The following is a 72,089-nucleotide window of genomic DNA, read 5'->3' as shown; positions in this document are numbered from 1 at the left end:
AGTATTAGTACTGCGTAGTGCAGATAACTCTTCATTCCACCAGGGAACTAGTCTACGCTTGGGAATGGTCTTAGGAATAAAAGTATTACATGCTAAGTTGATATGCCCAATAACTTGATCTATAGCAAGTCTAGCCTCCTCTCTTACATCACAATCCGAAAAAATAATCTTAGATGAAAGATAATCAAAAATTTCAGACCATTTTGCACGTGAGGGATTAAACCGTGCCCTGCAAGCAAGGGGTGGACAAAAAGCTCTATTACAGATCTTGAAAACAATATATGCATGATCAGAAAAGTTGTGCTTTTCTAATACTTGCCAATCGGTAATAAATGTAAAGCAAGAACTGGAGCATGTGGTAACATCGACCCAAGAAAAATGCCGTTCATTATTAAAAGTAGGAGGAGAGCCTGGATCATTAATGAGAAGCAAAATTAATAACCATAAATTTTCAAACATATAACACTACAATGTAAACCTGTTTTTATGCGGGGAATTAGGGACCGCATTAAAAAAAACGCATTAAAAAAAATCTCACGAAACTTCACGAATGGCTGTAAATAATAGTTTTCGCAACACAATTAAAAAAATAATTTTTTTATGCGGTCAACAGGGACCGCATAAAAAAAGTCTCACATAGAAAATAACTCTAAACCGTACGTAATAGAATTTATTGACAACAGATGTCAGCACTTGACTGCATCGTCTGGTCTATCGTCTGTTTTACATATTTTTGTCCAGGTGGTGTTTTGTTTACTTAAAAAGTAAATTATTTCATTTTTCGCATATTCATGCAATAATATTACTATAATAAGTGCATTTATGCTATAATAAGTTTATTTAGCTATAATAAGTCAACGTGAGACATGACGAATCGCACGAGACTAGTCGCCAACTATACCGCACAAATTAAAAATTCGCATTAAAAAAATCGCACAAATAAAAATCGCACATAAAAAGAGCGCATAAAAACAGGTTTGACTGTACTACATTTTATGTAAATATTTTAAATTACCTGAATTAATTCTTTAAAAAAAATTATCTAATTTCTGCTGCTTTTTTTTATTTTCTGATGTTTGTGGGCTTGTCTTTCTTTTGTGGTGAACTTCATAATTGCAGGAAGGTTGACTTTTATTTTCCTCATTTACAGTTGAAGAAATTTCCTCGAGAACTGCACATGCAGAGGTAGAAGCAGTTTGCTTTTCTGCTAATGTAGAAGGTTTTTCAGAGACTTTTATAGGTGACTCATCTGAAATACATGTTTTTAAGTCCTCTTGATATGTTTTCCAACTTCTGTTCATATTCAGTAAGAGATCTTTGTGAATTGGATCAGTCATTGGATTTTTTGAGCCATATTTTTCACATGAGGTTTCTTTAGAAGCCATTAAATCATATTTAATAGTCTGCACTGCATCTAGGGAATCAATCTTAAGAGAGGTTCTATAGTCAGTGACAAGTGTATCCATTAAGTTGAATGCACTTTCCACTAATGGGCCATGGAAGCAGCTAAGGCAGGCTTTGACCAATTTAGCCAATGTAGGATACTTATAATCATTTGTGAAATCATCTTTTAAATTAAAAACTTTAGACCAATATTTATCAATTGTACACTTGACTTGATTTCCACTTTCATCAGATGTGTAGAGCATTTCTTTGGTGATATCAATATCACTCTGGTATAACCTTATTTCAGCTTCTACTTTTGACTTTTCATTATCACTAAAAATATGGGACATAAAAGATGATAATTTTTCAAAAGCTAATATTGTACTGGTTTTACCTCTTAGCTCTGGATCTAATGCTGTAAAACTAATTAGATATGAATTTTTAAGGGGTAATTTCTGTTTCATATGCTGTGCTGTATTAGTATAAGCTTTCATCAGAGAAATTTGGAATTCTTTTGCTATTGGATGATTTTTTGATAATTTCTTCAGGAGAGTGGAAGCTTCTGCACCAGTAAATATTACTTTGCTAGGTAGATGGAATTCTGGATTTGTGACATCAACCTTTAATAAATCATTATAAGATGTGCACTCTATATTTTCTGGCTTCATAAAAAAAGAGAAAAATTTTGCCATCAATTTATAAATACTGGAATGTATTAAATGAAGCATTGGTTTTTTTGTTTCAAATAATTTAATATATGTGTTGAACTCTGGTAATACTGCTGAATATAATGCCATATGCAATAAAGTTTTGTTTTGCATAACAAATAACCCATTTAGTATTCTTTTTTTCCGAGCTAAAGCATCCTTTGTGAGTTGTTGGGAATGCAAGCAAGAATACACCCCTTCAACAATTTTTTTCTGAGCTGCAGAAATATTTATTTTATTGTATACAGTTTCAACATAAGAAAAATAATCCCCTTTATCAGTTTTATCCAAGTAGTGAAAATAAAATGCAATAAGAGCATCCCACAGATCTTTGATTCTTTCTAAAACACACAAAATGTACACCCACCTATGGTCTGGTCTCTTCAAGGGCTTAAGTTTTTTAATGGCAAGGGATTCACAGATTTTGAAAAAATTTTCTCTTTTACTGCAGCTTTTCATATCAAAATAGATGTCATCAAACAAATCTTCTAAGTATCTATCAAAACATGAAGCAAATTTTTTTGCACAGTTATTAGCTGTGTGACATGTGTCACCATCAATATCTAATAAGTGGGGTGCTTTGTTTGATCGTAGTCTGGTTTCAACACCCTTTTTTTTTCCCACGCATGGTGTTACATGAGTCCATTAATACACTAATTAAGTCCCCTCGATGTGGGTTCCTGTCCGTGGTGAGGGGACCTCCCAGAGATGGTTTAGTAACTTTTCTTTACCATCCCTGGGATCTGAACGCCCACCCACGTGTTTGCCGTGCGTGGTGACCCGTATGCCGGAAAAGGGGATCCTGGTAGTTGAGGGGCAACATAACGTCCCCAACACACTGCTTTGGCCCCTGCTTCGGATAAACGGGAGGCTCAAATCAGGCTCCGTTTGAGTCAATCGGCTGGTCGTTGAGTCATTCTTGACCTCGGCCTGGAGTCAACCGATCGATGCAGACCGGGCGGACACGTCAGACAAGGTGTGCTCTTCTCGACTGCATTGTGAGGGTATAGCTCCTGGGAAACCCTGGTGTGACGGTCTATGGGATCCTCTCATGTGACGGCATCCCCTTGTTGGGCCCCATGGTGGGTGGGGTCACTAGGAGCTGAATATCTACTCTTAAATATGGATTCTAAAACCCCAAAAAATCCAGACATGCCAAAAAATACAAATGAAAACATTTCCAGCCAGCCATGCTACTTGATAGTGCATGCTACTGGAGAAAAACCTCTGTCAAAATGCTCCCCTTTCTTGATCCAGAAGTTATTCGAATCAACCATTGGGCACCTGAAGAAAACACAGAAATTGAGGTCAGGGGACCTACTTGTAGAAACTGCCTCACCTCAACAATCGGCAAAACTTTTAGCTACAAAGAATTTAGGAGAAATTGAAGTGACAGTCACACCACATGGAAGTTTGAATTCATCACGTGGTGTGATATCTGAGATCGATCTGATGTCTGAAGATGAATCAGATATCCAGATCGGTCTTTCAGACCAAGGCGTCACTGCTGTCCGACGCATCTCCATTCGTCGGGATGGCAAGTTGATTCCTACAAAACATCTTATTCTGACATTTAATAAACCGACTTTGCCATCTGTTATTACAGCCGGTTATCTACGCTGCCCAGTTCGCCCATATGTTCCAAATCCGCTGCGTTGCTTTAAATGCCAGCGATTTGGACATTCACAAACATCTTGCCGAGGGAAAAGCGTATGCGCACAGTGTGGGACGGAAGGTCACGAGAGTACCGAATGTAAAACTACCCCATGCTGTGTGAACTGCAAGGATGCCCATCCTGCCTACTCCCGAAAATGCCCTGCATGGCAGAGAGAGAAAGAGATCCAGCGAGTGAAAACAGTCAACAACGTACCTTACCCAGAGGCTCGCCGCATGGTCACTTCAAGTGCACCACTGAAGCAGAAGACATACGCTGCTGTCTTGAAATCCACAAACACTTGTGGAGTTCAAACAGATATCTCTGTCTCTCCAAGTGAATCCTTTACTCGCCATGCGAAATGTTTAATACTGCCATCTACCCAAACACCAGAAAAAGAGAGCAAGAAGACAAAGACACCCCTACCTAAAACAGGGGTAATAACAAGAAATGTGGGTTCAAAAAAGGCCAATAAAAACCCACTTAACAAGCAAAAAGTAAAAGTTGCCCTCTCTAAATCAGCTAAAAAGATCAGAGACTCAGTCTATGAGTGAGTTCTCCGACTTTTCTGATGAAGAGACTAATTCGGAGGTTACAAAACCAAAGTCACCTCCAAAAGAGAGACCCCCTGTTAAATTAAAGAGGGATACCCTCGCAAAGAATGCTACCTCAAACACATAATGGATTATAAAATAATCCAATGGAACTGTCGTGGTTTTCGCAACAACTTCTCTGACGTTAAACACCTGACATACTCTACCTCATCTCTCTGCGTGGCACTCCAGGAAACACATCTAAAACCTGGAGAAAGAATTTCTTTAAAAGGATTCGATCTTTACCGTAAAGATGACGACAGCCACACCCGCGCCAGTGGAGGTGTGGCTGTACTGGTTTCAAACCGCATCCCGTCTTTTCCGGTACAAATAACAACAGAGCTGCAAGCTGTGGCAGTCAGAATATCTATGGGCGTCACTGTCACAGTTTGTTCCATATACTTGCCACCAGATGTCAGAGTCAATGAGGATGAATTGGATGCATTGGTTGAACAGCTGCCAACTCCTTTTTTTTACTTGGTGATTTCAATGGCCACAATCCAATGTGGGGCAGTCACGATATCAACCATCAAGGCAGAGCCATTGAGAGATTTATAGGTAATCACCAACTATATTTATTTAATACTGGAGAAGTGACATACTTCCATGCCCCAACAAGAACATTCACTGCCATTGATTTATCATTAGCTAGTCCAAACTGTTTTCAGCGTTTACATGGGAGGTTGGATCTAATCCACTTTCCAGCGACCACTTCCCAATATTTTTAAAATACCGAGGCAGAGAAAGCTGTGAAACAGCTCGTCCACTACGCTGGAAACTTGAAATGGCAGATTGGCCCGCATTCTTTTCTTTGGCTAACGTCACTGAGGAAATGGTCAATACTGCTGATATCAATGATGCAGTCGAAGTTGTCACTTCCAGTATTATTCAGGCAGCCGAAAAAACAATGGGGAAAACGTCAACCAGATATCCAAAACATCCGAAACCATGGTGGGATCAAAATTGCGAGGCAGCATTTAAAAAGCAAAAGAAAGCATGGGGGATTTTCAGAAGATACCCCACTGCTAACAATTTGGTTGCTTTTAAGAAAGCAAAGGCTAATGCCAGAAAAATAAGAAGGCAAAGCCAAAGGGACTCTTGGAGGAAGTATGTTTCTAGCATAACATCTTCCACCAGCTCAAAAGCAGTCTGGGATAAAATCCATAAAATCAATGGAAAATATGCTTCTCACTCTCTGTCCATGCTGGAAAGTAATGGCACAATAATCAGTGACATAAAAGGTATTGCTGATTTGTTGGGTGAAACATTTTCGTCTTCATCCAGCAATATTATGTATACAAGGGATTTTCAGGCTTATAAAGTCCAAACTGAAAAACAATATCTAAACTTCCACTCTCCATCTAATGAGGAATATAATGTGCCATTCAGCAGAATAGAACTATGTACAGCAATCTCTCGCTCAGGGAATACTGCTGTAGGCCCGGATAAAATCCATTACAGCATGATTAAAAATCTGTCAGACAATTCCCTTAGTAACCTTCTGAATCTGTTTAACAGAATATGGACAGAATGTATTTTCCCTGACTCTTGGAGGCTATCAATTATTATTCCTATTCCCAAGCCAGGTAAAGACTGCAAGAATCCCTCCAATTATAGACCAATTTCTCTGACTAGTTGTCTCTGCAAACTTTTCGAGAGAATGGTCAACAGACGCCTGATGTTCCTCCTAGAGGAAAAGAACTACTTTTCACCACATCAGAGTGGATTCCGTAGGAACAGAAGTACCACAGACAATTTAGTAAACCTTGAAACATCTATACGCGAAGCGTTTATTAGACGACAGCACTTAGTGTCTGTGTTTTTTGATATAGAGAAGGCTTATGATCGCTGCTGGCGATATGGAATACTCCGTGATCTTCATGAATTTGGACTGCGGGGTAATCTGCCAATTTTTATAAAAAACTTCTTGCAGAATCGAAGATTCCAAGTCAGGATGGGCAACACTTTGTCTAGGCCTTTCACACAAGAAGAGGGTGTTCCTCAAGGTTGTATTTTGAGTGTGACTCTGTTCCTAATCAAAATTAATAGCATAGCTAGATGTCTTCCTCCCAGTGTGAAACACTCCTTGTATGTGGATGACTTTCAGATCTCCTGTCAGTCTACTAACATGAGTTTTATTGAAAGACAACTGCAAACCTCCCTAAATCGCATTGACAATTGGTCCAAGACCAATGGTTTCAGTTTTAACGTAGAGAAGACCTCGTGCATTCACTTTTGCCGAAGGCGTGGTTTGCACCTGGACCCTGAAATTCACCTAAATGGGGTTAAAATCCCAATGGTCAATGAAGCAAAATTTTTGGGTGTCGTGTTTGACCAAAAATTGACGTTCTTGCCACACTTGCGCAATTTGAAGAGTAGATGTTTAAAATCTCTGAACCTTTTAAAGGTATTATGCTGCTCATCCTGGGGAGCAGACAAATGTTCGATGCTCAGGATATATAGAGCCCTCGTTCGCTCTAAGCTGGATTATGGATGTGTTGTTTATGGCTCTGCGCGAGAATCTACTCTTCAGATGCTGGATCCAATCCACCATCAAGCATTGCGTTTGTGCACTGGTGCATTTCGAACTTCTCCTGTTCAAAGTTTGTACGTGGATGCTTATGAGCCTCCACTATCTCTTAGGAGAGAGCAGTTGTGTTTGTTCTATTACATTAAACAGAAATCTCTGGCTAAACCTTCAGTTTATTGTAGAGTATCAGATACTCAGCTGAAAAGATTATTTACAGCTCGCCCAAGTTGTGTCCCTACATTTGACATTAGAATGGAGAATGTAAGCAGCACGATTGACCTGGACACAAGCAACATTTCACAGGCCGAGGTCGATAATATATCACCTTGGTCAACTCCTGTGATAACTGTTGACATTAGCTTAAAGCAGTTTCCTAAAGAATCCACCCCGGACTACATCTATATGCAGCACTTTGCAGAAATTCAACACCATGACAGGAATTTAATTCCTATTTATACTGATGGATCGAAATCGGTTGATTACGTTGGCTCAGCCTTCGTCTGCCAGGATGAGATCGTGGCAGAACAAATTGCATTGAATTCTTCCATCTTTACTGCAGAGTTGCAGGCTATTTATCTAGCCTTAAAATATGTAATTAGGAAAGGTCATCGTCGCTGTGTTATTTACACTGACTCAGTCAGTGCACTTCAGGCTTTGATCTCACATGAACCTAGTTCTCACTCTATAGTGATTAAAATTTGCAAACTGTTTTGCCATCTTATTGCGAGTAATATTTTTGTAAAATTTTGTTGGGTCCCAGGCCATGTAGGTATAAGAGGGAATGAAGAAGCTGACGCAGCTGCAAAGTCAGCAAGTCCTCCTCAGCATACAATGTTTATTGAAGGAGGTGACTTGAAGCTAGTCGTTAAAAAACGACTAGCAGAGAGATGGCAAAATGTGTGGAACGCACAAGTCCACAATAAACTTTACGAGATCAAGCCTATAATAGAAAATTGGACACACAACAAACAGTATGACAGGAGATCCGAGGTCATTCTTACTCGTTTGAGAATTGGACATACTCGACTGACTCATCAATACCTTCTGACGGGTGATGACCAGCCTGTGTGTCAGTATTGCAATTGTACTGTAAGCGTTAAGCACATACTGAGCAATTGCACTGCCTCTGAAAGGATTCGTAGGCAGCATTTTGGAAATGCAAGTTTTAAAGAGATTTTGGGCCAGAGGCCAAATGTTGATAAATTACTGAACTTTCTAAAAGTTACAAATATTTATAAACAGATTTAGTTGTTTGTTTGTTTTATATTTACACCTTGTTACTATATATATTTTAATTGTTATTTATTTTTGTTATCGGTTCTATGTTATTTGTTTTTTTTTGTTGTTTTATTTTGTTCTATTTTATTCTATTTATTATTGTTATTTATTTATGTATTTATTTATACCATGTGTTGTGGCGCAGCTTGGCCTGTGTTGCCTTTGTGCCAAAAAACTATTACCAACCAACCAACCACTAATTAAGTTTGCCCATGGAATATTATTATCTTCAATAGTATTAACAACTGCTTTAAAAACAGCTTCTGAATTGCAAGATTCCATCTTTAGAGATGCAAAATGATGAACAACAACTTCATTTTGATTGTTGTCATAAAACTGCACCAATATTGCCAGTATACTTTCTTGAGCATTGCTAGTACTTTCATCCAAATTTAGAGAAAATGGAGTCTCCTTTAAAGTTTTAATGATATTTTCCTTAATAGTTTTTGCGAGCCCATATTTCATCTTATAACATGCAGTAGTCCTGGACATTTCCAACGAGTTTAGTGCCGTCTGATCGCGGCTCAACTGTTTGCAGAGTTCAATTAAATTGGGAGCTACATTGAAAGAAAGAGAATTCTCGGCGATAAACGAAGTTATTAATACCTCTTGGCGTGCTTTTCTTGTCACTATATCCAATGGCCGAGCATCAGTCTCCAGTAAGTCATCAGTATTTTTTGAATTAGCATAATTACTTAAAGTCATTGAATGTCTAATGCACTTTGAATATTTTATGTGCGTCACAGTTTTAGAATGATTTGTGAAAGCCTTGAATCCTTCCCCACCATACTTCAGCAGTGAGTTACAAAAAACACAATATGCTTGTCCAGCAACATTTATTTTCTTGCACCATGTGCCGATGGTATCCCCATTACCATCTCTCCGTTCAATCCAATTCCACCTAAATGCATTCCGGACACCTTCTTCTAATTGTATAATATCACTATTTATATCGAGAAATTTCATAGTGAAATTCTCTTGCGTACATAAATAAAAAAATATTTCAATAAACAAAACGAAAAATTTACACGTGCATCAATAAATGAAACGAAAATTTTACACAGCGGAGAAAAAAAAGTTGCGAAGCGATCAATGACAAATAGCTAATACGGCGAAAAATCCCCCTTCTCTACTTATTGGCGCCACGCCAGGAGAGATAAGACCTTTGAACCCAGAGTCACGTGATCGCACATCTGGTCGAACGAAGTCTCTCCCTTTTTTTTCTGCCACGCCTACTTGCCGAAAAGAATCCAGAAGAGAATGTCCGAGAACCGGGGGAATGAGTCATAAAGGAGGATGCACGACCACACAAGCGGCAATCCGTTTACATTTCGGCGCATGCATTCAGTATTCAAGATGGCGAACGATATCGACACTCCGCTATCCACGTGTTTACAAATTTTGTTTTGTACCGTTTGTTTTATTTAGCTAGAAGATTTCGTCGAAGATTCGAATGAATATTTTGGATTAGAGATATCGTATTGGCAAGAATCTTGCCGAGATATTTTGTTGGATCGATAAAGAACTGATGTACAAAATAGGCTTATTCTTCGATTAAGATCTCTCGATAAAGAATACTATTTCGAGTAAGATTCGGTTGTTTTGTTCTTTGAATTAAATAATATATGATTACTGTATCTGTGTAGAATTTGTGTTAAATTTATTATTCTTTCCTCTTTATTCTGATGTTAGTTATCTCGGTTAACCGCGTCGAACTTTCCGCCATTAAAACACCACGTGATAGTATTTTCTCACGTGACTGCCAGACGAAATGTTATTGGTTGATAGAAATGCGTCTTGGTGGCGGCCACCGCAAAAGATAGAATTCGACCAACTTTCGCGGCATGAGAAAAGCGGCACGAAATAGACCTCCGCGGCGAGAAAAAGTGACGTCATTCTGCCGCTTTTCCTTGCCGCGCCGCATGTGTGCATCCGGCTTAACTCGCAATAAGGAAAGAACAAAAAAGAAGTTTTTTCCCCCTTTTCACGCATTATCACTGCCTTTGGAGAAAGAAAGGAAAAGTTTTCACCACACACACTGACCTTGCGTTTTCTGCTTTCAAAGCAAACAAAATTACCCAGATCAAAATAAATAATTCATTATTATTCCTACTTCCTTTTGAACAACGATCCCCGGAATTTCCGGGTATCGAAGTTCAAAATCCCGGAATTCCGGGGTTTCCCCGGAGCACAAACACACCCTGGGTTCATGTTACTAAGGGTTAAAAAATATTTTTTTATTAGCTTTTATATAAGTATATAAATAGTCAATAAACTTACTTTTATATTAGTTCAATCCAGTTAAACATATGTATAATTATTATAATGTTTCGTTTAACAATAAATTAAAGACACACCCAGACCACAACACAATTTACAATGATAAAGCTGCTTAAGTTTCTGTCGTCAATAGAGTCAGTCGGCCAGTGTCTGCGCGCCGCGCTTTCGCACACATCCACATCATGCAACAAAAATGCAACTTGTATGAAAAATATTCTGTGCGTTCGTTACTTCCAACGATAGGAATTACACTTGTAAGAATTTCGGGAATTTGTCTTCAGTGCCGTACTAATCATAAATTACGTAGAACTAAATTAAGTAAATTTTTTTCGTGAATAGGGGAAATGTCCGCGGACCAGTAAAATTTCTCCGCGGACCACTAATGGTCCGCCGGACCATCGGTTGAGAATAGCTGATTTAGACTATATACAAAGCTATATATATTTTATCAAACTGTTGTTATTCTATTGAAAAACACAACAACAAAGTGAACTTAGAAAACATGCTTTTTATTTAAAACTATTGTAAAAGTTCTATCTCTTCTTCAAAAACAAGATTTTCAATTCTATGCATTATTGAGAGCATTTTTATCTTTCAAATTTTCTCAGTGTTAGACCGATATTATTTATAAAATAAAACACTTCATCGCGGCTATTGTCGCTCTCTTCTAAATATTATTTTATGCCACTGGATGTTTTTTTATGATGTCTGCAAGATCATCATCATCCTCATTTCTTTTCCTTTTCCTAAATTATGAAATAAAAACAAACATTTTAGAGAACATTTCAAATATTTATTAAAAAATTAAAATTATGAGACAGAATATATATATATTTAACCTTTGAGAGGACTGAAATGTGCTATGTACAAATGGTTGGGGTGATACACTTGTACTAGTGCTTGCCCCTGTCAATTCAGGCATGCTATAAAAGTATTAAATATATGTAATTTATTAATATTTAGAGACATAGTGAAATAACACTTTGATTCAGTTTGTAATCTTTACAATTTATATATAATATAAAATTACCTATTCTGTGTGAGAAATTCTGGAAACTGATTGTTGTATCTTCACACTCAAAATCAGAATTCTAAAATAAAAATTAGAAAAATTATATACACATGAAATAATTTTCAATCAGATACTAGTAAACTGAAAATTGTATGAAGTGAGATATTGCACATAAATTTATTATTTTTATAGCTACAATTATATGTAAACATTTGATCACTGCATCTTATTCTATATCATTCTGATAAAGACAATGCATGATTCTTTATAAATTGTACACAAGTTGTTGAAATTGTCTTTGTACTATTGACAAAAAAAATTTCTATATCATTTTATCAGCAACTTAACCTAAGGTTAGAAATCTCAGTATTTTTTTATAATTTAGCTTTTATGTGGACAAAAGACACTAAAGTTAAAATACATATATTATTCATAATACATTACTACGTATTCAGATTCTGATTGAGGCATATCTGGTATGTTCGTGCACGTGCTACAAGATAAGATAAATTTAGTTTTAATGAAAACAAAATATGTTAAAATAGTGTTTAACTTGTTAATACTTTCTTACTTTAAGTCTTCGCCTCTTAAACCGCCTCTTAACATATTGTTTAATATGTCGAAATACTTCCAATTAGTTTTATAAATTTCGGAAGTAGCTGCACCACTTCTTTTCGATTTATCAATGTTTTTTAATTTCATACACCGGTCTTTTAAGCTTTTCCATTTTTTTATATGATTCTTCAGCTTAAAAAGTATATATAAAAGTTTCTATTAAAGATTTTAGGTACTTACCCGAAACGTTAAACCCCTCGATGTGGGTTCCTGTTCGCAATAAGTATGTTTAAAGGAAACATCTCTAAACTCCTTTCTACTTTTATCGTATAAAAAAGGATAATTTTCGACCATTTGAATAAAAGCTTCTGTGTCGAATGCCGTATTTATATCCTCTCTGTTTCTATTTTTCACAATGTACAGTATTGAACTACCTGCCATTAAAACACTACATGTTCTCCTGTGATTCAATTTTCTCACATGACTGCCACACGAATTGTTATTGGCTGATCCCCTCGATGTGGGTTCCTGTCCGTGGTGAGCGGACCTCCCAGAGATGGTTTAGTAACTTCTCTTTACCATCACTGGGATCTGAACGCCCACCCACGTGTTTGTTGTGCGTGGTGGCCTGTATGCGGGAAAGGGGGATCCTGGTAGTTGAGGGGCAACATAACGTCCCCAACACCTGCTTTGGCCCCTGCTTCGGATAAATGGGAGGCTCAAATCAGGCTCCGTTTGAGTCAATCGGCTGGTCGTTGAGCCATTTTGACCTCGGCTTGGAGTCAACCGATCGATGCAGACCGGGCAGACACATCAGACGATGTGCTTTTCTTGACTGCATTGTGAGGGAGGGTATATCTCTTGGGAAACCCTGATGTGATAGTCTATGGGAGTCTCCCATGTGACGGCATCCCCTCGTTGGGCCCCATGGTGGGTGGGGTCAATAGGAGCTGAAATCTTATTTATCAATCATGGATACTAAACACAATCCAAAAACACCAACGAAAAGATAACCAGCCAGCCATCCTACTTAAAAGTGCATGCTGCTGGAGAAACACCTTTATCAAAACGTTCCCCTTTTCTGATTCAAAAATTGTTTCAATCTACAGTAGGAAACCTGAAAAAAATACAAAAATTGAGGTCAGGAGATCTGCTTGTAGAAACAACCTCACCCCAACAATCAGCAAAACTTACGGCAATAAAGACCCTCGGAGATATGGAAGTCACTGTCACCCCACACGGAAGTCTAAACTCATCATGTGGGGTGATATCAGAGATTGATCTAATGTCTGAAGATGAATCAGATATTCAGATCGGCCTTTCGGATCAAGGAGTTACTGCAGTCCGACGCATCTCTATTTGTCGAGAAGACAAGTTAATTCCAACTAAACATTTAATTTTAACCTTTAACAAACCGACATTGCCATCTTTCATAACGGCAGGATATCTGCGCTGTCCAGTTCGCCCATACATTCCAAATTCGCTGCGTTGCTTTAAATGCCAGTGGTTTGGACATTCACAAACATCTTGTAGAGGGAAAGGTGCATGTGTTCAGTGTGGAAAAGAAGATCACGAGAGTACCGAATGTACAAGCACTCCATGCTGCGCAAACTGCAAAGAAGCCCATCCTGCCTACTCCCGAAAATGCCCTGCATGGCAAAGAGAAAAAGAGATTCAACGGGTGAAAACTGTGAATAATATACCTTACCCCGAGGCACGTCGCATGGTCACTTTAAGTGCACCAGTGAAAAACAAGACATTTGCTGCTGTTTTAAAATCCACTAAGACATGTGCAGTTCAAACAGATATTTCTGTCTTGCCATGCGAAATGTCTACTGATCCCATCAAAAGATACATTAGAAAAAGAGAATGTAAAACCTAAAACACCACTACCTAAAACAGGGGTAACAACAAGAAACCTGGGTTCTAAAAAGGCAAGTAAGAACCCACTAAACAAACAGAGTGAAAGCAGCTCTCTCTAAATCTAAAAAATCAGAGGCTCAATCTATGAGTGAGTTCTCCGATATCTCTGATGAAGAGAAAATTATAGAGGTGACACAACCAACGTAACCTTCAAAAGGAAAATCATCTGTGAAGTTAAAGAGGGATACCTTCACAAAAAGCATCCAAAGCCTTCCGAAGCATTTAAAACCATGGTGGGACCAGAATTGCCAGGCAGCATTTAAAAAGCAAAAGAAAGCATGGGGGATTTTCAGAAGATACCCCACTGCTAACAATTTGGTTGCTTTTAAAAAAGTAAAGGCAAATGTCAGAAGAATCAGAAGGCAAAGCCAAAGGGATTCTTGGAGGAAGTATGTAACCAGCATAACATCTTCCACCAGCTCAAAAGCAGTCTGGGATAAAATCCATAAAATTAATGGGAAATATGCTTCTCACTCCTGTCCATGTTGGAAAATAATGGCACAATAATCAGTGATATACAAGGTATTGCTGATTTGTTGGGTGAGACAGTATTGCTGGATGAAGAGGAGAACATGTATACGAGGGATTTTCAGGTTTATAAAGCCCAAAGTGAAAAACAGTACTTAAACTTTCACTCTTCATCTAATGAGGAATATAATGTGCCATTCACCAAAATCGAATCACATAGAGCGTTGTCTCGCTCGGAGAATACTGCTGTAGGCCCGGATAAAATCCACTACAGCATGATTAAAAATCTGTCAGACACTTTCCTTAGTAACCTTCTGAATCTGTTTAACAGAATATGGACAGAAAATATTTTTCCTGACTCTTGGAGGCTATCAATTATTATTCCCATTCTCAAGCCAGGTAAAGACTACCAGAATCTCTCTAATTATAGACCAATTTCTCTGACTAGTTGTCTCTGCAAACTTTTTGAGACAATGGTAAACGGACGCCTGATGTTCTCCTAGAGGAAAAGAATTACTTTTCACCACTTCAGAGTGGATTTCGTCGGAACAGAAGTACCACAGACAATTTACTAAATCTTGAAACATCAATATGCGAAGCCTTTGTTAGACAACAGTACCTAGTGTCTGTGTTTTTCGATGTAGAGAAGGCCTGGGATCGCTGTTGGCGATATGGGATACTCCGTGATCTGCATCATTTTGGATTGCGGGGTAATTTGCCAATTTTTATAAAATACTTCCTACAGAATCGAAGATTTCAAGTCAGGATGGGCAACACTTTATCTAGGTTTTTTATACAAGAAGGTGTTCCTCAAGATTCTATTTTGAGTTTGACTCTGTTCCATATAAAAATTAACAGTATAACTAACTGTCTCCCTTCCAGTGTGAAACACTCTCTGTATGTGGATGACTTTCAAATCTCCTGCCAGTCTAGTAATATACAGTAGTGAGCCGATCGGCGTTTTCTGTATTTGGTTGGCGATTTCTGTTTTTCTCATTATTGTAAGCTATTTTTTCTTGCGTTTCTGGACTATGACTCTCCCTGAGGAGGAATTATTTGAGCAAATCACTTCCAGCTCAAAGGTGATTATGGAAAACATACCAAACAACTCACAAGGTTCGGTGAACACAAAGTGTCGTAAAAGTGTGAGGGAAGCAGCCATGAAGATGCATGCTGCCGCTAATAGTTTGTACGGCATGCTCCTTGCTCTTAAGACTGAACCACAAACAAGTAACGAAAGCTATGCAAATGTAGTAAGGAAAGGTTTACCAAACTGTAGCCAAACTACAAGCATGATATCTGAGGTCGTAGGCAAAAGTCCCAAACACAACACAAATAATGACTTGATTATACATCCGGTGGAGTCTGAAGAAGGTGAAAAACTATGTCCAGAAGAGGTAATGGACACACTGCGGGAAAACATTGATCCCAAAAGCCTAAACATAGGAATTAAAACAATCCAATCATTGTCAGGAGGAAGCCTAAAGGTCCGAGTTAAATCAGCCAGAGATTTAGGAAACTTAAAGGAAGCAATAGAAAAACTTCCAGAAATGAATAATAAAGTAAAGATGACAACTCCAAAACTGAGAAAACCAAAAATTATCATTCTCAATGTTCCTAAAGAGGAGGAAAAAGCGACATTCCTGTCAAACATCTACGAACAAAATGAGGACATTTGGGAGAGGGTATCTCTAGAGATATCCTCTCCCAAATGTCAAATATAAGCCACACTATTCCCTCTAAGAAAAGAGAGGATTGCAGGCACGTGGTACTGAGTGTATCTCCTGGTATTCGCAACCTGTTAATTAAATTAAAATTCATAAGCTATGGATGGGGCTCATTTATAGTTGATGATTATGTCCAAGTCTTGAGATGTTATAAATGCACAGGCTACGGGCATATTGCAAAAGTCCGTGACTCGTCTGAAAGGTGTAGCCACTGTGCGAAGAAACATAAATACAAAGATTGCCCGAATAAGAAAGACGAGCCTAAATGTACAAACTGCAGTAAAGCAAACAAAAAAGAACAGGATGGATGCAAACAACAGACGAACCATAACGCCTTTTCAACAACCTGTCCCATACTTAAAAGTTATAAAAGACTCCTAGTGAAGCAAACACACTATGAATAATGTCTCTCTCGTCCCATAACATATCTTTCTGCTATTTCATGTCCAATGGCTAACAACACCCTCAAACTATTACAAATTAACACCCAGAAAAGTCAAGCGGCTTGTTCCTTACTAATCCAGTCTGCCAACACCATGGACATCAACGTCATCCTGATTCAAGAGCCTTACACAGTCAACAAAAGAAATAGTGCGCTTTGGCTCCTGGAAGATATTAAGCTCGAATAATGGAACAGACAGAACTAAATGTGGAGTCATCATCCGGAATCCGAACATAAACGCCGTGTTAATACCTGACCTGTCAAGTAACCGTATTACAACGATAGCCATCCACCAAGGCCCAGTCGACTACTTGTTAAGTATTTATTTCTCCCCATTTGATGATGACAATGAATGTATCAATGAGCTCAGCGAAGTAACCCGTAAGCTAGCGGGAAAGAGGTTTATAATAGCAGGAAACGGTAACACAAAATCCTCCTTATGGTATCATGAGGAGGAAGATGCGCGGGGCAGAATGATACAAGACCTTTTAAATGAAATAGACGGCATATCCCTAAATACATCAGATCTACCGACTTTTCAAACAAACAGAGCAAAAGGATGGACAGATGTCTGTCTGGCCCCCACTAACATGGGCAACAACATTATTAGCTGCAGTACATTGCTGAAAGACTCCGCTAGTGATCACCGGTACATACTCACTGAAATTCAGGACTCTCAACAAAGCCAAGGGGAAGAAGATATTTACTTTAGAAAGCGCACAAACTGGACTCTTTTTTAACAACCTTTTTACTCAATACTGGGAAAACTACACTTTTAAGGACCTAAACAATATTGCTGAAATTAACACCTACCTCAACTATATCACTTCTGCCCTCCAGTTCCCCTCGATGTGGGTTCCTGTCCGTGGTGAGGGGACCTCCCAGAGATGGTTTAGTAACTCTTCTTTACCATCCCTGGGATCTGAACGCCCACCCACGTGTTTGCCGTGCGTGGTGGCCCGTATGCCGGAAAGGGGGATCCTGGTAGTTGAGGGGCAACATAACGTCCCCAACACACTGCTTTGGCCCCTGCTTCGGATAAACGGGAGGCTCAAATCAGGCTCCGTTTGAGTCAATCGGCTGGTCGTTGAGTCATTCTGGACCTCGGCTTGGAGTCAACCGATCGATGCAGACCGGGCAGACACGTCAGACAAGATGTGCTCTTCTTGACTGCATTGTGAGGGTATAGCTCCTGGGAAACCCTGGTGTGACGGTCTATGGGAGTCTCCCATGTGACGGCATCCCCTTGTTGGACCCCATGGTGGGTGGGGTCACCGGGAGCTGAATATTACTTTTTCAATATGGATTCACTACAATCTAAAACATTAGGTACCAAAGCATCACCACCAAGTGACTTTACTTCCGTTAACCAACCAGCCTACCTTATTGTTCATGCTACGGGAGAAACATCTCTGTCTAAACGTTCCCCCTTTTTGATTCAAAAATTATTTGAATCAACCATTGGGCATCTTAAAAAAATCCAAAAATTGAGGTCAGGAGATTTACTCGTTGAGGCAGCCTCTCCTCAACAATCAGCAAAGCTTTTAAAGACTAAATCTCTAGGAGACATAAATGTCACAATCACACCACACACAAGTTTGAACTCGTCACGTGGTGTGATATCTGAGGTCGATCTGATGTCTGAAGATGAAGCAGACATCCAGATCGGTCTTGCAGATCAAGGTGTCACTGCCGTTCGACGCATCTCCATTCGTCGTGATGGCAAGCTGATACCGACTAAACATTTGATTCTCACTTTCGGAAAGCCAACATTGCCATCATTCGTTACTGCGGGATATCTTCGATGCCCAGTTCGACCATACGTTCCAAATCCGCTGCGTTGTTTCAAATGCCAGCGATTTGGACATTCCCAGACCTCCTGCCGAGGCAAAAGCTTATGTGCACAGTGTGGAACTGAAGGCCACAACAGTACTGAATGTAAAAGTACTCCACACTGTGTGAACTGTAAAGATGCCCATCCAGCCTATTCTCGGAAATGCCCTGCATGGCAAAGAGAAAAAGAAATTCAACGCCTAAAAACAGTTAACAACATACCTTACCCAGAGGCTCGGCGCATGGTCACTCAAAGTGCATCATTACAACAAAAGACATTTGCTTCTGTTTTGAAGTCCACAAAGACATGTGCGGTTCAGACAGAAATTTCCGTTTCACCAAATGAATCTTTTACTCGCCATGCTAGATGCTTGTTAACTCAATCTACAGATACAGAAGTAAAAGAGAATATAAAGAAAAAAACACCCCTACCTAAAGCAGGGATAGTAACCAGAAATGTGGGTTCTAAAAAAGCTAATAAGAACCCACTGAACAAACAAAAATTAAAATCAGCCCTCTCTAAATCTAAAAGATCAGAGACTCAGTCTATGAGTGAGTTCTCTGACTTCTCAGATGAGGAGACTAATAAGGTGGTTACACCACCAAACTCGCCTCCAAAAGGCAAATCGGCTGTAAAACTAAAGAGGGATACTTTTACAAAGAATGCTGCCTCAACCACATAATGGATTATAAAATAATCCAATGGAACTGTCGTGGTTTCCGCAACAACTTTTCTGACGTTAAACATTTGACATCATCTACCACATCTCTCTGCGTGGCACTCCAGGAAACACATCTAAAACCTGGAGAAAAAATTACTTTAAAAGGATTTAATCTTTACCGTAAGGATGATGATAGCCACACTCGCGCCAGTGGAGGTGTGGCTGTACTGGTTTCAAATTGCATCCCTTCCTTACCGGTACAAATAAGAACAGAGCTGCAAGCTGTGGCAGTCAGAATTTCAATTGGAGTAACTGTCACAGTTTGTTCCATATACTTGCCACCAGATGTCAGAGTCAATGAGGATGAATTGGATGACTTGGTTGAACAACTGCCGACTCCGTTTATACTACTTGGTGATTTCAATGGCCACAATCCAATGTGGGGCAGTCACGACATCAATTGTCGAGGCAGAGCCATTGAAAGATTCATAGGTAATCACCAACTGTATTTATTTAATACTGGAGAAGTGACATACTTCCACGCCCCAACAAGAACATTCACTGCCATTGATTTGACATTAGCTAGTCCAAATCTGTTTTCAGCGTTTACATGGGAGGTTGGATCTAATCCACTTTCCAGTGACCACTTCCCAATATTTTTAAAATATAGAGGCAGAGGAAGCTGTGAAACAGCCCGTCCACCACGCTGGAAATTTGAAACGGCAGATTGGCCTGCATTTTCCTCTTTGGCTAACATCACTGAGGAAATGGTCAATACTGCCGATATCAATGATGCAGTAGAAGTTGTCACTTCCAGTATTATTCAGGCAGCCGAAAAAACAATGGGGAAAACGTCAACCAGATATCCAAAACATCCGAAACCATGGTGGGATCAGAATTGTGAGGCAGCATTTAAAAAACAAAAGAAAGCATGGGGGATTTTCAGAAGATACCCCACTGCTGAGAATTTGATAGCTTTTAAAAAAGCAAAGGCAAATGCCAGAAAAATAAGGAGGCAAAGCCAAAGGGATTCCTGGAGGAAGTATGTTTCTAGCATAACATCTTCCACCAGCTCAAAAGCAGTCTGGGATAAAATCCATAAAATTAATGGGAAATATGCTTCTCACTCTCTGTCCATGCTGGAAAATAATGGCACAATAATCAGTGACATAAAAGGTATTGCTGATTTGTTGGGTGAAACATTTTCGTCTTCATCCAGCAATATTATGTATACAACAAATTTCCAGGCTTATAAAGTCCAAAGTGAAAAACAATATCTAAACTTTCACTCTCCATCTAATGAGGAATATAATGTGCCATTCAGCAGAATAGAACTATGTACAGCAATCTCTCGCTCGGGGAATACTGCTGTAGGGCCGGATAAAATTCATTACAGCATGATTAAAAATCTGTCAGACAATTCCCTTAGTAACCTTCTGAATCTGTTCAACAGAATATGGACAGAACATACTTTTCCTGACTCTTGGAGGCTATCTATCATAATTCCCATTCCCAAGCCAGGTAAAGACTGCAAGAATCCCTCTAATTATAGACCAATTTCTCTGACTAGTTGTCTCTGCAAACTTTTCGAGAGAATGGTAAACAGACGCCTGATGTTCCTCCTAGAGGAAAAGAACTACTTTTCACCACATCAGAGTGGATTTCGTAGGAACAGAAGTACCACAGACAATCTAGTAAACCTTGAAACATCTATACGCGAAGCGTTTGTAAGACGACAGCACTTAGTGTCTGTGTTTTTTGATATAGAGAAGGCCTATGATCGCTGCTGGCGATACGGGATACTCCGTGATCTGCACAAATTTGGATTGCGGGGTAATTTGCCAATTTTTATAAAAAACTTCCTACAGAATCGAAGATTCCAAGTCAGGATGGGCAACACTTTGTCTAGGCCTTTCACACAAGAAGAGGGTGTCCCTCAAGGTTCTATTTTGAGTGTAACTCTGTTCCTAATAAAAATTAACAGTATAACTAACTGTCTCCCTCCCAGTGTGAAACACTCTCTGTATGTGGATGACTTTCAGATTTCCTGTCAGTCTAGTAACATGGGTTTTATTGAGAGACAACTGCAAACCTCCTTAAATCGAATAGACAATTGGTCCAAGACCAACGGTTTCAGTTTTAACGTAGAGAAGACCTCGTGCATCCACTTTTGCCGAAGGCGTGGTTTGCACCTGGACCCTGAAATTCACCTAAATGGGGTTAAAATCCCAATGGTCAACGAAGCAAAATTTTTGGGTGTCGTGTTTGACCATAAATTGACGTTCTTACCACACTTGCGCAATTTGAAGAGTAGATGTTTAAAAGCTTTAAACCTGTTAAAGGTATTGTGCTGCTCATCCTGGGGAGCAGACAAATGTTCTATGCTCAGGATTTATAGGGCCCTTGTTCGCTCTAAGCTGGACTATGGATGCATTGTGTATGGCTCTACACGAGAATCTACTCTTCGGATGCTGGATCCAATCCACCATCAAGCATTGCGTTTGTGCACTGGTGCATTTCGAACTTCTCCTGTACAAAGTTTGTATGTGGATGCTCATGAGCCTCCACTATCTCTTAGGAGAGAACAGTTGTCTCTTTTTTATTACATTAAACAGAGATCTCAAAATAAACTTTTAGCTGATTGTTCAGATAGTCAGCTGAGGAGATTATTTGCAGCTCGCCCAAGTAGTGTCCCTACATTTGACATAAGAATGGAGAATGTAAGCAGCACGATTGACCTGGACACAAGCAACATTTCGCAGGTCGAGGTCGATAATATATCACCTTGGTCAATTCCTGTGATAAACGTTGATTTAAGCTTAAAGCAGTTTCTAAAAGAAACCACCCCAGACTACGTTTATAGACAGCACTTCGCAGAAATTCAACATCGTGACAGGAATTTAATTCCTATATACACCGATGGATCTAAATCGGATGACTATGTTGGCTTAGCCTTTGTTTGCCAGGATGAAATTGTGGCAGAACAAATAGCACCGAATTCTTCCATTTTTACTGCGGAGTTGCAGGCTATTTATTTAGCCCTAAAGTATATAAATAGGAAAGGTCATCGTTGCTGCGTGATTTACACTGACTCAGTTAGTGCACTTCAGGCTTTGATCTCGTATGAACCTAGTTTTCACTCCATAGTGATTAAAATTCGTAAGCTGATTTGCCATCTTTTTGCGAGGAATTTCTCTATAAAATTTTGTTGGGTCCCAGGCCATGTAGGTATAAGAGGGAATGAAGAAGCTGATGCAGCTGCAAAGTCAGCAAGTCCTTCTCAGCATACAATGCATATTGAAGGAGGTGACTTGAAGCTAGTTGTTAAAAAACGACTAGAGGAGAGATGGCAAAATGTGTGGAATGAACAAGTCCACAATAAACTACACGAGATCAAACCTGTGATAGAAAATTGGACACAGAAGAAACCTTATGACAGGAGATCTGAGGTCATTCTTACTCGTTTGAGAATTGGACATACTCGACTGACTCATCAATACCTTTTGAAGGGTGATGACCAGCCTGTATGTCAGTATTGCAACTGTGCTGTAAGTGTTAAGCACATACTGAGCAATTGCATCGCCTCTGAACGGATTCGTAGGCAGCATTTTGGAAATGCAAGTTTTAACGAGATTTTGGGCCAGAGGCCAAATGTTGATAAATTATTGAACTTTCTAAAAGTTACAAATATTTATAAAGAAATCTAATTATTTATTTATTTATATCCATATACATGTTGTTGTTATACACAGTTTAACTGTTGTATATTTTTGTTATTGGTTTTTTGTTTTTTGTTTTGTTCATTTTTATTGTTATTTATGTACATATATATACCGTATGTTGTGGCGCAGCTTGGCCTATGTGGCCCTTGTGCCAATAAACTTTAACCAACCAACCAACCAACCTGCCTCCAGTTAGCCCTCAAAGGAGCATCAACCCAAAAACCTCACGCAAACTCCACCCACTGGTGGACTGACAATATAGAGACGGAAAAGAAGAAAATCTGAACGCTTAGAAGACAATGGTTGAGAGAAACAGATCCCAATCATCGTTTAGATAAAGGAGAGAGGTATGCTCAGGCGCTCAAATCTTACAAAAAACTTATCAATAAAACTCACACAGAAGCCTGGAGAAAGTATTGTGGAAGGCCAAGCACAGATCCCTGGGGCGAACCTTATAGAATAGCCTTCAGGAAAAATAAGAGGGCTACTCTGCCAAATATTACTTCAAATCAGGCCATGTCTAACAACTATAACATCAGGGACAACATAGAAAACCTCCTCAAGTACCACTTTCCACCGGACAATGAGACTGAAGACACGAGTGTACATAAAAACATCAGAGATAACATTAAAGAAGACTACATCAAACAAGATGATAACTGGTTTACATTTCCTGAAATCAGGAAAGCAATAAGGACGCTGGCTAATCGTAAAGCCCCGGGGTATGACGGTATCACTGCCGAGATGATTAAATCAGCCTATAATGAAATCCCCATAGCCTTCGTAATCCTCTTCAATGGCTGCTTGAGGACGGGCTACTTCCCGAACCAGTGGAAGTTAGCAAGTATTAAATTCATAAACAAGATCGAAAATCCTAGAAAGGAACAAGACTACTGGCCAATTAGTCTCTTCCCGTCCTGGTGTAAAGTCCTGTTAGACTTTTCACTTCGTGGGTAAATAATACCTTTGTTAATCTTATTAGCTTCTCCTACTATTTTTTTCTGGATACGTTACTTTACTATCATATATAATAACGGAAGTTCGACAATTACAGCCATTAAAAAAGTTACCGAATTTATAAATGACGCTTGGAATCAGGACAAACACGCCCTATTACTAAGCATTGACTTTAGAAAGGCCTTCGACTACTTATGGTGGCCCTCGGTCAAACAAAAATTGAGAAACACTAAGTGCCCAGGTAATATCTACAAATTATTCGACAGCTATCTAAAAGATAGGGAAGCAGGATACTACAACCAAAATATACAAGTCTGTCACAAAGTGAGTAGGGGTTGCCCCCAAGGCAGCCGTAGCGGCCCGGGTATTTGGAACCTCGCTTATGACGACCTCCTGGACACCATCCCCCCATCAGTGAACACCCTAGTCCAGGGGTTCACTATGCTAATGCTCCAACATCAGAACTGTGATAGGCTACAAGCCATGGGGAACGAGATCCTGAAGGAAGTAAGCAACTGGAGTTTGCTTAATAAACTACCAATCAATTACTCAAAATGTATGGCACTGGTTTGTACCCGCAAGAACAAAAGGAAACAACTACAGAGGCCCATGTGCCTGTACATCGACAACAAAAAAATAAAGGTAACTTCACAACTTAATTACCTGGGTGTAACTCTAGACCCCACCTGAGCTTTAAAGTACACATAGACAACATATGCAGCAAAATAAGGCAGAAGGCTAACCAGCTATACCATATAGCAAGAAATACCTGGGGCTTAGGCCCCAAACACTGCCGTCTGATTTACAAGGGGGCAATTGAACCCGCCCTTCTATACGCTGCTCAGATCTGGGGCGAAAAAGCCTATCTTGTACATACAAAGAGGAAGCTCCTCTCAGTGCAGAGAGAATTCGCTATCCGTATTTGTCGAGCCTACAAGACAGCGCCCACGGACGCCCTACTGGTTCTCGCAAACATTCTTCCACTCCACCTAAAGATCAAATCCCTTAACTGGACTTGGAGTATTCTCCATGACCAACCGAATGACAACTTAATGAACGTGAACCAAAACACGGCCCAGCAAGATTTCCACACTAATTGCAAAAACATTAAGGATGAAGCACAACAATATGGGATAGACACTTGCTCCTCCAAGATGGTGTACAACCAACATCCGGCCCATACTGCTTCAATCCCGGTAAATTTTAGTGCTAACATCACCAATCATCATTCTCAGTGGCAAGTATACACAGACGGAGCCAAAAATAATGAGGGCACAGGTGCTGCCTACATCATCATGAACACAACTGATAACAATATTATAAGGGAAGAATATCACAAACTAGCTGCCCACTGCTCAAATAATCAAGCAGAGCTGTGGGCAATTTTACAAGCCCTGATTCACATTACCAAAAATCCTAAGAAGTATCCAGGAAACATAGACTTTTACACTGACAGCCACTACGTTCTTCATACATTAAATGGTACTACCAACCAGACAGAAGCAGGCAGGAAAGCATACCTTCTCGCTAATAATCTACTTAAAAGAAAGAACATTACTGTCAACTGGGTCCAGGGCCACAGTGGGACTACTGGTAATGAACGTGCGGACGCTCTTGCTAGAAAGGTGACCACTCTAAAAGTCACCCCTTCCTTTCATAAGCTACCCATTAGCTATATCAAAAACTATATTAATGAAAAGATCATGACAGAATGGCAAAATGAATGGACCAACTCAACTACCGGTCGGACAACTTACAAATTTCTACCATCTATTAGAAAACGGCAACAGCTGCATCATTTGGCTCCCTCATACGGGCTCACTCAATGTGTCACCGGGCACGGGAATTTCCCGGCCTATCTCTTAAGGTTTGGAAAAACTGACAAAGATACTTGTGACTGTGATGATACTACTGTAGGGGATACCCTCCATTATCTACTGGACTGCCCCCATTACGACTCGGAACGACAAGAAATGATAGGCTACTGCCTTAACAATGGCCAAAATTGGCCCCCTCAACTAGACTTTTTGTGTACCAACAACAAGGCATTTAGACTCCTGAATGACTACATCAAAAGCTGTACAATCTATCAAACCAGCAGGTAACTACTTTTCATCTCAACCCACCACAGTAGCTTATATGTTACTTGCCAGTCTGGGCTGGCAATCAAGTTTGTCTACAAAGAATTCTTCATGTAAATATTGTATATAACCTATATTATCTGTATATTTTTTGTTTCCCTTTGGTGTTATTAACCATAGGGATTCTTCTGCCTGAATGGCATTCTATGTATATATTTTGTTGTTTTCTTATTATATGCAAGGCAAGTGGCGAAGAGGTCCCACACTTCTACTTTCCTAACTTTTCCACTCTAACCCCTCCCTTCCTTCCCTTCCCTTCCCTCCCCCTTTTCTTCTACAGGCTAAGTTGTTAAAACAGCCTCTATCTTTATCCTAAAGTAAAGTCTAGTAATATGAGTTTTATTGAGAGACAACTGCAAACATATTTAAAACTAAAACCACTGTCTTGGACCAATTTCTATGCGATTTAATGTACAGAAGATTTCCTGCATCCACTTTTGCCGAAGGCGTGGTTTGCACCTGGATCCTGAAATCTATATAAATGGAGTCAAAATCACAATGGTCAACAAGGCGAAATTTCTGGGTGGTTTGTTTGACCATAAATTGACGTTCTTGCTTCACTTGCGCAATTTGAAGAGTAGATGTTTAAAATCTCTGAACTTTTTAAAGGTTCTCTGCTGCTCATCCTGGGGAGCAGACAAATGTTCTATGCTCAAAATATATAGGGCCCTTGTTCGCTCTAAGCTGGACTATGGATATGTTGTGTATGGCTCTGCACGAGAATTTACTCTTCGGATGCTGGATCCAATCCACTACCAAGCATTGTGTTTGTGCGCTGGTGCTTTTCGAACTTCTCCTGTTCAAAGTTTGTACGTGGATGCTTATGAGCCTCCACTATCTCTTAGGAGAGAACAGTTGTCTCTTTTTTATTATATTAAACAGAGATCTCAGAATAAACTGTTAGCTGATTGTTCAGATACTCAGCTGAAAAGACTATTTGCAGCTTGTTCAAGTAGTGTCCCTACATTCGACATAAGAATGGAGAATGTAAGCAGCACGATCGACCTGGACACAAGCAATATTTCACAGGCCGAGGTTGATAATATATCACCTTGGTCAATTCCTGTGATAAATGTTGACATCAGCTTAAAGCAGTTTCCTAAGGAATTCACCCCGGATTACATCTATAGACAGCACTTTGCAGAAATTCAACACCACGACAGGAATTTAATTTCTATTTATACTGATGGATCGAAATCGGTTGATTATGTTGGCTCAGCATTCGTCTGCCAGGATGAGATCGTGGCAGAACAAATTGCACCGAATTTTTCCATCTTTACTGCAGAGTTGCAGGCTATTTACCTAGCCTTAAAATATGTAATTAGGAAAGGTCATTGTCGCTGTGTTATTTACGCTGACTCAGTTAGTGACACTTCAGGCTTTGATCTCACTTGAACCTAGTTTTCACTCCATAGTGATTAAAATTCACAAACTGTTTTGCCATCTTTTTGCGAGTAATATTTTTGTAAAATTTTGTTGGGTCCCAGGCCATGTAGGTATAAGAGGGAATGAAGAAGCTGACACAGCTGCAAAGTCAGCAAGTCCCTCCTCAGCATACAATGTTTATTGAAGGAGGTGACTTGAAGCTGGTCGTTAAAAAACGACTAGCAGAGAGATGGCAAAATGTGTGGAACGAACAAGTCCACAATAAACTACATGAGATCAAAGGTTATGATAGAAAATTGGACACAGAAAAAACCATATGACAGGAGATCTGAAGTCATTCTTACTCGGCTGACTCATCAATACCTTTTGAAGGGTGATGACCAGTCAGTATGCCAGTATTGCATTTGTACTTTAAGTGTTAAACACATACTTTGCAACTGTGTTGCTTTTGACCAGAGTCGTAGACAGCATTTTGGAAATGCAAGTTTGAGAGAGATTTTGGGCCAGAGGCCAAATCTTGATAAGACACTGAACTTTTTGAAAGTTATAAATATTAACAGGGAGATATAAATTAACTAATTTATTTATTATATACGTATGTTTGTTTTGTTTTGTTTATTTGCACTTGTTTATGTTTTTGTGTTATATTAATTTTTTTTTATTTATATATATATATATATTTAGCTTTGTTTCATTTTACTGTTTGGCATGGGGCAGCATAGCCTATATGGCTCTTGTGCCAAAAAACTCGAACCAACCAACCAACCATTACTCGAAGTTTTCAGATGGAAGGTCAATGACTGTTGTCATGAAAACTAAAAAGATGGAAGTAGAATACGTTCTAAGAATTTCCATAATTTAAAATTTAATGAACAGAAATTGATGAAAATTTGCGATAATGTTACTTAAATGGTGTAGATAGTGACACCAAAAAATTTTTTGAAAATAATTAACCGGAAGCGAGAAAACTGCATTTGATTACCGACCGGAAATGACACCAAAAACAGCGATAAATCACTGAAAAATGCACCAAAATTTAACCAATTTTGAGGGCAGTACTTGTTATTACTGTACGCAAAAGGTGTCTTCACGAAAATTGATTTACCGGCAGCGGGAATTACGGATAAGCGAATATAGCGAATTTTAGCTTTTAATTCAAAAATTTTTGGAAAAAGTGGTCCTACTTGACATAATTTTGTTTCCATGATGTTCTGAAAAAGAAATTTACATAAATTTAACGTATTCACGACGATATTATGCACAAAACGACCAAAAATATGAAGAGCACAATGACAGCAAACCTATCAGTCTCACATTCTAACGTCTCTCCTTTTTTTTCTTATTTAAATATTAAAATTTATAATTGAATAAAAACCATTTAAATAATTCAAATTTTAAAGATAATTAACAATAGATTTAAAGTTGATTAAATTTGGCACCTTTCGAAATATCGTTGATACTTTCATTATTAGATAATTATAAAACTATACTTGCTTACTGAAGAGACAATATCATAAAATAAAATAAACAACCATTCAAACTTCAGCAAAAATTCTTTAATCTTAAGAACGTTTTTAAATGCATTAAGCGTCCATCTTCAGTTACTTCTTTAAATCAAATATGAAATTCAAACAAATATTACGTAAATTAACGGTACGATTACAATAAATAAATAAAATAAAATAAACAGGATTATCGTAATTTACAAAATTATGCCAATATTTCATAAACAAATAAAAATAAAACAAAATAAAAAACCAACATGAGGTTCAAATCAATCATGGATTATTGCAGTATTTTACAATTACTCTCATCTGTCACTAAAGACTTCTAATTGTAAAATACTGCGATTATCCGTGATTGATTTAAACCTCATGTTGGTTCTTTGTTTTTTTATTTTACTTTTATTTGTTTATGAAATATTGGCATGATTCTATGAATTACGATAATCCTGTTTATTTTATTTTATTTATTGTAATTGTATCGTTAATTTACGTAATATTTGTTCGAATTTCATATTTGATTTAAAGAAGTAACTGAAGATGGACGCTTAATGAGTTCTTCTTAATGCGAAAACGTTCTTAAGATTAAAGAATTTTTGTTGAAGTTTGAATGGTTATTTATTTTATTTTATTAGTATAATTTTGTATTAATAGCTAATGCAATAGTATAATTTATATGTACTGTACATGTTTGAAATAATACATTTATGCATTTTTTTTCTTTTGTTACGTTGTTGATATTTTTCCTCCTTTTGTTTCTCTTCTTTCTTTTCCTGTTTAGACAAAACAAATCCCGATTAAGTTTCTTTAACTTTCTTCTTGTTGTATTTTTCAATTCTCTTTCACAATTCTTCGATGTTTCCATAACTGATTTCAACAAATGAATTTGAACGTTTCCACCATTTCTTCCGTCGCTTATACTTCTATAATAACTCTTAACTTTTTTCAAGAGGCACTGAAATGATTTACACTGACTCAGTTAGTGCACTTCAGGCTTTGATTTCATCTGAACCTAGTTCTCACTCTATATTGATTTAAACCCATAATCTGATTTGCCATTTTCTTGTGAGGAATTAATCTACAAAATTTTGTTGGGTTCCAGGCCATGTAGGTATAAGAGGAAACAAAGAAGCTGACAGATGCAAAGTCAGCAAATCCTTCTCATCATACAACGTTTATTGACGGAGGAGACTTGGAGCTAGTTGTTAAAAAACAATAGAGCAGAGATGGCAAAATGTGTGGGATGCAGAAGTCCACAATAAACTACATGAGATCAAACCTATGATAGAAAATTGGACACAGAAGAAACCCTATGACAGGAGATCCGAGGTCATTCTTACTCGTTTGAGAATTGGACACACTCGACTGACTCATCAATACCTTTTGAAGGGTGATGACCAGCCTGTGTGTCAGTATTGCAATTGTACTGTTAGTGTTAAGCACATACTGAGCAATTGCACTGCCTCTGAAAGGATTCATAGGCAGCATTTTGGAAATGCGAGTTTTAAAGTGATTTTGGACCAGAGGCCAAATGTTGATAAATTGCTGAACTGGCATTCCAGAAGTGTTTCTCGTCTAGAGAAGATCCTTGTGAATTTTCCTGCCAGCAGTCTTGGAAGTGTCTCTCGTCTAGAGAAGATCCTTGTGAATTTTTCTGCCAGCAGTCTTGGGTAAGTTCTGTTCTGTGTAGTTTTACCAGTGTCGGCAGGGGCCATTATTAGAAATAGCAGTACACCCGTAGTAATATTTAATGATTCAAAATTATTATTATTTTTTGAATATTGAGTCATTCTAGCACTCCGTCCTCTCGTCCATTGACTCTCGCGTCGATCATTCAGTTGTTCGAAGAGAAAATGGACGACGCTAAAGCCGCGGTAGATAAATCTAAAAACTTCAGCAGGGAGCTGAAAGATAAGGTGTGGTACAATCTAGGGAAAGCCACTTTCCTCTTCAATCATTTAAAGGATTCATTTATAACTATAGCAGAAGAAAACAAAAATCTCAAAGAGAAACTAAAAACAAATCTGGGACTTTGGCTTCCGCGAGCCAGCCAACCCCACAACAAGCCACCTATGCGCATGTTGTTAAGCATCCTCCTCCACCCTCTAATGATAGGGTTATTCTAATATATCCAAATGAAGAAGAGAAGGTTAAGGAAGTAATGGACAAAGTAGCAGATGACATTGACTCCTGCTCTATTGGAGTTGAAATAGAAAATATTCGTAGAATCAGAAAGGGATATGCAGTGAGTTGTAACGACTCGGACGGTGCCAATAAACTAACTGAAGTTTTAAGAAAAAGGGACGATATCAAGGTCAGATCTCCAACTTTAAGAGACCCTAGAGTTATCATCCCCAACTTACATTGGGATCTGTCCGAGCAGGACCTGAAGGCACGCATCCTCAGACAAAGCACCAACCTATCAAATAATGAAGATATCAAACATATCTTTTTCATGCGCAAAGAGGAAAGAAAGGTGAGATCTTGGGTGATCACAGTCAGCCCAAAGCTCAGAAGGAAGCTAAAAGATCAAGGAGATAAAAATCTATGAAGGATGGATGACAAAAAAATTATTCGATTTTCATTACTACAAGAGGTGTACGAACTGTTGGTCGTACACACATACCAGAGCTCACTGCAAAGAGCAACGGATCTGTTCCGACTGTGCGTCGGATGCTCATCCTTCTAAAGATTGTCAAGAAATAGATGATGATCATACATGCATCAACTGTCTAAGATACAACAAAACATGCAAGTCACCGAAGGATCGTGTTGACCCCAGTCATAGCGCCAGGAGCAGGAATTGCCCTGTACTTAAATATCATATAAAACTTAGTTATGCTTCTACGAAGCAATATTAAGCAAATCTGTAGCTTCGTGATTAACATTTATAATGGCTTTAAAAGTAATTCAAATTAATTGGCTGCGTTTCTTTATGCAGCGCTGCAATGTAGCGAACCGTTTCTAAACGTTTGCTGCAAGAGGTCGCTGCAGCGAAGATAAAGCATGTTTTACGTTCGCTACACGTGTAAATCAAAATGGACGCTCGCATGTATAATGTTGTATTAACCAGCGAAAATAAAAATGTCGAGGTAACTGTCGACAAGAACATTATGGAAAGATTAACAACAGGTAAATTTACAGATTAAATGTACTTTCGAATTATTAAAGTATAGCCGTTATCGATTGTTTTTATATAATTCACTTAAATATAATTTAATAATTAATATATTTCATATAACACTTCAATGTACAGATTGAATAGACCATAATAATTGAAAAATTTTCAATTATTATTGTATATGAGTTCTTGTATTGTGATTAGAATTTATATATTTTCCAGACAATGCCTTTAAAGAACAGTATTTTAAATTAATGTTTTCCAGCCATGAGAACACAGAAAATAAAGGTTAGATATTTTTTAAATTATATAATCTATTAAATTATCTATTTTGTAAAATGTAAATGAAATGTAAATGTAAATTACATTTAAGTAGTTGTATGTATGCCTGATATTCTGAGATATGTTTAAATAAAACTTATAATGTGGATAAATGAAAAAAGTAATCTTATTATTTAAAATTGCAGTTACCTCAGATTTAAATCCTAAAAATACTAGTACGGGCTCAGTTCCATCAATTAACGAAGATAACAAATCAGATTCTGTAAGTATTTAATTGTATTAGGTTTATTTAAAATATATATTCTTTATATTTTTGTTATTGAGTAACATGTCTAAGTAGCCTTTTTACTTAGTAACAGTAATGTTTAAGTGTAAATTTTATAAAACTATTTTAAATATGCTGATGAAATTTCATTTTTCATAGGAAACTGTTTGGACATCATTTGCTGTGAAAAAGCTTATTGAAATTCGCCAAGAAATGGACTCCTTATTTGAAAAACCGAATTGCAAAAAAGTGAAACTATGGGGAGATGTCTGTTTAAAAATGAAAAAAGAAGGCATCAACATAGGAGCAGTGGAGTGTGATCGGAAGTGGCGAAATTTAATTCTAACTTATAGGAGGAGGAAAGATCAGATGAGAAAATCTGGAAGTGGTCGACTTCCTTTTTGGGAATTTCATGAAGATTTCGACCACTTCTTTGGTTTAAAAGCTAATGTTAGTCCTCCTTCAGAAACACTGTTAGCTTCGACGGTACCTTCGAATTTCAAACTTAATGAAAATTTTGAGAAAAGAGCAGCACCAGCACCGCTACCTCTATCATCACTGCCACCTCCATCATCATCATCACCACCATTACCTCCACCTGCACCCTCACCACCATCTCCATCTCCTCCATCACCACCACGAAAGAGAAAAAAATCATCATCTGAACCTCCAGAGTGGTTTTTATGCTATATTAAAAAACAGGAAGAATCAGAGGAAAAAAGGTGGAAGAAACTAGAGGAAATTGAGCATGAAAAATTAAAAATTTTACAAGACATATTAAATATAGTTAAAAAATAAATAATTTTACTATTTTAATTACTTTTCATTTATGATTTTTAAATACACAACATTTTATTTTAATTTATATTATTTAAGTCATTTATTTTTATTTTAAAAACAGGAACCTTGATAATTTATTTGAATTTTCAGTTATCTCATGATAAAAAACATTTATTTTGTTTTTAATAAGTGCAGCAAACATCAGATAATTAATCTAATAAATAGTAAATACATCTACTGACAGTTGAACGTATTTATGTGGTGAACATAGGAAAATATTTCTGACACTTAGAATATTTCAAATATTTTTCTCTCTTACATGAGACACCTTCCTTGTCTTAAAGTGCATTCTTTTCAATTTTGAAATAATTTAAATATACTTACTTTACAGACTTTCTTATAAAATTTTAAATTTGATTAAATTTTCAAATTTCATACATATAGGGTTCCTACTCAAATGTTTGTTTTAAATTCCATGACATCCCGGCCAACATTGTAAATTCCGACCCTCACAGTACAGTATATGACTTACTATGCAAATATGCTATTGCTTTTTCAAGTTCTTGATTAGTTATTTTTTCTAATTAACAATTACATAATTTTCATAATTGTTGAATAATTGAAATTAAAATATTTAAACTATTTTTAATTTAGTAATTCTGTTTTTATCCACAACCATAAATCTATGTGGCTTTGAAAAAAATAAAAAGCCATTATTATTAACAAATCCTGTATAATCCATGTACAAAAGTAAATATTTATTAAATTTCCTGAACTTTATAAAAAAAAATATGAATGAACTGGAAAAAGTCAGTGTTATACAATCAAAATTATTAACATAAATAATTTTAATTTATGTTGGTATTTTTTAACTTTTTTGTACCTTATAATCATTTTTTTTAATCAGTTCATTAAAATCTGCCCTCAAACTGAGTGTAAATGGTAATTGAGAGATTCATAGTTTAAATATTTCAATATTTTTTGGTATTCATTACTTGGAAGTTCATCCTTAACTGAAATTTTTAAACCTTAAAAAATTTATGACAGTTACCTCAGAATGAATTTTTATATTTTTGGATGCCAAAATGTCTTAATTACTGTCTGTGCTAAAAATAAAAATAATTGTAGCACTGAATTAAATTTTATTTCTATTAATCAACATATTGCATCAAGTTTATAATTCTATATGCTATCCTATGATGATAAAAACATGTACTTAAAGCATTCTTTTAATTTTAATCTAAAATATTTGTTAACTTATCAGTTTAGCATTGTTTGGCAAATTGTATGATAGGTTTAATTGCCTATATGTATAATTTAATTTGAATTTTCCAAACTATGATGATAATTAATAACAAAAAAATCAACAAGGTAGCAAATTTCTTGACTGAGGATTTTTGTAAAATTTCCTACTTTCCATGACTTTTTCCAAACATTAATGAAAATCCCTCATTTTCCAGGTGCATCAGAAAGAACCCTGTACATAACAATATTACAAATGTAATGTGTTAAAATAAAATGTACTCATAAAAAAAAATACAAGATTGTATAATTAATTTAAATCTAAATTTTATTTTATATGTACAGTTTCATACAATAAAAGCACTTAAAATATATTTTACTTCTCCATCAAGAAATCTGCAATTCTATTTCGTTTTTCTACAGCAGATGCACGATTGTGTGTTCTTTCAGGAAAATCATCACAATCATCATCATCATCACCATCATGGTTATCAAGTAAGATGTCTTCTGGAATATCCTTTTCTCCTTTCTTAATGCATAAATTATGTAAAATGCATGCTGTCATAACCACTTTAGACATGGCTGCGATATTCTCCATATCTAAATATTTGAGTCTGCGGAAACGTCCTTTCAAAAGTCCTATAGTCTGTTCCACAACTACTCTGACTGAACTGTGTCTTTTATTATAAGTTTTCTCTTTTATAGTGAGAGTACCATAATCCTTAAATGGTACCAATAAAAAAGTATCTAAAGGATATGCAGAATCACCTAGCAAATAGTAACTGTTTCCTAAATATTTTTTTGGCTCCTGCAATAATAAATTGTATATTGGGCTTTGTTTCCACACCCGAGAGTCATTGGAACTTCCGGGCCATCCAACAAAAGCATCGATAATCTGCATTTCTGCATCACATATTATTTGTAACAAAATGGAATGTCGTCCTTTTCTGTTGTAATAGCTTTGGCTATCTTTTTTAGGTGCCTTTATGAATATGTGTGTTCCATCAACACATCCAACTACACCTGGCAATGGAATCTTTCGTAATTGCTCAAATTTGTGTACGGTGTCGTCCAAATTGTTTGATGGCCACTTAATAAAATTACTCAACATGGAACTCATTTTATTGCAAAAATTCATAAAACTTCTGTATGCATGACCTTTACTCAAACCAAATCTATCGGAAATGCCTCTGAAAGACTCTTGATTAGCAAGTGTCCATATACTTAACAAAACTTCTTTGTCTGTTGAAATAGAAGGTCGACCCATCTTTTTTTCATTTCTTGTTGTATTTATCAACTTTATAACTTCCTATAAAATAAATACATAAACGATAAGTTTTATTTAATGAACAAGAAAGAAATAACAGGCAGAAACATATAATTAATATTATAGTGCATACAGTAGACTAACTTAATTTACGAATGTTAGTACAATGACACTGTTCTTTGTTTAGTTATGCTGACAAGAAAAAATATATTATTAACTAATTTCCGAAACTTAAATGTAATTATAATTCGATTAACTTAACGAATATCAAAATTTGATTCATTTAAAAAACTTAATTTTCAGAAAATCTTACAGAATAACACATGTAAAACTAAATAAGCTATTTTATAAATTATAGCATTTTGTTTCCTATTAGAAAAAGTATTTAAAGTAAAACTTACTTCTGTAGAATTTCTTGAAAGTCGAAAATGACTCTGAAAGTCATCTAAAGAATATGAAAATACTATGTCTTCTACATAATTTTCTATCTTCTGTCTCTTCGTTCTGTTCATTTTTTTCGAAAGAGCAAGGCTCAATTCTTCATACTTTCGTTTTTTGTTTTGTCGTAATTCTTTAGCTAAAACACTTGTTTCGGCCGTAATCGAAATCAGAGAATATATTACGGCGTCCATCTTTAGCTCGAGCGAAAAGCGTTTCTAAACTATACTGCAGCGACGTGTAGCGATAGCTGCTCGTGACGTCATTTTCGCTACACTCTCGCTGCATAAAGAAACTCGAGCCATTAATAGATAGGGGCTTCGCCGCTACCGACCATTTTATTAAATACGCGTTTGATCATCATGTTGACATAGCACTAATTCAAGATCCTTATGCAACCAATAGAATTCTTGGCATTCCCTGGAGTATTGTCTGTTTAAGTTTAGGTACTAAATCAGCAGTTTTAGTGTTTAATAGGCATCTTTCAGCTTCTATTGTTGAGGAACTGTCAAACGACTTCTCCACCTCTGTACTCATTGGTTTTCAAAATTATCAATTCATAATTAATTCCACTTATCTTGCTCCCTCTGGTTGTATCGAGGAACAACTTTTAACTTTAAAACCGCGTTTTTCGGCCATTAAATTTCCTGTTCTAATAGGCATAGATGGTAATGGAAGATCTCCTGTGTGGTTTGACAGACTGCTTAACAAGAGAGGCGAATGCCTTTTAGAATTTATTTATGAATTAGATTTAAGCATAGTAAATAGAGAAGGACCCATCAGAGAGAAAGCTATATCGACCTTACTTTAACTAAAGGGAAAATAGGAAATATGATTTTAAACTGGGAAGTCCAATTAGAAGAAACGCTGTCGAAACATAGATACTTAACTTTTGATATCAAAATTGATTCGCACCCTCTATTACCCAAAAATCATCTTTACAACTCACAGAGGCAACTTTATGCTTGCCCCTCGATGTGGGTTCCTGTCCGTGGTGAGGGGACCTCCCAGAGATGGTTTAGTAACCCTTCTTTACCATCCCTGGGATCTGAACGCCCACCCACGTGTTTGTCGTGCGTGGTGACCCGTATGTCAGAAAGGGAAATCCTGGTAGTTGAGGGGCAACATAACGTCCCCAACACACTGCTTTGGCTCCTGCTTCGGATAAACGGGAGGCTCAAATCAGGCTCTGTTTGAGTCAATCAACTGGTCGTTGAGTCATTCTTGACCATAGTGGAGTACGCCTGCGAGCATCGTCTATCGTGAAATTTTCGCTCCGTTTTTCTCGATCGTTTTTCTCTGGTTTTTCGACGAACACAGAGGGATGTAATATACCATTTTAAAGATCTTGACGAAAGGAACGCGTAAGGGTAATTTTTGTTAAAATCGGCTGCTTTTTAGCCGAGTTACGGGTTTTGGAAATTTTTGTTTTTGTCCGGTTGCATCGGCCCCCCCCTTTGGTGTTATCGGAATTTTATAAACGTGTTTGGAGAGCCATTTATATGTATTTTATGCGATATAAATTTGGTGATTTAAAACTGGATAGTTTATAAGCTATCGGCGCTTGTATTCGTACCGTTAACAAAGGACACTCTCAGCCACGTGCTCTCGGTGGGTCTAGCCGATCGGCGTGGTCTCCAGCCGAACAGCGTAGTGGTTATCGCGGCTAGAAATTTTATTGCTCCGACTTGTTTTCTTAGGAGGCGACCTTCCGTCAGCCCCTTCTCTATCGTGGAATTTATTTATCCGGTTTTTAAGCAAACGGTTACTCGTCCCGGCGGGCCGCTGAACGGCTTAGCCGAACGGCGTTTTACTGTTTTATCGTCATTTACTGTACAAACCTTGTCGGTTTTGTCTCATTTGGATTTGGTTGGAGAGATACTCTCCGCACCTAGTTGTATTTTTAAACTTAATTGACTATCTTGACGATTTCTGCTGTACCGCCGATCGGCTGCTGGGTAGCCGAAGCCGAAGGGCGTTTCTCAACAAGTGGAAGTGTAATCTGTATAGTGCAGCGATTTCTCCTCAACATGGCTCAACCGGAAAAGGTTATGCTTCAAACAATATCAGCAAGTCTGGACATAATACTACAGGCTCTTCCGGCTAATTCACATAGCTCGGTTCCTGTTAAAAGTAGAAAATTGGTGAGACAGGCAGCGCTGGATATGCATGCGGCTGCCAACTCAATTTATGGTATGGTGTTGGCACTCAGAGAAGGTGAGAAAAAGGATGAAACTGGTTACGCGGCCGTAGTGAAACGTGGAGGGATAAGTGGAAGTCAAACTACACGCATGATCACGGAGATGCTGGCTAATAGCCCGGAAAAGAATGATTCACAGGAAATTATCCTGGAACCAGTAACCAACGAGGAAGGAGAGACAGCCTGCCCGAGGAAGTCATGGAGACAATCCGGGAAAAAATAGACCCATCCAGTCTACACATAGGAATGAAAAATATATCGACATTACCAAAGGGTGGAATAAAATTCAGAATAAAAACAGGAAAAGAGGCAGAAAGCTTTAAAAAAGCAATAAAGGAATTACCAGAAATAAACGAAAAAGTGAGGATCTCGGAACCGAAGAGGCGAAAACCGAGAATAATAATCCTAAATGTACCCAACGAAGAGGAGAAGGGGGAGCTCATAAGAAAAATTCATGAACAAAACAGCGAGTTAAATGAGAAGCTGTCATTGGAGGCGTTCAAGCATGAGACCAAAATTACACATGCTGTTCCATCAAAAAGAAAAGAAGAATGTAGACATGTTGTGATGTCAGTTACCCCTGCCGTACGTAACTTACTGATAGCGGCTAAAAAAGTCTGCTACGAGTGGAACAGCTTAATAGTGGATGATTATATCCCTGTTATTCGCTGTTTCCGCTTCACCGGATACGGGCACATGGCGGCAAATTGCGATCATAAGGAGAGGTGCAGTCACTGCACCAAAAAACATAAGTACAGGGATTGCCCCAATCAGGAGGACAGTCCAAGATGCATTAATTGTGTCAAAGCTAATAAAGATCAACCAAACTCTAGACAGTGCAAAATAGACCACAATGCTTTCTCCCCATCCTGCCCGATACTCAGAAACTATAAAAGATTATTAGTTAGACAAACAACATATGAGTAATAATGGCCTTACTACCTCTCAAGTATTACCGTCCTCAACCTCATAATGGCTAAGTATGAATTCAAAATACTGCAAATAAACGCACAAAAAAGCCAAGCTGCCTCCTCCCTTATAATGAAGACGGCGAATGACCTGGATGTTGACATTATTCTCATCCAGGAACCATATACCGTAAAGAATCGCATAGTCAGATTTGGAACCTGGCAAGTGTCTTATCACTGTGATGACAATGAGAGGCCCAAGTGTGGAATTATTGTAAGAAACAAAAATATTGGTTTAGCCCTCGTCCCCAAATTAAGTTCTAATAGAATAACTACTGCGGCAATACACAACGGCCCAGTGAACTTTATCATCTGTGTTTACTTCTCACCCTTCGATAGGGATGATGAATGCATCAAAGAGATCAGCAGAGTGCTCAGAGAACTTAGAGGAAATACCTACATAGTTGCGGGAGACTGCAACGCCAAATCCCCCCTCTGGTTTCATGAGGAAGAGGATTACAGAGGCAGATTAATACAGGACCTACTGAGTGAAGAAGACGGGATTTCCCTCAATACTTCAGATCTTCCCACCTTTTTTACCTCTAGAGCTAAGGGCTGGACCGATGTTTGTTTGGCCCCCACAAGTGTGGGCAACCTTATAAAAGACTGTAAAACATTACTTCTAGATTCAGCTAGCGATCACCGCTATATTTTAACAACTTTCAAGAATAATCAGATCACCCACAGCAAAATCAACCATTGGGCACCTGAAAAAAACACAGAAATTGAGGTCAGGGGACCTACTTGTAGAAACTGCCTCACCTCAACAATCGGCAAAACTTTTAGCTACAAAGAATTTAGGAGAAATTGAAGTGACAGTCACACCACATGGAAGTTTGAATTCATCACGTGGTGTGATATCTGAGATCGATTCTGATTTCTGAAGATAAATCAGAAATTCAGATCAACCTCTTGGACCAAGGGGTCACTTCTGTTCTACGAATTTCGATCCGCCGAGACGGCAAGTTCATTCCTACAAAACATTTAATTCTGACGTTCGACAAGCCAACATTGCCATCGTTCATTACAGCAAGATACCTACGCTGCCAAGCGCGTCCGTATATTCCAAATCCGCTGCGTTGTTTGAAATGCCAGCAATTTGGACATTCCCAGACCTCCTGCCGAGGCAAAAGCTTATGTGCACAGTGTGGAACTGAAGGTCACAACAGTACTGAATGTAAAAGTACTTCACACTGTGTGAACTGCCAAGATGCCCATCCTGCCTATTCCCGGAAATGCCCTGCATGGCAAAGAGAAAAAGAAATTCAATGCCTAAAAACAGTTAACAACATACCTTACCCAGAGGCTCGGCACATGGTCACTTCAAGTGCACCAGTTATACAGAAAACATTTGCTGCTGTTTTGAAGTCCACAAAGACACGTGCGGTTCAGACAGACATTTCTGTTTCACCAAATGAATCTCTTACTCGCCATGCTAGATGTTTGTTAACTCAATCTACAGATACAGAAGTAAAGGAGAATATAAAGAAAAGAACACCCCTACCTAAAGCACGGGTGGTAACCAGAAATGTGGGTTCAAAAAAAGCTAATAAGAACCCACTCAACAAACAAAAATTAAAATCAGCCCTCTCTAAATCTAAAAGATCAGAGAGACAGTCTGTGAGTGAGTTCTCTGACTTCTCAGATGAGGAGACTAATAAACGTTGATTTAAGCTTAAAGCAGTTTCTAAAAGAAACCACCCCAGACTACGTTTATAGACAGCACTTCGCAGAAATTCAACATCGTGACAGGAATTTAATTCCTATATACACCGATGGATCTAAATCGGATGACTATGTTGGCTTAGCCTTTGTTTGCCAGGATGAAATCGTGGCAGAACAAATAGCACCGAATTCTTCCATTTTTACTGCGGAGTTGCAGGCTATTCATTTAGCCCTAAAGTATATAAATAGGAAAGGTCATCGTTGCTGCGTGATTTACGCTGACTCAGTTAGTGCACTTCAGGCTTTGATCTCGTATGAACCTAGTTTTCACTCCATAGTGATTAAAATTCGTAAGCTGATTTGCCATCTTTTTGCGAGGAATTTCTCTATAAAATTTTGTTGGGTCCCAGGCCATGTAGGTATAAGAGGGAATGAAGAAGCTGACGCAGCTGCAAAGTCAGCAAGTCCTTCTCAGCATACAATGCATATTGAAGGAGGTGACTTGAAGCTAGTTGTTAAAAAACGACTAGAGGAGAGATGGCAAAATGTGTGGAATGCACAAGTCCACAATAAACTACACGAGATCAAACCTGTGATAGAAAATTGGACACAGAAGAAACCTTATGACAGGAGATCTGAAGTCATTCTTACTCGTTTGAGAATTGGACATACTCAACTGACTCATCAATACCTTTTGAAGGGTGATGACCAGCCTGTATGTCAGTATTGCAACTGTAATGTAAGTGTTAAGCACATACTGAGCAATTGCATCGCCTCTGAACGGATTCGTAGGCAGCATTTTGGAAATGCAAGTTTTAACGAGATTTTGGGCCAGAGGCCAAATGTTGATAAATTATTGAACTTTCTAAAAGTTACAAATATTTATAAAGAAATTTAATTATTTATTTATTTATATCCATATACATGTTGTTGTTATACACAGTTTAACTGTTGTATATTTTTGTTATTGGTTTTTTGTTTTGTTCATTTTTATTGTTATTTATGTACATATATATACCATAAGTTGTGGCGCAGCTTGGCCTATGTGGCCCTTGTGCCAAGAAACTTTAACCAACCAACCAACCAACCAACCTCACCTCCAAAAGGCAAATCGGCTGTAAAACTAGAGAGGGATACCTTTACTAAGAATGCTGCCTCAAACACATAATGGATTACAAATCATCCAATGGAACTGTCGTGGTTTCCGCAATAACTTCTCTGACATTAATCATCTGACATCATCTACCCCATCTCTCTGCGTGGCACTCCAGGAAACACATTTAAAACCTGAGAAAAAGTTTCTTTAAAAGGATTCGATCTCTACCGCAAGGATGACAACAGCCACAACCGCGCCAGTGGAGGTGTGGCTATACTGGTTTCAAATCGCATCCCGTCCTTACCGGTACAAATAACAACAGAGCTGCAAGCTGTTGCAGTCGAAATATCTATGGGCGTTACTGTCACAGTTTGTTCCATATACTTGCCACCAGATGTCAGAGTCGATGGTGATGAATTGGATGCCTTGGTTGAACAGCTGCCAACTCCATTTCTTTTACTGGGTGATTTCAATGGCCACAATCCAATGTGGGGCAGTCACGATATCAATCGTCGAGGCAGAGTAATTGAAAGGTTCATAGGTAATCACCAACTATATTTATTTAATACTGGAGAAGTGACATACTTCCACGCCCCAACAAGAACATTCACTGCCATTGATCTATCATTAGCAACCCCGAATCTGTTTTCAGCGTTTACATGGGAGGTTGGATCTAATCTACTCTCTAGTGACCACTTCCCAATATTTCTAAAATATCGAGGCAGAGAAAGCTGTGAAACAGCCCGTCCATCACGCTGGAAATTTGAAACGGCAGATTGGCCTGCATTTTCCTTTTTGGCTAACAGCACTGAAGAAATGGTCAATACTGCTGACATCAATGATGCAGTAGAAGTTGTCACTTCCAGTATTATTCAGGCAGTCAAAAAAACAATGGGGAAAACGTCAACCAGATATCCAAAACATCCGAAACCATGGTGGGATCAGAATTGCGAGGCAGCATTTAAAAAGCAAAAGAAAGCATGGGGGATTTTCAGAAGATACCCCACTGCTAACAATTTGGTTGCTTTTAAAAAAAGCGAAGGCAAAGCCAAAGGGATTCTTGGAGGAAGTATGAATCTAGCATAACATCTTCCACCAGCTCAAAAGCAGTCTGGGATAAAATCCATAAAATTAATGGGAAATATGCTTCTCACTCTCTGTCCATGTTGGAAAATAATGGCACAATAATCAGTGATATACAAGGTATTGCTGATTTGTTGGGTGAGATGTTCTCCTCTTCATCCAGCAATACTATGTATACGAGGGATTTTCAGGTTTATAAAGCCCAAAGTGAAAAAGAGTACTTAAATTTCACTCTTCATCTAATGAAGAATATAATGTGCCATTCACCAGAATCGAATTACAAACAGCAATCTCTCGCTCGGGGAATACTGCTGTAGGCCCGGATAAAATTCACTATAGCATGATTAAAAATCTGTCAAACAATTCCCTCAGTAACCTTCTGAATCTGTTTAACAGAATATGGACAGAACATATTTTCCCTGACTCTTGGAGGCTATCAATCATTATTCCCATTCCCAAGCCAGGAAAAGATTGTAAGAATCCCTCTAATTACAGACCAATCTCTTTGACGAGCTGTGTCTGTAAACTCTTTGAGAGAATGGTAAACAGACGTCTGATGTTCCTCCTAGAGGAAAAGAACTACTTTTCACCACATCAGAGTGGATTTCGTAGGAACAGATGTACTATGGACAATTTAGTAACCCTCGAAACATCTATACGCAAAGCATTTGTCCGACGACAGCACTTAGTGTCTGTGTTCTTTGATATAGAGAAGGCCTACGATCGCTGCTGGCGATATGGGATACTCCGTGATCTGCATGAATTTGGATTGCGGGGTAATCTGCCAATTTTTATAAAAAACTTTCTGCAGAATCGTAGCTTCCAAGTCAGGATGGGCAACACTTTATCTAGGCCTTTCACACAAGAAGAAGATGTTCCTTAAGGTTGTATTTTGAGTGTGACTCTGTTCCTAGTAAAAATTAACAGCATAGCTAAGTGTCTCCCTTCCAGTGTGAAACACTCTCTGTATGTGAATGGCTTTCAGATCTCCTGCCAGTCTAGTAACATGGGTTTCATCGAGAGACAACTGCAAACTTTACTAAACTGCATAGACAATTGGTCCAAGACCAATGGTTTTACTTTTAATGCAGAGAAGACCTCGTGCATCCACTTTTGTCGAAGGCGTGGTTTGCACCTGGACCCTGAAATTAACCTAAATGGGGTTAAAATCCCAATGGTCAATGAAGCAAAATTTTTGGGTGTCGTGTTTGACCATAAATTGACGTTCTTACCACACTTGCGCAATTTGAAGAGTAGATGCTTAAAATCTCTGAACCTTTTAAAGGTATTATGCTGCTCATTCTGGGGAGCAGACAAATGTTCAATGCTCAGAGTATATAGAGCCCTTGTTCGCTCTAAGCTTGATTATGGATGTATTGTGTATGGCTCTGCGCGAGAATCTACTCTTCGGATGCTGGATCCAATCCACCATGAAGCATTGCGTTTGTGCACTGGTGCGTTTCGAACTTATCATGTCCAAAGTTTGTACGTGGATGCTTATGAGCCTCCACTATCTCTCAGAAGAGAGCAGTTGTCTTTGTTCTATTACATTAAAGAGAAATCTCTGGCTAAACCTTCAGTTTATTGTAGAGTATCAGATACGCTGCTGAAAAGATTATTTACAGCTCGCCCAAGTTGTGTTTTTACATTTGACATTAGAATGGAGAATGTAAGCAGCACGATTGATCTGGACAGAAGCAACATCTCACAGGCCGAGGTCGATAATATATCACCTTGGTCATCTCCACTGATAAATGTTGACATTAGCTTAAAGCAGTTTCCTAAGGAATCCACCCCGGACTACATCTATAGGCAGCACTTTGCAGAAATTCAACACCACGACAAGAATTTAATTCCTATTTATACTGATGGATCGAAATCGGTTGACTACGTTGGTTCAGCCTTTGTCTGCCATAATGAGATCGTGGCAAAACAAATTGCATCGAATTCTTCCATCTTTACTGCAGAGTTGCAGGCTGTTTACCTAGCCTTAAAATATGTAATTAAGAAAGGTCATTGTCGCTGTGTTATTTACACTGACTCAGTTAGTGCACTCTAGGCTTTGATCTCGTACGAACCTAGTTCTCACTCTAGTGATTAAAATTCGCAAACTGTTTTGCCATCTTATTGCAAGTAATATTCTTGTAAAATTTCGTTGGGTCCCAGGCCATGTAGGTATAAGAGGGAATGAAGAAGCTGACGCAGCTGCAAAGTCAGCAAGTCTTTCTCAGCCTACAATGTTTATTGAAGGAGGTGACTTGAAGCTGGTCGTTAAAAAACGATTAGCAGAGAGATGGCAAAATGTGTGGAACGAACAAGTCCACAATAAACTTTACGAGATCAAACCCATAATAGAAAATTGGACACACAACAAACAGTATGATAGGAGATCTGAAGTCATTCTTACTCGTCTGAGGATTGGACATACTCGGCTTACTCATCAATACCTTTTGAAGGGTGACGACCAGCCAGTATGCCAGTATTGCATTTGTACTTTAAGTGTTAAACACATACTTTGCAACTGTGCTGCTTTTGAACAGAGTCGCAGACAGCATTTCGGAAATGCAAATTTGAGAGAGATTTTGGGCCAGAGGCCAAATCTTGATAAGATACTGAACTTTTTGAAAGTTATAAATATTAATAAAGAGATTTAACTAATTTATTTATTTATTGTATAGTTATATTTGTTTTGTTTTATTTTTAGTTGTTTATGTTTTCGTGTTATATTAATATTTTATGATATATATATATATATATATTTGGCTTTGTTTGATTTGATCATTTGTCATGGCGCAGCATAGCGTATATGGCTTTTGTGGCAAAAAATTCAAACCAACCAACCAACCAATCTTCTTGACTGCATTGTGAGGGTATAGCTCCTGGGAAACCCTGGTGTGACGAGTCTCCCATGTGACGGTATCCTCACATGGGATGCCGTCACATGGGAGCATCCATGGGAGCATGGGAGCTAGATGAAACGGCACTGTAGTCTTGTTTTCAAGTTTACAAATGTACCATTGTAATTCTCAATTTCTTCATCCAACATCTGTTGAGAACACTTCTCATCCTTTTGTAACTTATCTAATATTTCTTTATCGATGGTTTCTATTTTAGAATATTTTTCCTGTAACTGGGCCAAAAATCGAACACGTGAATTGATATCTTCAACCTTTGACGTCAAAAACTTCTGCACCCTATCGGTGAACTTTGTGAAACCACCTTGGTAGGATCCAGGTAATCTGATTGAGGGCGCCATAACGTGAATCTTATTAATTGAAAGAACAAATGCAGACAAGGATAGACATAGAGAAAACCTCCATTCAAGCTCAAATAGAAATAATGCAATGAGATGTATTTCCACTAAGTCCTCCAATCAGCACTCATTTTCCACATTTAAATAAATGCTTCCAAACATCTACAATTGTTGTACCAACATTGTGTAACGTATATAAGCCAAATCCGTTAGAACCTGACATCCCTGTTCAGGCGCCATTATGTTGCATTAGGCCCATCTTAGTCTCATGTAATGATTAATTAATTTTTGTAACTCTCACCTGACCCATCTTGTTAGTATGACAGGGAACCTGGCATATCTCCAATAAGGAAACTCCACTAAATCTGTCTATATTTTATTCATACAAAACAATCAAAACTATTTGTGGCCGTCGGTGATATTGTATATATTTTATCGTATATAGTTATAATTCTATTTTATTTTTGCAATTTCCTCTATTTCCTTTGTCTATCCTTTCTAAAACCTTCCAAGATGACCGTTATCGCCTTTGGGTAGGATTAGCTGTTCTGAGAATCGATAGACAATAGCAGGTAGTGTGGCCAAAAAAAAAGCGGCTAAGGAGAGAGTCGGACGTAAAGAAAGAAGCTCCGATCGTGATTTCACAGAGAGGAAAGAAGAAGTTTGTGATAGTCCAGTGAGGAACTGAAATATAGAGATTGGCATATGTTGGAGAACTTCGATAAGTAATAGAAAAAAAAGGATAGTGTGGGTGCACCGGGAGGTGGACGGAGTCGTACCTCCTTTTGTCAGCTAACAGGTCGGTGAGACCTGCCCACGGTCAAGATGGCGGTTCGGGTTTGGTATACGTTACGTGTTACGCGAAGGAAGGAAGAGGATTGGTTCGACAATAGAGCAGTGGCGATACTTGAATAAATGACCTCAATGGAAAATACAACAACAATTTATTAAAACTAAAATCTACAACTACAAGTATGGATGATATACAGTCATCTAAAGTTAGGGTACCCGGAGAGAGAGAGTTCACATGAATTGGGGGGGAGATCATACCTCTTTGTCCGAGTAGAGAGGTCCTTGTAACCAGTTCAAGGTATCCTCGACTCGGGTTCCTTTGGTGACTGCGTCGGGTTCCCTCGGGATGGACACACTGTTTTACAGACATGTAAGGCATGGACGGCACTTGGTAATCGGACTGGAGTCGATCAGACGGACGCTATATAACCGACCCCCTTTCCTTCTCTGGTTGCCCTTTTATCTTCTCGGTCACGTTCCTCTCCTTCACCAACCAGCACTATTCAGATTTTGTTCCTCATGATTCATTTTTTTCTCCGTGGGAAAGAAGCAATAAAAATTTATTGCTAGTGTTTGGTTCGGTGGGTTCGAATTTCACAATAGTGAAGACGAAAGCCACCATCATCGAATCCAGATCCTACCCAAAGTGTGTATCAACTGAGTAAAAAGAAATCGTGGGTGAATCATTCCTTCATTTCTTCTACCTTCCTGCTATCCTATCTTCCTTATTTTTCCTTAATATTAAGTTAGGCTAGTCATGCGATTATGAAAAACTGATTGTTACACGCTATAAGGAGAAAAGACACCATCGTGCTTTGTTTGGAACAAAGAGTTCTTTGTGTAAATCACGCTGGATTGTAAATTATCAAAAAACCAGTTGGGATTCCTTATATAACCTTTTTGTTCAAAGTGTAATAAAGGGACTGTGAATATTGTTATAATTGTCATAGAGTCCTTTCTGTACTTTTCGTTTGTGGACTGTACTGTACCACTTTTATGAACATCACAATTTACACTAATTCAGTTAGAAGAGCATTCCACTATGTTCGCGTGCTTTTGGACTTAACAACTCCTTTTCTTGGTGTTGCCAATTCTCGATCAAAACTAAAAAACTCCTGCCATCTAGTGGTATGAATGGGTCAATAGTGTTACCTATATTACTGCACTGCCAGGTACAATGTTCTATTCGTTCTCGAATGAACAGTACCCTGGGAGGAAAGAGAAATGGCTGGTTGCAATTTGGAGGATTGAGTAAGTATTCTTGGGTATTTTCATTGAAGGTATTTTTTTAAAGTTGTGTGTGTGTATATAACTGTGAGATTTAAAGGAGTTGTATTGTAATGATCTCTGTAAATGGCTAAGGTGCATATTTTAATAAAAAAAATAGGTGTAGTCCACTTTATATTACTACCCATTGCTTACGCAGTGCATTGAGTAATAACTCATTAAAAATACCGAAACATTACGTATCTCTGAAATTCTAAAATCCTGATAATAAATAACAAATTTAAAAAAATACTTAATGGTGTCATTATTAGCCATGGGACAGTATTAAAGATCATTTCAAGTAATCATTATTCAAAAAGTGACCAAAGTCACTTGATAATTGTAATATAATATGTAAAATTAAAAACACTTTTCAGAGAAGGTGGCAAACCTTGGCAACCTACAAAGTACAGCAAAGTCTGCAATCAGCATTTTGTAGGTGGACAGAAAGTTGACCACCCTGGCCATTCAGTATACATTGCCACACTTTTTCCAACATGCTACAAGAAACGGGGTTGTGGAAATGATAGGTTTTTAAGGCAGGCAAGAAGGAAAGAAAAAAAGATGGAGAGAGTGGATAACAGCATGGATGTGGACACCAAAACCATACCTGTGATCACGAAACATGCCACTGGAACCACTTTATAGTACAGATAATATGGCAGTCTTATTTTATGAAAAGTTATGTAATGATGTGGGTACCCAAACAAATATTTATTGTAAAAAGCTGTTACCCAAACCTAATAACCAAATAAGAATAGAAAGATTATAAAGATGCAAGATCTGATTCTGAGGGATCTGTCCTAAATTTTAATGGTTTTACAGAGACTGTACAGAGCTGAAGTGCGAGATCTCTCCTAATCCAGACCAGCAAGTTCTTATGTACTCCAGCTATAAGGGGACATACACAATTAATTAATTAATTCATTCATTCGTACACAAATTTTGTTACATACATGGCTCAACAGGAAGCACTACCAGGTTACAAAAACATGATGCGAATAACATTGGTTACAGTTAGGTTTTTTTTTTTTTTGCGCGAACAGTTTTGGAATATTTGCTATGGGCCCTTTTCCGCTCAGAGAGCACTAAAGGACCCAGAGAAAAAGAGTGAAAAGTGTAATTGTCCCAGGAGGGCTCATAACTTTTACGTGTACATGTAGTGTGTAAGAATTAATAATGAGTGTTAGTATAATCAGTAGTGGTTAGTAAAGCAGCATAGGCTGCAAGTGCTAGAATGCACTACACTCCTAGTACTGCACTGGCCGTGCAGGAGAAGATTTGCTGAATTTAATCAAAGTAATTTAAGTTTAATGCTAGTTATCTGACAAGTGTATATTTATTTATTAGGGTTGGGTTCAACGCCACTCAGCCAGTGCAGAGAAGGAGCAGACGAAGAAGATTGAATATAGGCTGATAGGAAAGTTGTGTAACGTAACGAAACCTAACCAAAATTTCTGACTTGTCCAGAGCCACGAAGGAAAAGAGAGTGACAATGGCTAAGCCACAGATGGTCAAACCGAACAATTTGGAATAAATGAATTTTGGAAGGGTGCCTGGCTTGAGCATGAGCGACAAGCCAGGGGAGGGCCTACTGGGAGGACTTGACAAGGGTAGCTTGACCCCAATTGGGTAGAAATGTGAAGAAACCCAGTAAACTTCACATGACAAGCAAGCCCGCAAGGGGCGAGAAAAACAAAAGGGGAGTTAAGTAATCATAAAGCAAGGTTCGGTATGACCACCGTGAAGAGAAAGGGTATGCAGTATAGTATCTAAGACAAGATCTCGAAATACTATGAGAAGGGACTAGAAGAAGTTTAATAGAAGTGTAGAAGGAATAAGGGTCATGTAGAAATTTGAATTTAAGAGGATAAAGTGTAGTATTGTTGTGGCTTATAAGAACGGGGCCAGAGGAAATGCGGAGTGGTTATATTTGTAATGACAACCCTGCAGGTGTATTGTGTGAGTGAGTGGCATGCTTAGAATAGAATGACAAATGACCAACCGGTGAATTTTTTGTGCTTGCACCACACTAAGCAAGGGCTGTATTGAACGGACAAAACAACACCCCACGCGCAACCGCCCCCCACCGCCACCCAAGCGCCCCGGCCGCCCCCACAACCCCAGGAACCGTCACAGCCAGACGCGGACGTGACCAAGAAAGACCACGACCGCGCCCAACCACCCGAACCCCGGAAAGGCCAGCAGAAGCAACCGGGGACACCCGGCCGACGACAGAGCGCGACCGCCAGCAAGGGGGCACAGGAGTTTGTAACTATAGAGTGCTTTGTGTTTTGTGATTTGAAGAGCGGCAGAATAGAGAGTAAAGGGCTAGGAGCAGAATAGCGCCATGTATGGATATGTTATGGTTTGTGAATTTCGAGTATGTATGCATTTACATAGGTCTATGATGTAGTATGAGTTGAAAACAGCCAGAAAAGTGTGGATCGCTACACGAGTTCCAAGCGCTAGGTTTAATTTGATTTTGTTAGTTTAATTTATAATTGTCCAATGGGTCTTAGCCCGATCGATAAACCTCCAGCCGTGACCCAATATACCAGATGGTGAGGGGAACCTCCCAGAGATGGTTTAGAAACTCTTCTTTACCATCGCTGGGATCTGAACGCCCACCCACGTGTTTGCCGTGCGTGGTGACCCGTATGCCGGAAAGGGGGATCCTGGTAGTTGAGGGGCAACATACCGTCCCCAACACACTACTTTGGCCCCTGCTTCGGATAAACGGGAGGCTCAAATCAGGCTCCGTTTGAGTCAATCGGCTGGTCGTTGAGTCATTGTTGACCTCGGCTTGGAGTCAACCGATCGATGCAGACCGGGCAGACACGTCAGACAAGATGTGCTCTTCTTGACTGCATTGTGAGGGTATAGCTCCTGGGAAACCCTGGTGTGACGGTCTATGGGAGTCTCCCATGTGACGGCATCCCCTTGTTGGACTCCATGGTGGGTGGGGTCACTAGGAGCTGAATATTAATTCTTAAATATGGATCCTAAAAACAACAAACAAGCGACAAAGAACCAGACCTCCAGCCAACCCGCTTACTTAATAGTACATGCAACTGGAGAAAAACCCCTTGCTAAGTGTTCTCCTTTTTTGATTCAAAAGCTATTTGAATCAACCATCGGGCATTTAAAAAAAACGCAAAAATTGAGGTCAGGGGATCTACTAGTAGAAACAGCCTCTCCTCAACAAACAGTAAAGCTTTTGTCAATGAAGACTCTTGGAGACATGGCAATTTCGGTCACACCACACGTAAGTTTGAACTCATCTCGAGGTGTGATATCTGAGTTTGACTTAATGTCTGAAGACGAATCAGACATTCAGATCGGCCTCTCAGACCAAGGTGTCACTTCCGTTCGACGCATTTCGATACGCCGAGACGGCAAGTTGATACCCACAAAACATTTAATCCTCACGTTTAACAACCCTGCATTGCCATCCTTTGTTACAGCCGGGTATCTGCGCTGTGCAGTTCGTCCGTATATTCCAAATCCGCTGCGTTGCTTTAAATGCCAGCGATTTGGACATTCTCAGACGTCTTGCCGAGGCAAAAGCTTATGTGCACAGTGTGGAACTGAAGGTCACGACAGTACTGAATGTAAAAGTACTCCACACTGTGTGAACTGCAAAGATGCCCATCCTTCCTACTCCCGGAAATGCCCTGCATGGCAAAGAGAAAAAGAAATTCAACGGATAAAAACTGAGAAAAACATATCATATCCAGAGGCTCGTCGCATGGTCACTCCAAGTGCACCTATGCAACAAAAGACATTTGCTGCCGTGTTGAAATCTACTACGACACGTGGGGTTCAAACAGATATTTCTGTATTCCCAAGCGAATCTTTTACCCGCCATGCAAGATGCTTATTGATCCCTTCTACACAATCAGAAGAAAAGGAGATCACAAAGACTAAAACCTCTGTAAGTAAATCAGGGGTAACAACCAGAAATGTGGGTTCTAAAAAAGCCAGTAAGAACCCACTTAACAAACAAAGACTGAAAGCAGCCCTCTCTAAAGTTTCAAAAAAATCAGAAGCTCAATCTGTGAGTGAGTTTTCTGACATATCTGACGAAGAGCCTAATACGGAGGTTACGAAACCAAAGTCACCTCCAAAAGAGAGACCCCCTGTTAAATTAAAGAGGGATACCCTCGCAAAGAATGCTACCTCAAACACATAATGGATTATAAAATAATCCAATGGAACTGTCGTGGTTTCCGCAACAACTTCTCTGACGTTAAACACCTGACATACTCTACCTCATCTCTCTGCGTGGCACTCCAGGAAACACATCTAAAACCTGGAGAAAGAATTTCTTTAAAAGGATTTGATCTTTACCGTAAGGATGATGATAGCCACACCCGCGCTAGTGGAGGTGTGGCTGTACTGGTTTCAAACCGCATCCCTTCCTTACCAGTACAAATAAGAACAGAACTGCAAGCTGTGGCAGTCAGAATTTCAATTGGAGTAACTGTCACAGTTTGTTCCATATACTTGCCACCAGATGTCAGAGTCAATGAAAATGAATTGGATGACTTGGTTGAACAACTGCCGACTCCGTTTATTCTACTTGGTGATTTCAATGGCCACAATCCAATGTGGGGCAGTCCCGACATTAACCGTCGAGGCAGGGCCATTGAGAGATTTATTGGCAATCACCAACTGTATTTATTTAATACTGGAGAAGTGACATACTTCCACGCCCCAACAAGAACATTTACTGCCATTGATTTGACATTAGCTAGTCCAAATCTGTTTTCAGCGTTTACATGGGAGGTTGGATCTAATCCACTTTCCAGTGACCACTTTCCAATATTTTTAAAATATAGAGGCAGAGGAAGCTGTGAAACAGCCCGTCCACCACGCTGGAAATTTGAAACGGCAGATTGGCCTGCATTTTCTTCTTTGGCTAATATCACTGAGGAAATGGTCAATACTGCCGATATCAATGATGCAGTCGAAGTTGTCACTTCCAGTATTATTCAGGCAGCCGAAAAAACAATGGGGAAAACGTCAACCAGATATCCAAAACATCCGAAACCATGGTGGGATCAAAATTGCGAGGCAGCATTTAAAAAGCAAAAGAAAGCATGGGGGATTTTCAGAAGATACCCCACTGCTAACAATTTGGTTGCTTTTAAGAAAGCAAAGGCTAATGCCAGAAAAATAAGAAGGCAAAGCCAAAGGGACTCTTGGAGGAAGTATGTTTCTAGCATAACATCTTCCACCAGCTCAAAAGCAGTCTGGGATAAAATCCATAAAATTAATGGAAAATATGCTTCTCACTCTCTGTCCATGCTGGAAAGTAATGGCACAATAATCAGTGACATAAAAGGTATTGCTGATTTGTTGGGTGAAACATTTTCGTCTTCATCCAGCAATATTATGTATACAAGGGATTTCCAGGCTTATAAAGTCCAAAGTGAAAAACAATATCTAAACTTCCACTCCCCATCTGATGAGGAATATAATGTGCCATTCAGCAGAATAGAACTATGTACTGCAATCTCTCGCTCGGGGAATACTGCTGTAGGGCCGGATAAAATCCATTACAGCATGATTAAAAATCTGTCAGGCAATTCCCTTAGTAACCTTCTGAATCTGTTTAACAGAATATGGACAGAATGTATTTTCCCTGACTCTTGGAGGCTATCAATTATTATTCCCATTCCCAAGCCAGGTAAAGACTGCAAGAATCCCTCTAATTATAGACCAATTTCTCTGACTAGTTGTCTCTGCAAACTTTTCGAGAGAATGGTCAACAGACGTTTGATGTTCCTCCTAGAGGAAAAGAACTACTTTTCACCACATCAGAGTGGATTTCGTAGGAACAGAAGTACCACAGACAATTTAGTAAACCTTGAAACATCTATACGCGAAGCGTTTATTAGACGACAGCACTTAGTGTCTGTGTTTTTCGATATAGAGAAGGCCTACGATCGCTGTTGGCGATACGGGATACTCCGTGATCTGCACAAATTCGGATTGCGGGGTAATTTGCCAATTTTTATAAAAAACTTCCTACAGAATCGAAGATTCCAAGTCAGGATGGGCAACACTTTGTCTAGGCCTTTCACACAAGAAGAGGGTGTCCCTCAAGGTTCTATTTTGAGTGTAACTCTGTTCCTAATAAAAATTAACAGTATAACTAACTGTCTTCCTCCCAGTGTGAAACACTCTCTGTATGTGGATGACTTTCAGATTTCCTGTCAGTCTAGTAACATGGGTTTTATTGAGAGACAACTGCAAACCTCCTTAAATCGAATAGACAATTGGTCCAAGACCAATGGTTTCAGTTTTAACGTAGAGAAGACCTCGTGCATCCACTTTTGCCGAAGGCGTGGTTTGCACCTGGACCCTGAAATTCACCTAAATGGGGTTAAAATCCCAATGGTCAACGAAGCAAAATTTTTGGGTGTCGTGTTTGACCATAAATTGACGTTCTTACCACACTTGCGCAATTTGAAGAGTAGATGTTTAAAAGCTTTAAACCTGTTAAAGGTATTGTGCTGCTCATCCTGGGGAGCAGACAAATGTTCTATGCTCAGGATTTATAGGGCCCTTGTTCGCTCTAAGCTGGACTATGGGTGCGTTGTGTATGGCTCTACACGTGAATCTACTCTTCGGATGCTGGATCCAATCCACCATCAAGCATTGCGTTTGTGCACTGGTGCATTTCGAACTTCTCCTGTACAAAGTTTGTATGTGGATGCTCATGAGCCTCCACTATCTCTTAGGAGAGAACAGTTGTCTCTTTTTTATTACATTAAACAGAGATCTCAAAATAAACTTTTAGCTGATTGTTCAGATAGTCAGCTGAGGAGATTATTTGCAGCTCGCCCAAGTAGTGTCCCTACATTTGACATAAGAATGGAGAATGTAAGCAGCACGATTGACCTGGACACAAGCAACATTTCGCAGGTCGAGGTCGATAATATATCACCTTGGTCAATTCCTGTGATAAACGTTGATTTAAGCTTAAAGCAGTTTCTAAAAGAAACCACCCCAGACTACGTTTATAGACAGCACTTCGCAGAAATTCAACATCGTGACAGGAATTTAATTCCTATATACACCGATGGATCTAAATCGGATGACTATGTTGGCTTAGCCTTTGTTTGCCAGGATGAAATCGTGGCAGAACAAATAGCACCGAATTCTTCCATTTTTACTGCGGAGTTGCAGGCTATTTATTTAGCCCTAAAGTATATAAATAGGAAAGGTCATCGTTGCTGCGTGATTTACACTGACTCAGTTAGTGCACTTCAGGCTTTGATCTCGTATGAACCTAGTTTTCACTCCATAGTGATTAAAATTCGTAAGCTGATTTGCCATCTTTTTGCGAGGAATTTCTCTATAAAATTTTGTTGGGTCCCAGGCCATGTAGGTATAAGAGGGAATGAAGAAGCTGACGCAGCTGCAAAGTCAGCAAGTCCTTCTCAGCATACAATGCATATTGAAGGAGGTGACTTGAAGCTAGTTGTTAAAAAACGACTAGAGGAGAGATGGCAAAATGTGTGGAACGCACAAGTCCACAATAAACTACACGAGATCAAACCTGTGATAGAAAATTGGACACAGAAGAAACCTTATGACAGGAGATCTGAGGTCATTCTTACTCGTTTGAGAATTGGACATACTCGACTGACTCATCAATACCTTTTGAAGGGTGATGACCAGCCTGTATGTCAGTATTGCAACTGTAATGTAAGTGTTAAGCACATACTGAGCAATTGCATCGCCTCTGAACGGATTCGTAGGCAGCATTTTGGAAATGCAAGTTTTAAAGAGATTTTGGGCCAGAGGCCAAATGTTGATAAATTATTGAACTTTCTAAAAGTTACAAATATTTATAAAGAAATTTAATTATTTATTTATTTATATCCATATACATGTTGTTGTTATACACAGTTTAACTGTTGTATATTTTTGTTATTGGTTTTTTGTTTTTTGTTTTGTTCATTTTTATTGTTATTTATGTACATATATATACCGTATGTTGTGGCGCAGCTTGGCCTATGTGGCCCTTGTGCCAATAAACTTTAACCAACCAACCAATCGCAACCGATCGATAAACCTCCAGCCGTGACCCAATATACCAGAGCCAAACGAGTGTAGTGCGGTATAATTTACTTTAAATTCTAGCTTATTGTGTTTTGATATGCTGCCGGTTTAGCCGGTTTAGTTTAAAAGTTATTGCGATTTAAGTATTTTAATTCTGCAACAGTCCCATAATGGTGACCCTAAGCAGGTCCTATGACATGAGTATGAAAACGGAGAAGAGGGTAAGAAGTACTACAGATGCTCAATGGTTCCGAAGTTGTTGAATCCAGTATGTTATTAATTTAGATGTGCTTATTTTAATTTGATTTGGCTCATGATGTATGTGAAGTTTATCTTAAGGTGCCTACCCAGTGTTGATGCAAGCCACAACAAAACCGCCAGGGGAATTGCACTTTAGTGTTATTTTAAGAAAGGCATACGTGGCTAATAAAGTTTAACTTGATTTATTTTAATTTGTTTGTTTAGAGTCTAGCTTTAATCTAGTGGTGATGACAGTTGAAATAGGTTTTGTTTTACGATAAGCTGTAATGTAATGTTTAATGATTAATAGAAGCCGTGTATGTGGCAAAGGTCGAGCTGTAAAAAGTTGCTTGATTAATTTAAGTATGTGTATATAATTTAGTTTAATGTGAGTGTAATACTATACTTAACGTTCATTTCGAGTCGTTTCTTTAAGGCTGAAATGCGAACCCCCAAAGCCTACAGAGCATTGCAAGAAGAAATTTTTTGTTTGTCTGTCTTAGTTTAATCATCTTATAGGCTACAATTTAGTTTATTTTATTTTTAATGGTGGAACCGTTAGGATTGGTTTTATTTTAGTATAATGTTTTATAAAGAAATAAAAACAGAGGCGTAGAGAGCTACACGTGCTTGCAGGTGTCGATTAGTTTAATTTAATTTTACAATTAATTAATTATTTAATTTGGTTTTGTTAAAATTAATATTGAAGGCATTTTTATTAGCATCATCTTATTAATGTCAATTTTTTGATTCATTTCAGCCCAGTGTAGAGGAGAGAATATAGTTTTAATTTTAATTCATGTTTATTTTTAGAATGAGTTGGCAGTGATTTGCACAATTCATCAAATATGGATTGATTTGATGTAAAAGCGTGAAGGGGGGAGGCCAGGGGACCAGGTTATCGCGTAGAAGTGCAACTAGCTTTTTCCTGCTGATATCGAATAGCAGACAGTCTAGTAGAATGTGAGTTAGAGTGTCTGGAGAACTGCCATTGCAATTGCAATTTGGGCTTTCTAATACTCTAAATCTGTATAGATAAAAATTAAGATTTCCATGTTGTGTTAACAAACAGGTGACAAACCGGTCATGCTCTTTTATAACTAAATTTTTTCTTGAGTGTATGGTAGGGAAAAAATTCGTGTGTGACTTTGCCCTTGATATCGTTTTGCCAGCGAATATCCCATTCACGTAGTGTTTGTTGTCTAAGAACTTTTTTAACGAAAATAAGCGGGCGCATATTATAATAAATATTGCTGTTTAGGAATGCGGCATTTGCTAAAGTGTCAGCCAGGTCATTTCCAGCGCAGCCAGAATGCGCCTTGATCCAACAAATCTTACTATTTAAAGTGTTTACACATTTTTTAAACTGATTGAAAACTTCGAAGCTTAGTTTGGTGCTTACTTTGGGTTTGTTGGCACAAGCGAGTGCCGAGCGGGAATCTGTACAGATTATATTAAATAAAAAACTAAGAAACGTTCTAAAGTTTAGAGCTTCCAGCAGGGCCAACTGCTCTGCCTGGATAATAGTGCATTCGTTATGTAGTTTAAAATCTGAACAGTGAAGGACCTGCATACCCGATAACAGTGCGAATCCTGCGCCAACGCCGTGCGCATTTTTTGACCTGTCAGTGAATAGTTTTAAGAGGTGTGTTTCGTCATACGTGACGATTGCCGAATCGTGGGAATAGCCGGGGTGCGGGAGACAGCAGATACTAGCCTGACTGTCACAATTATGTGGGGGATCAATGCCTCTATAAAGGCCATGTAATTTGACAAAAAAGTATTCGCTATATTCCTTGATCAGGATATCCAAAGGGATTTTGTTAGCTAAGAGCAGAGCGGATTCGCACGGGATCGTTCTGTAACCATTTATCAATTTAATGCAAATTTTTTGTTGGAATTTTAGTAGAAAGTCCCTATTTCTTTTAAGTTTTAAGCCATCCGCCCAGACAGCAGACGCGTAACTTATCATTGGCACGACCGCTCCCTCATAGACGGTGTTTAAAGCTGTCGAACGTAAGCCTCATTTAGTAGTTGATACTCTTTTAAGCATGAAGAGCAGTCTTTCTGTCTTATTAATCTGAGTTCTGATGGGTGGAGTCCAAGATAATTTATCGTGTAGAGTTACACCCAAGTATTTTAAAGTCGTAACGTATTGAAGGAGTTTTCCATTTAAGGTGAGTCTAGGTTTTTTAATTTTTTGCTTTCTTGTCACTAACATTAATTTTGTTTTTTCAGAATTAAACTCTAGTTTGCAGCTAATAGCCCAAGTTTGGAGGGTGGAGATAATCGAGTTTGCTTTGTTACGAAGTATTACAGGATCCTTCTCAATCAAAGTTACCATAATGTCGTCTGCAAAGGCAAAGGTTTCACTGTTCCTGGGAAAACGGAGTCTAAAGACTGTGTTTAGGAGTATATTCCAGAAAAAAGGACCACAGGTGGACCCTTGCGCAACGCCTAGCGTAACGTTCTTCGAAAAAGCAGCTCCATTAAAAGTTACTGTAGCCTTCCTGTTCACAAAGTAATTGCACGCCAAATCGTACAGATTACCGGGAGTCCCTGCATGCCTTAATTCGCTGAGGATCAGAGGATTCCACGCTCTGTCGAACGCAGACGAAATATCAAGGGATATTATTAAACATATCTTTTTATTTGAAAGGGCGTTTGCCATAGTTTCCTTAACTTTTAGTAGGGGATCTAAAGTACTACATTGCGGTGTAAAACCGAATTGATTCAGGTTGAGAAAATTGGTTTGTCTAAGGTGGTAATTAATTCTGTTGATAAAAATCTTTTCTAGACATTTACCCACGATCGGGAGTAGGCTTATTGGCCTGAATGCTTTTAGGTTATCGGGAATTTTATTTGGTTTAGGGATGAGCTTTACTAATGCATGTTTCCAGCTACTAGGGAATTTACCGGTTGTTAAGCATAGGTTAAAGATTTTAGTAATTAAATCTGGTGACAGACCATGGACCCTTTTTAATATTTCAGCTGTAATGTAGTCATTTCCGGGAGCTTTATTACTCTTTAGGTTCGATATGATATCGTTTACCTCTAAATCCGTAAAAGGGCAGTCGTTATCAGCGTGATATTCATTTTTTATATTTTCTCTAATTTGACAGTGGAATGTCGTGTCGTTTGCTTTGTTATCTTCTGTGAAAACTTCGTTTGCAAATGCTGCAGCTACATCGCCATCGTCTGTCATATATTCGCCCTTTTGGTTTTTTATTAAGAGTTTTGGGGTGGTTAAGTCGAACTCCTTACGTGCTAACTTATATACTTTCGACCAAGGATTCGAATTACCTTCCACGGAACAAAAATCTTTCCAAGATTTTGTCTTTGATTCTTTAATTAGTTTTTGATACGCGTTCCTAGCATCTGTGTACTCGACACGATACCCTGATCGCAAAGGATCACCGGCACGCTGGAACCGTCTGCGAAGCCTGTTTACGTTGCGCCTTGCTTCCGAAAGTTGCGTGTTCCACCAGGGAACAGAGGCGGGATGAACCCTTTTTAGCGGTATGTTTTTGTCTAAGGAGTCTTGTATTATTTGTGTATATTTTTGTACAATTACGTCAACCGGAGAGTTGTTGTTTATAAGTTTGCTAACAGTGGTTAAACCCTCCTCAATTGACTTATCAAAGTTGTGCCAGTCTGCTTTGTTTAAGTCGTATTTTTTCGCTAGGGGGTCGGCTAGTGGCGAGGGTGAATAAGAAGAGGTAGCGATATCGAAACAGATGTATCGATGGCCCGATAATGTCTCTGTGTATAGTGTTTTCCAATTTATTAAGCGGTTGCCTACTCTGCCTTTAGATAAAGTGAGGTCTATATAACTTTCTCCCTGGGGGGCGCAGAATGTGGGCGGGCCAGGCTGGTTGTGAATAATTAAGTCGTGTTCGTATAGGAATTCTATGAATCGCTGGCCACGCGGGTTTTCTAATTTATCGTACCATAAGGAACTTCTTGCGTTGCTGTCAATTCCAATTATTATTGGAAGTTTAATTAATTTCATTAGGTCTGAGAGTTCTGTTAATTGGTCGTCAATACTGTGTGATGGTGTTAAGTAGGTTGAGTTTAAAAGAAATTTATCGTTTTGATGTTGTATTAAGGCAGTGGTGGAGAATTGATTGGACAAATTAGAAGCTAAGGAGACGGAGATTTCTCTATTAAAGCTAATTATGGCGGCTGCCAGGCCTAAGTGTACGCAGGAGAAGCGTCCAGGAAAACCAATTATCTTATCTGTTGCATGGGGATCTTGGATTAAAGCTATATCTATGTTATAATCAATTGCACACTTTACGAGATGTGCTGTCGCATAAGATGAGTGGTCTAGATTTATTTGCACTATTTTCAGATCCATTTTTAGTTACATTTTATACTAGCATGTTTAATATAATTAATTTTTTATTTTACTGGCGTGTGTTCGCTTTGCTTATCTCACATTGATATTTGTATATTGGACATCGCCTATCTTTTGCACCGTGATTTACATCAACATGTTCGCAGGCATTTTTCTTAGTTGCATTATAGCAAATGCAGTTTATGCATTTAAATTCATGCTTTTCAGCATTACACTCAGAAGATTTATGCTTATCAGCGCAAGCCAGACAAACATGGTCATGTGAACAATGAGCCTGCAAATGCCCGTAGGCGAGACATTTATTACATCTCTTATAATGATAAAAATCGTATATTCGTCTACTCTTCCACCCTAAAAATAACCAGTCGTTCGCGTCTCGAAATGCGCGCCGAAGTTCCGGCGATACAGTAATTACCCATGCACGTTCGCCATTTGTTTCCTTACCGAGAAAGAATACATGCTTAATATGACGCGCTACGTCACCTAACGTGTCAGAGTGTTGATTTACTATAAAATTTCTAATGTCTGTTTCAGACAATTCCCAACGAATTTTCGGAATTATTAACCTAGGATCGCGTAAGCCGGGTGCCCTGACGCGTATATCGTCGCGTTTGCTAAGAGCGGCGACGAGTCGTTTGGTGGCATCTTGCGAATGACAATTAACAAGCCATTTTTTATTTCCTTCGAACCCGTAATGCCAACTTTCAGTTTAGTTAAGTCCACGTTTGATGTGACATTGTCCATGACCTCTTGTAAGGATTTGGACTCATCATTATTATATATAAAAACAACTTTATCGTTAATTGGGGGGACGTAGCTTCAGAGCCGCCGCGTACGATTTAGGGGGGGAAGAAGAAGAAGAAGCGGGTTTGGAACGAACCTCGCCGACCGAAGCGACCGACAATGAAGAATTTAACTTTATAAGACGATTGTAATCGTCTTTTAGGTCTTTATATATCTCTTTTGCTTTATCCAAACTTTCTAATATTTTATTTTTGATATCCGTCTTTAGATTTCGGCTTTCATCCAAGGCCGATAAAGCGTCTTTTATAACGCTTTCAAAAGTTACCACGGGTTGCGAATTTGCGGTAGACATTAAGTTTTGTAAATTACTCTTTAATTTGCGACTTAAAGGCCGCCGCGCAACAGCTAGAAAAACCTCAAAAAGGAGACTCACCTTAGAAGACCCTAATCGTAGAACTTCCAAAACTGTCTACAGTTAGGTTAATATACCATGTAAAAATGTGGACAAATTGTATAAGATATACATAAGAAAAGTACAGAAATAAATGAGAACAGATACAGGCAGGATTGAATAGAAATAGGATATGATAAAGTAACATATATAAGTGTACAAAACAGGAAAAACGAAATGAAAATTAAAGTTAACAGATTACAATTATGAGAGAAAATAATGATGAAGCAACAACAATGAACTCTTTACTTTCCAGGATATTAAGCACGAGATTAGAACGAGAAACAAAAAAGCCCCTGGGTTAGATGGAGTAACTGCAAAAATGCTAAAAACAGCTTTCAAAGAACTGCCAATAGTTTTTGTCTGTTTGTATACCAATGTTTCAAATACCATTATTTCCCTGATACCTGGAAGATAGCTAATATTAAATTGGTGCCAAAAGTAGAAAATCCAGAAAAGGTGGAAGAATATAGACCAATAAGCCTTCTTTCAACATTTTCAACATTAGGAAAAGTGCTCGACAGTCTAATTATAAAAAGGATAAACAGTGAACTATATAAATCTGGTAAAATGCACAGGAACCAATACGGGTTCAGACGAAACCTATCAAATACATGCACTTCTAAGTGCAAAGAAATTTATATACGACGCTTCGGAAACTAATAAACATGCTTTGTTAATTTCAATAGAGTATAGTAAGGCATTCGACCATCTGAAATGGCCGATAATCATGGAAAGACTTTAAAAAATCAGCAACTCATACAGAGAAATCAAATTACTTGGCAGTTACCTTCAAAACAGAAAAATTGAATACCACTCAAACTTCATCCACATTAGCAAAAGTATAAATAGAGGCTTGGTCTGTTTCTTGATCCCTGCAGCTGTCCGCAAGGATCAAGAAACGGACCAAGTTTTTGGAATTTGCTGTTTGACCAACTCCTTCAGATGTTTGAAGACAACATAGATCTCAAGGTTCAAGCTTTTGCAGACGACCTTTTAATCATGGTCATGAATAAAAACTGCAATAAGCTAACAATAGAGGCCAACAACACTTTAAATAACATTTTTTTGTGGAGTGATGAAAATCACCTCCCTATTAACTACTCGAAATGTCAATCCCTAGTCTGTACTAGGAAAAACAAACATGGCCAGTTAAAAAAATGCTCAAGCTGCGGAATCGCAGGTAATAGAATTAAACAAGTCAAAAAATTAAAATACTTAGTGCCAGTTGAGGTTTGGGTCAAAATATACACCTATCATATTGATGAAATTTGTAAAAAAACTAATCAAAGAGTTAATTTGATGAATTGGATTATTGGAAAACAATGGGGCCTTAACTTCGAAAACAGCAAATTGATATATAAAATGGCCATTGAGCCAGCTATATTATATGCAGTGCCAATTTGGCAGGAGGTAACTAACAACAGCCATATCCGAAGAAAGCTTCTATCAATTCAACATAAAGCGGCAATCAAAATCACAAGGGCACACTGCACCACACCAACAGATGCACTGTTGGTGCTTGCAGGACTGACTCCCATTCACATCACAGCAAAAACACGTATATTTGAAAAAATAGCCCAACAGAAATCAATAAAAGAATCTGACAAAAGACGATTCCTGACAATTATTCAGAGAAGCCTGATATAATTAAGAAAGCCAAAATAGATAGAACAGACAGCAGAAATCAATCCTGCGCAGAAAGGCATAGCTACGAAGTAAGCCTTGAATTCGACCCAAGCATGGATAAAGCGTATCAATGGTTGATATACACAGATGGATCCAGACAGGAGAACGGAGTGGTGTGGGAATTTGCATAATAAAGGAAAGCAACAGAAAAGCCTATTACCAAGCCAGCTTGAAACTAGCAGACTATTGTAGTATAACACAAGTCGAATTATGGGCAATATTCAAAGCTATCCACAACTAAAGAACAACCTAAACAAGTACGAAGGACAGTTTAAATTCCTTGTTGACAGCAAAGTAGCATTAAATATCCTAACTAAAACAGGAAAAACAACCTTACTTGGGAAAGAGGTAATAAAAGAGGCACTAGGCCTGAGTAAACAAAGAAGAATACACTTTAGCTGGGTACCAGCATACAAAGGGAAGGGAAGGAAGGTAACGAAAAGGCCAATCTCTTAGCCAAACGGGCAACAACACACAAGACAGTAATAACCTACAACAGAATATCAAGATCGAAAATTAAAAATACTTTAATGGAATGGGCTATAAAACAGTGGCAAAAAGAATGGGACGAATCCACAACAGGAAGGAAATGCCATCAATTCTTCCAAACAATATCTAAAAGACTTACAACAAAATTCTTCAAACCAAATTACGAATTAACACAGTGCATCACGAACCACGGGAACTTTCAATCATACCTGACCCGATTTGGTAAAAGATCAAACAATAAGTGCAGCTGTGATGAAATAAGTGAAGGCGACGCAACACACTTCATCTTTAACTGTGCACACTACGAGCAACAACATTTCTCTTTATTTAGGAAGTGTGTCCAGCAAGGACTAAGCTGGCCACCAGACCCTAAAGACCTTCTGAACAACATACAGATTTGGAGGAAATTGGAAAAGTTTGTGACTAGGACTAGAGCACTCCTTCCAGACTACACCAAGGGCCAGAACACAATGGAGACAAAAACAAACAGTGCAGAACATAGAAAGTGCCACAGAGGAAGAGACAGAATAAGTGTAGCTGGGACTTCACAAGTGTGTGAAGTAATGAAAACGATACCCAACAATGGACAACAATCAAGCTGGTAACCAAGGCTTCCGGGAATTTACTCCTCACTTGTTATGTGAGAGCACATATATCACTATTGTCTCAAAGAGACGCAAAACGTTTGCTTTTGTTAAGTATTATTATTGTAAGATGTATTATTTGCGATTTCAGACACAGGTAAGAACCTGTAAGTCATTGTATTTACTAAATTCTGTAAGGGATAAGTACTCCAAATTGGTTTTAACATTTAATCCTTGTAAATACTTTACACTATGTATATTATTTTAATTAATTGTATACTACTCACTGGTGACGTGCAGCATCATAACCCACATTGTAATGGTTACGGTTGTGGGCAGTAACATAAATTGTAAGTAAATCACCTCTGTTTGGTCATCATTTAATATTATTAAGGCAAAAGCCAACAAATGTCAACATGCCCTATTGCGATGTAAGTTCATTGGTGAATGGTCAGTGGGCTGTTCAGTTGGAACAGTGTCACTCCACACTAGTCTTGTAAAGTTAGCCATAATAAGCTATTATTAATAATAATTGAAATTTATGTCTCTCCGGACTTGTTAAAAAAGGAAACGTTTGTAAACCACTCTAGAAGTGGAAGCCTTTGTCTGTGAAAGTTAACATTTACAGTCTATGACAATTTGTATATGTTAGACTGAATTTTGCAATGTTGCTAATTGATAAGTCTTCATTGGTTGAACAGCCCACAAATATGTTGTACACATGCACTTGGGTGCACTCAATTCTTCATCTGTATACAGGGCCGGATTTACATAAGGGCATTTGGGGCCTGTGCCCAGGGCCCGCACAAAATAGGGCCCCCACAGAACTAGGCTGTCGCGGTAATAGAAATAAAAAATTATGTCTAACATAATTTTTTATTTCTATTACCGCGACAGTCTAGTGTGGCTTAATCGTGAGGGCCACAGGCAGAGAAAACCAAATCCGGGAAAAAACTTATAAAAAAATCGAAAAAATTTCACATAGGTATTTTTCAGTTAAATTAAAATAATTAATTTTACACAATAAAATATATGTATGTTTACAATAACCTTATTTTTAAATGAAATTTACAACTTCCTAGTTGAAATCTAATTGAAAGTACAGTATTTTGTGTAAATCTTCTAAATCATCAAATTTGCCTACTCTTAAAGGGGGACCCCACCATATTTGTGCCCAGGGCCCCCTGATTAAGTTAAGGGGCAGTGCCAGACTTAACAAACAAAGACTCTATGCATAAACTGTTTACTGTCAGTAACTTTTTCCCATTTTGAGAGCTGCCCATCGAATGCGTGTTTGCCTAAGCAGTTTTTACTCTATAATAAAATCTATTAATTAAAAAAATACTTTCTGATGTCAAACAATTTCTAATATAAGTTAATTAATTTTATAGATGTCAAACCCGTGCATTAAAAGTTTAGAATGATTAAATTAATTCGATACAAAAAATCCCATTGAAAACGATTAAGCGTTAATTGCAAGTCATTAAAGTTGTATTAGAATCGCTATAAAAATTTTTGCACAGGTAAAAACTTCAGAAAAACTTTGTGAACCTTAAGAATATATGGAAAAATTTCAAAAATGCCAGATTTATTTGTAACACTATGTAATCTGCCCAAGTTAACACGGGTCCAAGCAGTAAAACCAAAATTGATTAAATTTAACTGGTTGCATAATTAAACGGATTTGAATGTACATATAAAATCACTTATAAATAAATTAAAACCCTTCTGTTGCAATTATCAAGTCTTATATGACACAACTTGTAATAAAATCATTAGTCATTGCTAATGGAAAATGTTTAATGTACTGTAAAAACAAAGGTTTCGGACAGTGGGGGTTCTCAAGTGACAGCGGTAAGAGATGTTAATCATTTGTTGTTCCAAGAATTCCCTTGTGCCACTAACTATAGGTGGCGTATGAATCGACTAAAATGGCTGCCACAAAGGGTATAGCGTGCCTGTTAACATAGAAATTACAAACGCGAGTCACTTGTGTGTTAACTTTTCTCTCTATAGTGAAAACGTTTTATCCGCATTCTTGTCCGACATAAACAACTACGAAATCAACTAGGATTAATACCATAATGATTTCACTTTGTGACATTTTAGAATATGTGGGTGATAGAAAAAGATGTCTTATAGAAGGAGAGGAAATGCTAAAACAGATAATTTACTGTGGCATTAAAGAAAAAATATATAAGACAGATGACGAGGATGGTTGCCCAGTTGAAATAAAAATTTTCACTCTCTGCTTATCTAGTATTGTTTCAAAGAAGCCTCACGAAATCACGTTAAATATAAAATGGAGTTCAGAACTCAATAAATATTTGATGACATCTATAAAGTGTACTTGCATAGCAGGAGAAGCAGGATACTGTAAGCATTCACTAGGGACACTGCTTCATGTAAACAGGTAAAACACTCAAATATTTAACTAATAGGTTAGTTGTATTGGCATGAAGATATAAATAAGTACTTTTCTCTTGCAGGTATGGTAATACTTTGGAAGATCTGAGTTGTACTGATCTTGAGCAGTATTGGAGCAAAATGTCAAGCAGGTCTGATGGGAGATATGGAGCTTGTAAAGTTGAAAATTTGTGCCATGTCCAGACAAAGGAAACAGAAATTCTTTCATTAAATGAAAGCCAAAGAGATGCTATCAGAGACCGATTTTTTCAAGAGTTGCCTGATTCTGCTTTAGCAAAGCATTCAATTGGAAGAAAATGCTTAGTAGCCAAAGCTGTACAAAGTTCAGCTGGTAATATTGCACCACATTGGTCAATATTAAAAGTAATTGAACACTGTATGGACTGTAATAAATATTTGCCTAATATAAGTGATCATGTTATGCCTATTCAGGATTCAATGTACTACAGAGAAAATATATACAAAAATAAGAGAGAGATAGAAAACATTTGCCACTTGACAATGGAACAAAATAATGATTTGTGGTAGAAAGAAAGAAGTATTAGAGTGACAGGATCAGTGTGCTATGAACTATATACTTATAGGAGGAAAAATGCAGACTGGGAAAAGAAGTTAACAAATATATTTAGAAGCAAATTTAAGGGAAATGAAAATACAGAGTATGGTAAAAAGTGGGAAAAAACAGCACTCACATATGTATGGAACCCTCTATGGTTGTGATGTCAAACAGTTTGGTTTGATAATTTCAACCATTACTGACATGTTTTGCATTCTCTCCTGATGGGATTGTATTCAATGATGAAAAACCTATCAAGCTGCTTGAAGTAAAGTGCCCCAAAATTGGTGCAGAAAAATCTGCAGAAGAAATGGTGCAATCTCTTAAGTATATAGTACACGATGGGCATGTCAATTACAGCTTTAAAAAAATCACAAGTATTATGGGCAGGTACAATTAGGTTTGGCTATATTAAATTTAAATTCATGTGATTTTGTAATATTCAGTAGCAAAGACCGAACCCTTAAAACCCTTGAAGTTTTAGCAGATTATTGTTTTATTCATAAATTGACAGAAAAGCTACTAAATGATTTTACCAAAATTATTTATCCTTACCTATGCAGACATAATTCTTAAATACAATCTTGCTTTTTCCATCAGAAATAACTTTTAGAAGAAAATACATATTACTTTGAATTTTATTAACTTATAACAATATTAGCACCCAATTAAACAAATACAACAAATTAAAATAAAGTCATTTTTTTTAATTTAGTATTTTATTCATAATTTGCAAAGAAAGATATTTTCTTACAGATTTATGCAAAATAATTATAAAATTATGTTTTATAGAGAGTTAAATACTAATGTTATGTTATGTTGTGTTTTGTTTTGGAATAAAATGTTTTGTCCTAACTAGTGTTTGAGTTCTTTATCATACAAAAATGAGTAAGCCTTATTAACTATGAGATTATAAAAACAGTATTAAATTGCTGTTTAATACTGCTTCATTATATAGGGTCAAAATGAAAATGCTCACACCACTCTTCAAAATTTGTCATCACCCAATATTGGTCTAGATAAATTTACCACACCACAAATAATGGTTAGAATTTTGTCAATATGTGGCAGTAAAGTCCAGTCTAATTTTTGTTTTAAAACAGCAAATAGTTTCATTCTCTGAATAGCACGTTCAACATGTACCCTGGCCTTTGCTATTTCTGCAGTTTCCAGTGCATCATGCTTACTTAACTGATTTTGCTTTCTTACAAACAGGTGGGCGTACTAAACCAATAGCTCTAGCAGAACAAGCATCTTCTATATGAAAACCTTTATCCGTCATTACTTGATCTGCATAAGGATCCAGTAAATTTAACAAATTTGATTCCTCAAATATGGCTTTGTCAGATGCCCTACCTCCATATGCTTTACTTAAATAGGTGATAAGACCAGATGGGGCAATTCCAACTAATACTTTAACAGTATGCTTACCATAGTAATGGGAATAAGTTAATATTCTGCAACTAAAACACTTTGGTTTTTCAACCGAAACTTCAGTGCAGTCCAAAATCACACGAACTTACCTTTGTGCTTTCAAAAATACAGCAAAGTTTTTCATTATCTCTTCTTTGGAAGGCCACACAATTGCAGCACCTAATACTTGACTCAGATAAGCAATAATATTGAAAAATATACTTCTACATGTTGTCATGGAAATTTGAAATAAAACTGAAACACAAGCAAAGGGCAAGGCCAGTTTTAACTTCTTCATAACAAGAACAATTCTGACTTTAGTAGATATTGTAGTAGGCTTATAAGCAGTATTGTTGGACTGCAACTCACTAACACAGGCAGAGATGGTATCAAGCATTTTAAAACTGTTTAAACCTGTGAGAATATTCAATTCATTGTCTGATTTTATTAAGTCAAACACAGTAAATTTTAGTTAGTTAGTTAGTTAGTTCTAGTTTTTTGGCACAAGAGCCATACAGGCTATGCTGCGCCATGACAAATAGTAAAATAAACCAAGCTAAATATATATATCACAAAACGTCAGAACAACACAAAAACACAAACAAGTGCAAACAAACAGAACAACACAAATATAAATATATAATAAATAAATAAATAAATTAGTTAACTTAAATCTCTCTATTAATATTTATAACTTTCAAAAAGTTCAGTATCTTATCAAGATTTGGCCTCTGGCCCAAAATCTCTCTCAGATTTGCATTTCCGAAATACTGTCTGCGACTCTGGTCAAAAGCAACACAGTTGCAAAGTATGTGTTTAACACTTAAAGTGTAAGTACTATTTTAGTTTACAACGATTATCGACTCTACCGTGTCGGAAACAACCGTTAACCTACCGGGTACTTTACTCGGATTCGCGTTAGCGTGCCAGGCCTGGACTTTAAGCGTGCACCGAATTAAATAAAGACAATATTTGTCAATAGAAAAAAACCAAAGATTTAATTAGTCGTTTAACAATAACTATGTACAATATTTAGTAAAAATCAAACAATTTATTCTAAGAAATTCAACAAAGTCAACCCGACAATTCTCGATTCAAATCTATGTCTAACTTAACTCTATTCCCCTTGGGAATCCGACAAAACCAAAAAGCTTAACTTATAACAATAATTCTTATAAACTAGAGATCCTAATCGTCACCTCAATATACTCGGAACCTATTTCCTTTTTCTCTCAAGACTCTCAGACTGTCGATCCAAATTCGAATCACTTTAAATCACCTTGGAACTATTCGAGATCCTATTGGACACCTCTCTATTACTGCTGCGAAGCTCACCAAGCTCGTTGCTATCAGAATTCACCTCCCCGTCTTCACTTGAGATTCGGGATTTATAGTGTGAGGTGACGTCACAATTCTTAATGCGGTCACTCCCCTCATTTACATACTTAAATGCTAACAATAACGTTTTTCATCGTCTGGCAGCCCTTTTTCCGACAGTTTACTCACTAACCTTTTACATTATTAGTTTTTACAATTCTTTCCGGGACGTTTTTATTACTTAAGGTTTAGCGAGTTTATTTCGTGCTTGTGGGTTCTCCCCCCCCTCTTCTCGGTGCGGACCTATTTTCTGCCGCTCGGGGAGCGCAAATGTGCGTGAGTCATATGGCGCTTTTCTTTCGTCGGTGAGTTGGGTTTTATTTCTTCTCTTTTTAAATACTTAAGGTGAATGGTGAGGAAACCTTCGTCCTAACAAAACATAAGCCCCAAACAAAAATAGAATAATAAGCAAAATAAAAGTAAAATAAAAATAACGCTCGGACTTGGTTCCTTACACCCCTTCCCCTTTAGAGTAAAGAGAAAGTTATTTCTCTTTTTACTTACTGCCAAACCTCCAACTCTTTTTTTTTTTTTTTAAGTAGTGCGCCTTATTTACAATTGCTGCCAGGTTACAAAGGAATCCGTCCCTTACAATGATTTATCATAAGCGAGAGTGACTCGTTGCTTAGTAACTTTATTCTAACGTAATGATACAATAGAGGGGAAACTGTTGACATGTGCTCATTTCGTGTTCCAAGGTTTGTTGCCATTTTCACGCTCTAATTTGGCGTGAACAGGGTGAAACGTTAACCCAAAATTTTGTTCTAACGATTATTATCATCTTTCTTACGCTACGGACTGATTGTCGGGTTATAATTTAGCATTGTTAATGGTTTTAGTATGTAGTTACTCCAGTCCGTCATCGTGAGAAAAACAAACAAAAAAATTTTGTTTTTTATTTTTTTTTTCTTCCCCCCCGTAGCCAAAATCCTTTCCCTTCTAGGGACCCTTGGATTACAATTTGGTCAAGGACCATCTGTAAAGAAAATATATATACCTCTGGTTTCCTTCTCTATCTTTGGGCTGTCGGCTTCCTGGTGAGACCGGCGAGTTGTCTGTAATCCACTCGTTGCATCGGTCGTAATCGTCGTTGGATGACTCCAGACGGTCTGGCTCTGGCGATGGACGGCGCTCGGGTTCCGTGATCCATCGACGATCCCGTAACGGAGTGTGATCCTCTAACGTTGCCCCTATTGGTTGCGAG

The 72,089-nt window shown here is 38.1% G+C and overlaps 3 protein-coding genes and 1 long non-coding RNA gene across 4 annotated transcripts; 2 read left to right on the top strand and 2 right to left on the bottom strand.

The window, feature by feature from the left end:
- Positions 1-1,028: 1,028 nt before the first annotated feature.
- Positions 1,029-1,850, bottom strand: LOC136972513 (uncharacterized). Its single transcript, XM_067267097.1, has one exon. It carries the CDS (start codon positions 1,848-1,850, stop codon positions 1,029-1,031), a length of 822 nt encoding a protein of 273 aa, XP_067123198.1.
- Positions 1,851-2,758: 908 nt separating this feature from the next.
- On the top strand, positions 2,759-4,588 carry LOC136972512 (uncharacterized). Its single transcript, XM_067267096.1, has one exon. It carries the CDS (start codon positions 3,132-3,134, stop codon positions 4,299-4,301), a length of 1,170 nt encoding a protein of 389 aa, XP_067123197.1. The 5' UTR covers positions 2,759-3,131; the 3' UTR covers positions 4,302-4,588.
- Positions 4,589-13,037: 8,449 nt separating this feature from the next.
- LOC136972511 (uncharacterized) lies at positions 13,038-37,328 on the top strand. Its single transcript, XR_010880346.1, has 3 exons — positions 13,038-13,763; positions 17,396-17,542; positions 37,268-37,328. It is a non-coding gene; the product is annotated as an uncharacterized lncRNA (long non-coding RNA).
- Positions 37,329-69,278: 31,950 nt separating this feature from the next.
- On the bottom strand, positions 69,279-69,905 carry LOC136972506 (uncharacterized). Its single transcript, XM_067267091.1, has 2 exons — positions 69,619-69,905; positions 69,279-69,552 (listed from the first exon to the last, which is right to left on the bottom strand). The coding sequence occupies exons 1-2, from the start codon at positions 69,903-69,905 to the stop codon at positions 69,279-69,281; spliced, it is 561 nt and encodes a 186-aa protein (XP_067123192.1).
- Positions 69,906-72,089: the final 2,184 nt, after the last annotated feature.

Source organism: Centruroides vittatus, unplaced genomic scaffold (assembly GCF_030686945.1).
Source record: "Centruroides vittatus isolate TY-2023 unplaced genomic scaffold, ASM3068694v2 contig_294, whole genome shotgun sequence".
NCBI lineage: Eukaryota > Metazoa > Arthropoda > Arachnida > Scorpiones > Buthidae > Centruroides > Centruroides vittatus.
The sequence above is the reverse complement of the archived record's forward strand: the minus strand, read 5'-3'. Positions and strand labels throughout refer to the sequence as shown.

Bases quoted from the DNA above. Each gene is read 5' to 3' on its own strand.
- LOC136972512 (XM_067267096.1), top strand. From the start codon at position 3,132: ATGGGATCCTCTCATGTGACGGCATCCCCTTGTTGGGCCCCATGGTGG.
- LOC136972513 (XM_067267097.1), bottom strand. From the start codon at position 1,850: ATGAAACAGAAATTACCCCTTAAAAATTCATATCTAATTAGTTTTACA.
- LOC136972506 (XM_067267091.1), bottom strand. From the start codon at position 69,905: ATGCTTGATACCATCTCTGCCTGTGTTAGTGAGTTGCAGTCCAACAAT. The intron at 69,553-69,618 runs GTAAGTTCGTGT...TTTTAGTTGCAG, and splicing joins GTATTTTTGAAAGCACAAAG to AATATTAACTTATTCCCATT.